The sequence below is a fragment of the Rhineura floridana genome, chromosome 3 (assembly GCF_030035675.1).
Source record: "Rhineura floridana isolate rRhiFlo1 chromosome 3, rRhiFlo1.hap2, whole genome shotgun sequence".
Classification (NCBI taxonomy): Eukaryota; Metazoa; Chordata; class Lepidosauria; order Squamata; family Rhineuridae; genus Rhineura; species Rhineura floridana.
In genome coordinates, this window is record NC_084482.1 from 218,400,058 (window position 1) to 218,471,923 (window position 71,866).

The 71,866-nt window shown below is 45.3% G+C and overlaps 2 protein-coding genes across 2 annotated transcripts in view; one reads left to right on the forward strand and one right to left on the reverse strand.

Annotated features, from left to right (window-relative positions):
• Positions 1-4,499: 4,499 nt before the first annotated feature.
• On the reverse strand, positions 4,500-56,188 carry LOC133378984 (zinc finger protein 850-like). The gene is made up of 5 exons (XM_061613596.1): positions 56,056-56,188; positions 32,258-34,622; positions 18,156-18,425; positions 16,977-17,131; positions 4,500-7,406 (listed from the first exon to the last, which is right to left on the reverse strand). Exons 1-5 carry the CDS (start codon positions 56,186-56,188, stop codon positions 5,740-5,742), a joined length of 4,590 nt encoding a protein of 1,529 aa, XP_061469580.1. The 3' UTR covers positions 4,500-5,739.
• Positions 56,189-63,701: 7,513 nt separating this feature from the next.
• Positions 63,702-71,866, forward strand: part of LOC133381661 (zinc finger protein 883-like) — an 18,760-nt gene continuing 10,595 nt past the window's right edge. The window contains exon 1 of the mRNA XM_061621021.1: positions 63,702-63,818. Within this exon, the coding sequence (XP_061477005.1) occupies positions 63,764-63,818 (55 nt within the window). The 5' untranslated portion in view covers positions 63,702-63,763. The remainder of the gene's footprint in view (positions 63,819-71,866) is intronic.

Consider the following 71,866-nt stretch of genomic DNA (forward strand, 5'->3'; position numbering starts at 1 on the left):
TACTGTAAATTTATAAAAGATTTTGGAAAAATAGCAACCCCTTTGCATGAGCTAACAAGAAAAAAGTGTGCTGAGTGTGTGGTGTGTACGGATGAATGTCAAAAGGCTTTTGACCTTCTAAAGCAAGCCTTGTGCCAAGGGCCTGTATTGATAGCACCAGATTTTGAGCAACCATTTATTGTGGCCACGGATGTGTCGGACCTAGCGCTGGGAGTCATCTTGCTGCAAGAGAGGGGAGGCACCAGACATCCAGTGGCGTATCTTAGATGCAAACTGACATTGCGGGAGAAGAATTATTCATCGGTCCAAAAGGAGTGCCTAGCGGTCATGTGGGGACTGAGCAAGTTGCGCCCATACATGTGGGGACGAAGATTTACAGTGACAACGGATCATCGAGCATTGCTATGGTAAGAGACCATGAGAAATAATAACACCATGCTGCAGAGGTGGTCCTGGGCTTTACAAGAATACCAGGTGGACTTTAAGTTCATAAAAGGCAAGCACAATGTATTAGCTGATGGACTTTCAAGACAGATGGCCGGGACTGCAGTGACATGACCCAGACGTGGGTGTAAAAAGACAGGCCTCGGGCGTGCGGGTGCTCTCTCCCAACCTTTTGGTTTTGGGGATTTCAACCTGCATGCCGAGGCTGCTCTCACTGGAGCTCCTCGGGATTTCATGGAAACCATGATTTCCTGGGATCTGCACCGTAGTAATATCGGGCCCACCCATGTAGCCGGTCATGCTCTTGACCTTGTGTTTGTCTCGGGAGGGGGAGGAAGTGCTCTGAAAATGGGGGTTGTTTCTTCTAAACCCGTGTCATGGTCAGATCACTATCTGGTGATGTAGAACTCTCAGTGCCATACACCCTCTGCAGGGGACAAGGACCTATTAGGTTGGTCCCTCCCAGATGCCTGATGGAGCCTAAGGGATTCCTGAAGGCGCTGGGAGATCTGGAGCTGTCTGAAGGTTGCCCGGTCGAAACCCTGGTGATGGAGTGGAATAGGGAGATCACCAGGGCAATAGACTGGGTGGCCCCGAAACGTCCTCTCCCCCTGAACAGAACTCAGATCGCACCCTGGTATACACCACGGTTGCGAGGTCTGAGACAGGAGGTGAGACGACTAGATAGCCGGTGGCGGAAATCTCGTTCCGAAGACGATCGGACACTGGTTAGAGCAGCAATAGCTGCCTACCAGGTGGCAACAAAGGCAACAAAGAGGGACTTCTTTGCTGCCTCTATTGCGTCCGCAGAGTGCTGTCCCAGGAGGTTGTTCCAAGTGGTCCGAAGCCTGGTCGGTCCAGTTGTGCAGGAACCTATGGAGCAGTCAAAAGCCTCCTGTGACACATTTGCAAAACACTTTGCCGATAAAATTGAGCGTCTGAAGAGCACAATTCCATACGCCATGGATACAGGAAGTGGGCCAGAGTCGGCCAGTTGCATCCCGGGCCGATGGGATCAGTTTCAGCCTCTTCCCTTTGAGGAAGTGGACAAGGTGATCTCTAATGTGAGGCCAAACACCTGTCTATTTCATCCTTGCCCCACGTGGCTCATTATGGGCTGCAAAGAGAGACCGAGCGAAGGGATCAAGGCAGTGGTGAATTATTCCTTGGAAGAGGGTGCTATGCCATTAGCCCTCAAGGAGGCAGTAATAAAGCCCATCTTTAAAAAGTCCTCCTTGGATCCCCAAGAGTTGAATAACTTCTGCCCAGTCTCTAATTTACCATTCTTGGGCAAGGTGATTGAGTGAGTGGTGGCCAAACAGTTACAGACACACTTGGAGGAAACAGACTATCTAGATCCATTCCAATCGGGCTTCAGGACTGGACATGGAACTGAAACAGCCTTGGTCGCCCTGGTGGATGATATGAGGAGGGCGTTGGATAGGGGAGAATGTACATTCCTCGTCCTCCTGGATCTCTCAGCGGCTTTCGATACCGTCGACCACGGTATCCTTTTGGATCACCTGGGGGGAATGGGAATAGGGGGCACTGTTCTACGGTGGTTCCATTCCTATCTCTCAGACAGGCATCAACGGGTAGCATTGGGGGATGAGGTTTCAGACCCTTGGGATCTCACTTGTGGAGTGCCACAGGGTTCTATCCTCTCCCCCATGCTATTTAACATCTATGTAAAGCCGCTGGGGGCCATCATCAGGAGATTTGGGTTGCAGTGTCATCAATATGCGGATGACACTCAGCTCTCTCTCGTTTAAGTCCTCACCAGAGTTGGCTGTGGATACCATTTCCAAGTGCTTGAAGTCCATAAGTAAATGGATGGGAAGTAATAGGCTGAAGCTGAACCCCGACAAGACTGAGGTGCTGCTCGTGGGAGATAGGAGAAGGCTAGGAAATATAGACCTGGTGTTTAATGGGGTAAGATTGCCCCTGAAGGACCAGGTCCGCAGCCTCGGGGTCATTCTAGACTCCCAGCTGTCCATGGAAGCTCAGGTTTTGGCAGTGAGCCAGGCAGCTTGGTATCAATTACATCTAATACAGAGGCTGCGACCCTACCTTCCTGTCCATCTGCTCCCACGGATAGTACATGCCCTGGTCTCCTCTCGCTTAGACTACTGTAATGCGCTCTATGTTGGGTTACCCTTGGAAACGGTCCGGAAACTCCAGCTGGTACAGAATGCGGCGGCACGTTTGATTAAAAACAGCCATCGCCGTGATCACATCACTCCGGTGTTAGAAGAACTACACTGGCTACCAGTTGTTTACCGGGCCCAATTCAAGGTGTTGGTGTTAACCTTTAAAGCCCTTTACGGTTTCGGACCAGTTTATCTGAAGGAGCACCTCCAACATCACCAAGTATGCCGCCTGACGAGATCAGCCATGCAACACCTTCTCTCGGTCCCACCAGTTAAAACAGCTAGGCTGGTGTGGACCAGAGAGAGGGCATTTTCAATTGTGGCCCCCACCCTCTGGAACTCCCTGCCTTATGATCTTCGCCATGCCCCCTCCCTGGTAGGCTTCTGCCAAGCCTTAAAGACCTGGCTATTCAGGAAGGCATACAGGATTGCTGGGGTAGACTAGGGTTAGCTGTTATAGATGGGCGGTTTTAGATTTTTGTCGACTGTTGTTCTGGTTAAATGTTGCATTTTTACCCTTTTATGTACGTCGCCTAGAGTGGCCGTTGTCGCGGCCAGATAGGTGACTTAGAAATAAAATTTTATTATTATTATTATTATTATTTTCCCCTAAGAGACTTGTTTTTTATTATTAACACGTCGAATGAATCCTAGAGTAGGAATAATACTTTGCTGTTATTTTAAGGGGGGGGGGAATGTGATGTTTCTGCTTATATTGTACATTATATTGTTGTTGAGAGTGAGTCGGAGTTCTGAGGCAATTAGTAAGAAGTCAAGTACCTAACAGAATACAGATGAAACCATACACTTCTGAAATTTTGGTTTCACACTTTTAATTTTAATACAGCAGTCACAAGTCTGTGTGCAATTGCACTGTCTCATTTTAATGCCTCTTGCTGAATTCTCTTTTTCAAGAGCAGTTACTCTAGCTAAGCTGGCATGTCCCATCCTTCTATGCCAGATATGCAAGCATTCAGAATTGCTCGTTTCCTTGACCATATTTGCATGCATAGTTTCAATATATTCTAAAATTAAAAGTCCATTTTTCAGTTTTGCAGTGCAACTTATTCCTCCTTCATCTAGAACATGGCAAAATTCTCCAATCATATGGAGTTCACCTCCAAATTTCATAATTCTTGTCGCACTTATGAAATTGTCTTTAAAATCTGGAACATAAAGACATTCCTTAAGTTCCATCTGTCTTCCCCCATCGGGGACTTTGCATAGCAATTCCACTATACCAATTCCTTCACAGAAGAATTCCTGTCCAGACGCTGTAAGTATCTTTTGCTTGTGACTTTTAAAACTTTTAAACAGGTTTTTATCAATTACAATATGCAAGGCGGATCCTGAGTCAATTAAAAATCTGCTTTTGCAATCATCCTTGCCCTGATCAGACACGTAACAGCTATAAGTCTCTGTTTTCCGCTTTATTTGTCTTTGTTTAAAGTCGGTTTGCCTGGGGGCTTCCCTTACTTCAGCTGGCCATTTGAAGCCAGGCCTCACTCCTGTCTGCTTTGGAGTTTTGCATATGAAACCCCTGTTGCTGTGTTTGTCTATGCCCTTTTGTGGATTTGGGTGATGACTCATCCTTTTGTCCCTTTCATGTCTGCTAAGCATGCAAATGATCAGACCTGCTTTTCCCCTCCTTCCCCTCTGCTCTCCCTTCCTCCTCCCCCTCTTTCTTCTTCCTCCTCCCCTGCTCACTCCAGTCCTCCCTCCCCCGATCAGTTTTGCATGGGAGTAAATCGCACTGAACTCAATAAACATGCAAATGATTCAAACCTGTGCCCCTCCCCTCCCCCTCCTGCTGCTCCCATCCCAGTCCTCCCCTCTGCCTTTTCTCCCCTACCTCCTCTTCTTCCTCCTCCTCCCCTCCCCATCTCCTGTGGTCAGTTTCACCTATCCTAAGCATGATTGCAGGGGAGTAAATCCCACTGAACTCAATAAGCATGCAAATGATCAATCCATTCTCAACAAGCTTGCACAGGATCCCATTTCTTACCTTCTGGATTAAAAAGCAGGAAAATTCACTAATAGGCAAAAAAGTTTCAATTTAAGAATGTACCTATAGCCCACAGATATTTCTAGTTCGAATTCTGGGATGATGGTAGTCAACCATGCGGTAATAAATGATGCCATTGAGGGAGAATGTTCCTCTGCTCCTTCTTTAAGTCCTCTAAAATGAACATTTGAGGAACGTGAGCGATTTTGTAATTCCTCAAGCTTATTTTTGATAATTTGATTTTCCCACTTTAGAATTGAAAAGTCCTCTGCAATTGTTAGGCCCAAATCTAAAGCCTCCGATGCTGAGGCTGCTATGTTATCAAGTCACTCACCAAATGCCTCAATTTTATCTTGTAAAGGCTTCAGGGCAACTTTCCAGCTATCTTCCATATCTGTTTTAAAAAATTTTAATTGAGCTATAAAGTCTTCTCTTGAAAGTGGGCCATTAGCTCCTACCTCTTGAGGCATCGTCTTAGTTGTCCTCGATTGGCCTGGAGCCATATTGTCTAACACAGGCTTCTTAGCTGCACTTGGGCCGTCTGTTGTCTAGTGGCTTAAAATAGCCCAATAAATCTCCTTCTTTATTTCTAGGAGGGGTCGGAATCATTCCCAGAGGGGTTTCAGTTTTCAGTGAGTCTTTAGTGCTGTTTTGGGGTTGTTTTACACCAGGGGGCCACAGACCAGGGAGATTACGCAGCCATTGCGCAGCTCCGCAAGTCACGCCCCCGCAACTCCTGTTTTGTTCTTTTGTTTATGTTCCAGAAGGGAGATAGAGTGAAGGTCTTCCAGATGGATAGGCTACTTTATCTTTACCTGGGATAATCTGACTGACTTATTTCCTTGTAAACGAATATGCTCAGGGAAGCTGAGCTGCTCTTCCTGCTTCCGCCCTTTCCTCTCTTCCCTTCTCCACTGTCCGTGAGAGAGGAGACACCTTTGTCTCTGTTCTCTCTCTCCTGAGCCAAGAGTGCAACTCCCAAGATTTGTCCCCTGTGTGAGTTCTTTGATGTGAAGTAAGGTGGCCACACTGACTAAAAATCTTTCCACATGCCAAACATTTGTTAGGTTTGTCCTCTGTGTGAGTTCTTTGATGCATCGTAAGAGTGCTACTCCATCTGAAGCTTTTTCCATAGGTGAATCATTTATAAGGTTTGTCCCCTGTATGAGTTTTGCGATGTGAAGTAAGGTGGCTACTCCGACTGAAGCTCTTTCCACACTCCAAGCATTTATAAGGTTTGTCTCCTGTGTGAGTTCTTTGATGCAAAGAAAGGGTGCTACTCCGACTGAAGCTCTTTCCACAGTCCAAGCATTTATAAGATTTGTCTCCTGTGTGAGTTCTTTGATGCAAAGTAAGGTGGCCACTCTGACTGAAGCTCTTTCCACACTCCAAGCATTGATAAGGTTTGTCCCCTGTGTGAGTTCTTTGATGCGAAGTAAGATGGCCACTCTGACTAAAGCTCTTTCCACACTCCAAGCATTGATAAGGTTTGTCTCCTGTGTGAGTTCTTTGATGCAAAGTAAGGGTGCTACTCTGACTGAAGCTCTTTCCACACTCCAAGCATTTATAAGGTTTGTCCCCTCTGTGACTTTTTTGATGTTGTCTAAAGGTGCTACTCCACCTGAAGCTCTTTCCACACTCCAAGCATTTATAAGGTTTGTCCCCTGTGTGAGTTGTTTGATGTTGTCTACAGGCGCTACTCCACCTGAAGCTCTTTCCACACTCCAAGCATTTATAAGGTTTGTCCCCTGTGTGAGTTGTTTGATGTTGTCTACAGGCGCTACTCCACCTGAAGCTCTTTCCACACTCCAAGCATTGATAAGGTTTGTCCCCTGTGTGAGTTCTTTGATGCGAAGTATGGGTGCTACTGTCACTGAAGCTCTTTCCACACTTCAAACATTGATAAGGTTTGTCCCCTGTGTGAGTTCTTTGATGTGAAGTAAGGGTGCTACTGTCACTGAAGCTCTTTCCACATTCCAAGCATTTATAAGGTTTCTCTCCTGTGTGAGTTCTTCGATGCGAAGTAAGGGTGCTACTGTGACTGAAGCTCTTTCCACACTCCAAACATGTATAAGGTTTGTCCCCTGTGTGAGTTCTTTGATGCGAAGTAAGGGTGCTGCTAAAGCTGAAGCTCTTTCCACACTGAAAGCATTGATAAGGTTTGTCCCCTGTGTGAGTTCTTTGATGCGAAGCAAGGGTGCTGCTGTCACTGAAGCTCTTTCCACACTCCAAGCATTTATAAGGTTTCTCTCCTGTGTGAGTTCTTTGATGCGACGTAAAGTTGCTACTCCGACTGAAGCTCTTTCCACACTCGAAACATTTATAAGGTTTGTCCCCTGTGTGAATTCTTTGATGCAAAGTAAGGTGGCTACTCTGACTGAAGCTCTTTCCACAGTCGAAACATTTATAAGGTTTGTCCCCTGTGTGAGTTCTTTGATGAGAAGTAAGGGTGCTAGTCCTACTGAAGCTCTTTCCACACTCCAAGCATTGATAAGGTTTGTCCCCTGTGTGAGTTCTTTGATGCGAAGTAAGGTGGCTACTCTGACTGAAGCTCTTTCCACACTCCAAGCATTTATAAGGTTTGTCCCCCATGTGAGTTCTTTGATGCACCATAAGGGTGCTATGCCACCTGAAGCTCTTTCCACATTTGAAGCATTCATAAGGTTTGTCTCCTGTGTCAGTCTGTCTCTCCTCTTGTCTCTTTGCTCCATCTTGACTCCTCAGTTTCTGCTCCTGCACTTGCTCCTCAGCTTTTTTCAGTGATACTTCAGATGGTTCTCCCTCAGCCTTGACACCCCAGATGTATCCTGATGGAATGAAAAGGAAAGGTGATAAAATGCTGTGGAGAAATCCTCTGAATATATTATGATTTGTACTTTGAAAACATATTTCTGTGAGTTCTGTTGGTATCAGAGTTTAACTGTCAAAGCTCAAGGCCTTGTACGGCGTTAGTTTAGCAGTAGGTGCTTGGTAAGAGATTGTGAAAAGAAATGCAGAGAGACAATTGTAACAAAAATCTGCTCTCATGTTCCTCCATTTAAGGTGGACAGCCCAGTACTTATGCACAGCTGGAATTTACAAACCTAGGATGGATCCTGTCTGACAGGAAAGTGGCCCTTTCCACTGCCCAGACAGCAGCTTGCATCCCCTCCCTCCCTCCCTCCCAAAATGTTAGCCCCCTATTACCTGCAACATGAGATAGTGCTTGAAGATGAGACCCCCAGGTCAGAAGGCACTCACCGAGCTACTGGGGAAAAACAAAGGACAAGTACGAGTAGCGCTGTGACTAATGACGCAGCTGGGTCAAAGCCGAAAGGAAGCCCAGAGGCTGATGCGCACAGATGCGAAAGGAGAGTCCAGAGTTGTGCGACGCACACAATAGGAACATAGAATGTGAGAAGCATGATCCAGGGAAAGTTAGACATTGTCAAGCAAGAAATAGAATGCATCAACATTACAATAGTTGGTGTGAGTGAAATAAAATGGATGGGAATGGGCCATTTTCAGGCAACTACAAAATATTTTATGCAGGAAATGAGAAATTAAGAAGAAACAGGGTTGCTCTAATAGTGAGAAGTGATGTAGCAAAAGCAATTAGGAGCTATAATGCCAAGTCTGAGTGATATCAATGAGATTTAATGGGAAACCTATCAGCATAACCATCATCTAAGTCTATGCTCCAAAGGCAAACAGAAGTAAAGGAAATTGAGAGAATTTATGCAGAAGTACATAAAGAAATTTAAGGGAAATTTAGATCAAGAGTAGGGATGTTGAATAATCAACAGGGGAACACACTGACTGACCGAGATAAGATAAAAGATGGAAGTAATACACTGAAAAACTCTATAAAAGAGATGCCAGGATAGCAGATTTATTCAGAGAGGAACCGTATAATGAAGAACCAGCAATTTTAGAATGTGAGGTGAAAGCTGCTCTTAAAATACTTGGAAGAAACAAAGACCAGGAATGTCACGAATACAAAACTTTGGTCAAGCTGAAATGGGTTAACCAGAGGGAATTCTGGGAGCCTTTGGTTCCCTAGGACACCCTATTGGGAGAGATCCGCAGCTCAGTGTCAGACAGACAATTTGCAACCTTGCAAGAAGATGCAACTGAACCTTAGCTGTTATCCCTTTTCGGCTTCCTGAGATCAAAAGTGAGGAAGAGGGGTTGTTGTAGATCAGGACCCCGGGGTGATGCTGTCTAGCCCCCTTATCATCAAAGGCTTCAAAGGAGTAGATCACGGCAGGGGCACAATATGGCTATTTGCTTTCCCCGGCCTTGTTGAACGATAAACTCCATAAAAATGAAGGATGCTCGTTCAGTCTTTGTTCCCTATTTCCCTAAAGTTTTACAGGAAAAAAAAGCCATTTGGGAACCAGGCTATTCTACTGTAAGTAATAGGATCTTAGCTTAGCAAGCTCTTGTTTATATTCTTTTGTCTATTAAACCTCTCACTTTTGTTACGCCAATGTATCTCCTGTAACTCAGCTGAGGGTGATTGGCTTTAAGGACACAATTGCTGCTCTCTTTTGTATATACTTCTATTTTCTTTTAAATAAACTACGCTTTTATAGATGGTGTGTATTGACTTGAAACTAACGATTCTAAATCTAGTCTTTGACCTCTGGATGCTACTGATTACTGTTGATTAATAAGGGTTAATCCCTTTAGAACTCACAGATCCCCTTCCTCAGAGAAAAGGGCCAGGAAGGGGGGGTGGCAGTACTACTATAAAATTACTCCTGGAGGACGGAGAGTTCTGTCTGGGAAGCAGAGACCCAAAGGAGTTAGGACTGTTCTCGGAAGCAAAGAACCTCCCTTGGGGTACTGAGGGCAAGGGAGCCCAGGGGGACAACTCTTTGACAAGGAACAGATGGCACACCAATAGAGTTGCTACAAGCTACTGAGACTGAATGTGTCCAAATTGTGATAAACCTTTGTCAACAAATATGGAAAAGAAAACTATGGCCCACAGACTGGAAGCACTGAATATACATCCCAATTCCAAAGAAAGGGGATCCCAGGGAATGCAGTAATTTTGAAACTATTGCCTTAATATGCTATGCAAGTAAAGTAAAGGCTCTTACCATATATGGAGCGAGAAGTGCCAGATGTCCAAGCTGGATTTAGAAAGGGAAGAGGTACCACAGGTCGTATCGCAAACATACGTTGGATAATGGAACAGACCACAGAACACCAGAAGAAAATCACCCTGGGCTTTATAGATTACAGCAACGCCTTTGATTGTGTAGATCATGAAAAACTATGGAATGCTTTAAAATAAATGGGGGTGGCACAGCATCTGATTGTCCTGATGTGCAACCTATACTCTGGACAAGAGGCTACTGGAAGGACAGAATATGGAGAAAACAATTGGTTCCCAGTAGAAAAGGGTGTGGGACAGGGGTGTATTTTGTCACCCTATTTATTTAATCTACACGCAGAAACTATCATACGGAAAGCAGGATTGGACCAAGATGAATGGACCAAGCATATAGATAGAGGTGATCCAGTGGACATAGTGTACTTAGACTTTCAAAAAGCGTTTGACAAGGTACCTCACCAAAGACTTCTGAGGAAGCTTAGCAGTCATGGAATAAGAGGAGAGGTCCTCTTGTGGATAAAGAATTGGTTAAGAAGCAGAAAGCAGAGAGTAGGAATAAACGGACAGTTCTCCCAATGGAGGGCTGTAGAAAGTGGAGTCCCTCAAGGATTGGTATTGGGACCTGTACTTTTCAACTTGTTCATTAATGACCTAGAATTAGGAGTGAGCAGTGAAGTGGCCAAGTCTGCTGACAACACTAAATTGTTCAGGGTTGTTAAAACAAAAAGGGATTGTGAAGAGCTCCAAAAAGATCTCTCCAAACTGAGTGAATGGGCGGAAAAATGGCAAATGCAATTCAATATAAACAAGTGTAAAATTATGCATATTGGAGCAAAAAATCTGAATTTCACATATATGCTCATGGGGTCTGAACTGGCGGTGACCGAGCAGGAGAGAGACCTCGGGGTTGTAGTGGACAGCACGATGAAAATGTCGACCCAGTGTGCGGCAGCTGTGAAAAAGGCAAATTCCATGCTAGGGATAATTAGGAAAGGTATTGAAAATAAAACAGCCGATATCATAATGCCGTTGTATAAATCTATGGTGCGGCCGCATTTGGAATACTGTGTACAGTTCTGGTCGCCTCATCTCAAAAAGGATATTATAGAGTTGGAAAAGGTTCAGAAGAGGGCAACCAGAATGATCAAGGGGATGGAGCGACTCCCTTACGAGGAAAGGTTGCAGCATTTGGGGCTTTTTAGTTTAGAGAAAAGGCGGGTCAGAGGAGACATGATAGAAGTGTATAAAATTATGCATGGCATTGAGAAAGTGGATAGAGAAAAGTTCTTCTCCCTCTCTCATAATACTAGAACTCGTGGACATTCAAAGAAGCTGAATGTTGGAAGATTCAGGACAGACAAAAGGAAGTACTTCTTTACTCATTGCATAGTTAAACTATGGAATTTGCTCCCACAAGATGCAGTAATGGCCACCAGCTTGGACGGCTTTAAAAGTAGATTAGACAAATTCATGGAGGACAGGGCTATCAATGGCTACTAGCCGTGATGGCTGTGCTGTGCCACCCTAGTCAGAGGCAGCATGCTTCTGAAAACCAGTTGCCGGAAGCCTCAGGAGGGGAGAGTGTTCTTGCACTCTGGTCCTGCTTGCGGGCTTCCCCCAGGCACCTGGTTGGCCACTGTGAGAACAGGATGCTGGACTAGATGGGCCACTGGCCTGATCCAGAAGGCTCTTCTTATGTTCTTATGAAGGAGATGTTAAAATTGGAGGGAGAAATATGCAGATGATACCATACTACTAGCAGAAACCAGTAATGATTTGAAACAAATGCAAAGCACAATAGCAGGACTACACCTGAACATTAAGAAGACTAAAGTAATGACAACAGAAGATTTATGTAACTTTAAAGTTGACAATGACGACATTGAACTTGTCAAGGATTATCAATACCTCAGCACAGTCATTAACCAAAATGGAGACAAGAGTCAAGAAATCAGAAGAAGCCTTGGACTGGGGAGGGTAGCTATGAGAATAGATCCCAAATGCAAAGATGCATCACTGAACACCAAAGTCAAGACCTTTCAGACCATGGTATTCCCGATCGCTATGTATGGATGTGAAACTTGGACAGTGAAAAGAAAAATCAACTCATTTGAAATGTAGTGCTGGAGGAGAGCTTTGCGGGTACCATGGACTGCGAAAAAGATAAATGATTGGGTGTTAGAACAAATTAAACCAGAATTATCACTGGAAGCTAAAATGCTGAAACTGAGGTTATCATACTTTTTCTGTGAGGGAGGGAAGTTCTCCCAGGACACCCTCCACCGTCCCAGAAGCTAATTCCCCACTCAAGCAAACTGATTCTGGCAAAATATCCTTCTCTTTAAAGGCTATGCTCGCTCACAACAGTCCTGCAGGGTAGTAGACTGCCACCAGCCTTTATACTGGTTAACCACCCTGAGCCCAGGGGAAACTCTGAGCCCAGAAAACCTGCCAAGGACTACAGACAGCACGAGCCAAACAGCAACTCCTTGCTCTGAAGCCTTTAAACAAAATACCCAATTCACACTGTAGTTGTGGTCAGTGGTCAATGTACCAGTTCAGAGTCAACCCTCTCCTGAATGAATACACACAGGTAAATAAAAATAACTTTCTTAAAGAATAAAAGAGGTGCACAGTTACAGCAGCAAAATAGTTGCTTAATATCAACACTCAAAAGGGGCAAGGTAAAACACAAGCTAGCTAAATGTGGGCTGGATGAAACAACTATCAGATGGATCCATAGTTGGCTCGAGAATCATACTCAAAGAGTGCTTTTCAATGGTTCCTTCTCAAACTGGGCAGAGGTAACAAGTGGGGTACCACAGGGCTCGGTCCTGGGCCCAGTGCTCTTCAATATTTTTCACTTGCATGAGGAGGCACAGAACATGCTTATCAAATTTGCAGATTATACAAACTTGGGGGGTATAGCTAACACTGTGGAAGACAGAAACAATTCCAAGGGACCTTGATAGGCTGGAGCATTGGGCTGAAAACAACAGAATGAAATTCAACAGGGATAAATGCAATGTTCTACACTTAGGAAAAAGAAACCAAATGCAGTTATAAGATGGGGGATACTTGGCTCAGCAATACGACATGAGAAGGATCTTGGAATTGTCGTTGATCACAAGCTGAATATGAGCCAACAGTGCAATGTGGCTGCAAAAAAGGCAAATGCTATTTTAGGCTGCATTAACAGAAGTATAGTTTTCTAATCACGTGAAGTACTAGTTCCCCTCTATTCAGCAATGGTTAGACCTCATCTTGAGTATTGCATCCAGTTCTGGTCTCCACACTTCAAGAAGGATGCAGACAAACTGGAACAGGTTCAGAGGGGGGCAACAAGGATGATCAGGGGACTGGAAACAAAGTCCAATGAGGAGAGACTGAAAGAACTGGGCATGTTCAGCCTTGAGAGGAGAAGACTGAGGGGAGATATGATAGCACTCTTCAAGTACATGAAAGGTTGTCACATAGAGGAGGGCTGGGATCTCTTCTCAATCATCCCAGAGTGCAGGATACGGAATAATGGGCTCAAGTTGCAGAAAGCCAGATTTCGACTGGACATCAGGAAAACTTCCTAACTTGTTAGACCCAGACGACAATGGAATCAATTACCTAGAGAGGTAGTGGGCTCTCCGACACTGGAGGCATTCAAGAGGCAGCTGGACAGCCATATGTCGGAAATGCTTGGATTTGGATTCATGCGTTGCACAGGGGGTTGGACTTGATGGCCTTATAGGCCCCTTCCAACTCTACTATTCTATGATTCTATGAGTTCAGTCACAACAGAAAAACAAGGATTCTATCTAGCCTAGCCTATACTTACTGGTAGACAGTTGCACAGCTCCCCTCTCTTCAGAAAGAGGAACAGTCAGGAGAGTTGATGCAACATGGAACCTCAGCAGGCAACATCAAGTAGGCATGATGCGACCCAGGAGAGGAACGAAAGCTAAGGTTTGAGCCCCATACTTAGGGCAGACTCCCCAGCAACAGGCCGGATCCAATTAACCAATCAGGAAATTAATTCATGGATTAAGGGCCCATCAATCACCGGCCAAATGGAACATCCTCCCTAAAGCATTCCAGACTTTATGACCTTCCCAGCTTCTACTGACAAGGTGGTGTTAGGGTGGGCCTCTGATTACCCACAGCTGGGAAATAAAACTGCCAACTCTTAGCTCTAATATAGAAATCAACTGTAAACCTGTTAAGATCCCACATTAACAAATGAAACCCCACAATTTTTTGCTACACAACCATCTTGAATTCAGGTTTTCATGACACTTTGGACACATAATGGGAAGATATGACTCACCCGAAAAGACAAGAGGAAGGCCAAACAAGAGATGGATTGATGCCATAAAGGAAGCCACAGACCTGAAGTTACAAGAGCTGAACAGGGTGGTTCATGAGAGATGCTCTTGGAGGTCGCTGATTCTTAGGGTCGCCATAAGTCATAATCACCTTGAAGGCATATAACGCAAACACACCTGCACTATGTGAGTTCAGCATTAATTGATCCAAGAGTGCCCAGTGCCCCGCAAACCTCTGTGGGAGGAAATATCCTTAAAAGGTGGGCTGTGCTATGCAGGCTTTGTGCCTCATCCACCATCAGGAAAAAGCCTGCAGTGGACCAGCCAAACAGCTTTACACCTGAGAGGACCAATATCCTGGAGGTAAGTAGTCACTTAGGATCAGGTAGATACTTGAGCTAAAATGTGGTTCCCCGTTACCAAGTAAAAGGTATTTGAAGTGCTAAAGAAAAACTGACTCTTAAGATTGGTGGCAGCAATAGAGGAAGAGTGTTGTAGGCCTTACAGTTAGTTAAAGAGGGCTCTGGCTGGGAAGCACAGGGGATGTTGTCCATAGGATGCCAGAATTATCAGTATTAGATTGGCCCCCCGAGTCTTCCTCTCTGGGAAAAGGGGAAATAATGGCAGCTCTATCGGATAATCTGGAATGCACAGTGTGTCAGATTTGCTAAGCAGGGGTGCCAGGAAGGGAGTAAGAAGGCTATCCTTAACCTAATTCTAACAGAACAGGTCACCATCTCATGAATCTCCTGCATGATCTCCTTGTACAGAGCCTGCTAGTCTGGATCCAGCTGAACCCATTCCTCCTGGGTGAAGTGCAAGGACACTTCCTCAAAGGTCACCAGTCCCTGGAAGAAGAAAACAATTGCCTTCCTCATTAATACTCCCAGGCAAGGCTGGACATCATCTGTTCTCCATTCGCACTCTGAAGAGAGATGGGGCAAGCGGGATCTTTTCTTTTAGTGTTCACAAATCATCTTAAGTCCAGATGGCATCTACCAGAGAGGTCTGAAAACAACCCAAATGTGACATTGCTGATCTTCTAAGAAAAATATCTATCTTCTCTCAAGGACTTGCTGCCATATGGATTGGCAAATGTATGACAATCTGAAAGCCAAAAGGACACAGAAGGTATCTGGGAAATCAGAAGCCTATTAGCTGTTCCGGTAAAGTAGTGGAAAATATTATTAAAGGCAGAATTACCAAACATGGAGTGGAACACAGCAATCATGGGATACGAGGAAATGTGCTTTAAACTTGTTTCTAAACGACATGGATTTGGAGTGAGAAGCGAGACAACCAACTTTCCTGTTGATATCAAGTTCAGGGTGATTAAAATAAAGAAGGATTGTGAGGAACTCCAAAAGGAACTCTTCAAGCAGGCTTGTGTATTAAAGAGGAAATGCAATTAAATGTAAGCCAACGTAAAGTGATGCACACAAGTGAAAAATCCTAACTGAATCGGTGGTGACTCACAGGAGAGACATCGAGGTCATAGCGGACACCTTAATTAAGATACTGATACTTTTAACAGGTCGCTTCCAAGGTATACCAAAGGCTAATCAGATATGTATTTGCAAGTCAAAAATGGTAGAATCTGTCGAACATGTGTTTTTTGTCTGTGAGCTATACAAAGAAATAAGGGAAAAATTCATTCTCCCATTAACATCAAGATATCCTGGTAGTACCACAGAGTGGCTATTATAATATCTTTTGTCCGAAAATGATAAAGCCAAGTCTGTACAAGTAGCAAAATTCCTATATGTAGCCCAATCTATTCGAAAAACCCAAGTAGTATCCCCTGGCCCTATTGAGGAGATTACTTTAGATTCCTTGTGATTTTAAATTATTCTTTTGTATGTATGTGGATCTATGATTGTACAGTAATAAACTTTGAACTTTGAAACTGATGTTATAGCTCTGAAATTGGTGATTTCCATGTGAGGGATCATTAAGACACACACTGAAAATAAAACTGCCCATATCATAACCCCATTATACACATCCAAGATGTGATCCTACTTGGAATGCTGTCTACAGTTCTGGTTGCCTGACCGCGAAAATAGCATTCTAGAGGTGGAAGAGGTAGAGAAATGGGAACCAAAATAATCAAGGGTTGCAACATTTGGGGATTTTTGCTGTAGAAAAAAAGCTTAGAGGAGACACGCTAGAAGTGTATGATCACACCAGACATTTAAAGCACATGCAACACAAATGTAAAGCACACGGCTTCCCCCAACAAATCCTGGAGAATAGTTTTTCCTCACTGTGCTTCATTCCCAGCGCCCTTAATAAACTACAACTCCCAGGACTCTTTGGAGGAAGCCACATGCTTTCAATGTACACTGTGGATGTGCCATAAAGGGGTGTGGTGTGGAGAAACATGGATAACACCCTCTGATTTAGTAGGGAACTTACACCTGGTGTAGGAAGAGGGAGCGGGAAGTAGCGCCCACCAATTTGCACCCATTTCAGGAAAAATGACACTCGCTAAACAGTTTGTATGCCGGGCTACCCTAAAACAAGGAGGGCAAGGCCACGTGTCTGCTTCCCTGAATTAAACGGTGACCTTAATTCCAACAGAGTAGGAAACTGGGGAGGGCTGGCAGAATGAAGGTAGTGAAAGAAGAGCCTCACTATTCAACTATCACAGCTGAACCAAAGGACAAAGGAGGACACATGAAGAAGTGGCCCATTTAGCTCACTGGTGTCTACTTAGCTCTGTTCCAACTATGGGGCGCCTCCATCTCCAAGCTCAAGGCCACAAAATCCATCATCAGAACCACAGATGTTCCAAGGGATGCTTCGATCCGGCCTCACACAGCCAGCCCAGCTCAGGGGAGAGGCAGAGGGGACGGGGCAGAGCTGCAGCCTCCGATCGGAGGGTCTGCTGGGAGGGGTGCTTAAGGGGGGTCCTCGCCCTCTCCCAACCTCCCCTCTCCCCAATTGCATACCTTTGTCTCCAGGCTCCCCCTGCGCAACCCCGCTCGCCAACATCGCCGCGCACAAAGAGGGGCTTCTCCTGCGCTTCCAGCCTGCATTGCTCACGGAGAGGCGGGGCAGGAAGAGGACGTCCCTCGTTTGAGCTCTTCCCTTCGCCTCCGTTGTCCTTGGTTAACCCTTAAAGTGACTGAAGCTCCGCGGCTGCGTTGCACGGAGAGTGACGGGAGGGGGTCAGTCCCAGCAGAGGCAGGCTTGTTAATGGGTGCAGCTGGGGGAGTTATCCTCCCTCCGATCCCAGCTACGCTGCTCCCCCTTCCCGCCAGTAGTCTCCAACACTGGGATCTCCTTTCGCCTCCACCCCCACCCAGTCATAGTCTCCCCCCTCCCCCGAGGGATCCACCTTCCCAGCAACTAAGACGCCGCTTAGAAAACTGGGAGCAGCGGAGGTTTCAGCTCCTTGGACATCTCCTGGGAAAACTCGGAGTGGATTCCACTGCCCCACTGACTGGGAGGTTTCTTTGCCCATCCTGGTGGGGACCCTGCCTCACCAGTCTTCTGGAGAGAGACCCACTTCTTTCCTCTTGCAAAGCTTGTTATTCTAAGTATCCTTAGAACCATAGAGTTGGAAGGGGCCTAAAAGGCCATCCAGTCCACCCCGCTGCTCACTGCTAGAATCCAAATTAAAGCATAGCTCACAGGTGGCTGTCTAGCTGCCTCTTGAATGCCACCAGGGTTGGAGAGCACACACCTCCCTAGGACATTGGTTCCATTGTCATACTGCTGTAACACGTTTTTCCTGATGTTCAGCCGAAATCTGGCTTCCCACAACTTGAGCCCATTATTCCGCGTCCTGCACCATGGGACAATCGAGAAGTGATCCCGGCCCTCTTCTGTGTGGCAGCCTTTCGAGTACTTGAAGAGTGCTATCCTATCTCCCCTCAGTCTTCTCTTGTCCAGGCTAATCATGCCCAGTTCTTTCTCCTCATAGGGCTTTGTTTCCAGTGCCCTGATCTTCCTCGTCGCCCTCCTCTGAACCTCTTCCAGTTTGTCTGCATCCTTCTTGAAGCGCGGAGACCGGAACTGGATGCAGTACTGAAGATGAGGTCTAACCAGTGCTGAATAGAGGGGAACTGTACTTCATGCAATTTGGAAACGATGCTTCTGTTAATGCAGCTTAAAATAGCATTTGCCTTTTTTGCAGCCACATCACTGTTGTGAGCCCCGCCAGGCGGCAGTGGACGGGTGGGGGTGAGTCAGAGGATGAGGACATGGACTGGGATGAGTCACCCAGGGAGGGTGCAAGTAGCAGGTCCAGCTTCGAAAGAGCCCCGGCTCTGCCTTTGACAGTACAGCTCCCCATCTCCAGACGCCCCAGTGGGAGTTCAGCCTGTTCCACCAGAAGCCTCTCAGTCAGGCGCTCCTCCACCTCCTGTGCCTGAACGCACAGCCCCGCCTTCGCCCTGCACTCAGAGACACAAGTGGTGGGAAGTTCAACAGACAGAGCGGAGGCTTCTTGTTGTCTAAACTTGTATTGAAATAATAAAGCAGAGTTCAGGTCAGCCTGGTTCAATGTTGCCTTTACTATAATGTCTGCACTGACCGGCAGTGTCTCTCTGGGGTTTCAGAGAGGGAGCCTTTCTAGCCCTTCGTGGAACAGCTGGAGACTGATTGAGCTGGACTGATCCTCCTTCAAGCCAAGCAGAGGCTCTGCCCCTGAGCTGCAGTTGGCATCTTCATGGCCAAAGGATCCCACAAAGAGATGCCCCATAACAAATTAGTAACTCCATAAAATGAATCACTCTAATCTTCCAGCATCGTCTTCCTATTCTAGCTGCCCCTTCTCAATAGTCAGTGAAAGTGGGGCAGAGCCCCCCACTCCAAGGAACCTGAGCTTGCCTCCACTCATCAACCTCCCCCAAGTCCCATAGTGGGGTGGGGGAGGGTGGCTGGGGAGCCCGCACCCGAAGTGTTTTACAAAAATAATTAACTTTATTACAGAAAAAATAAATCTCCCCCTTGCTTCTTTGTCACACACCCCCGACCTTTTAGGCAGACTCCAGGCCTGCTCCCACCCCGTCAGATCTTCCCCAATCACCTACGCACCCACCATTCGCTTAGGGTCAGGCGTCTCCCTGCCTAGCTCAGGGCTGCCTGCACAGACTGGCAGCGATGGCTGCCCAGGGTCTGCGACAGAGAAGGGCCCTCCTTCCCAGAGATGCGGGGGCCCCTCTGAACCAGGGGCCCTTTGCATGCAGAGCAGGTGCTACCGTCACTGAGCGAGGGCCCTGCCTACTCTCATTCCTGCCCAACCCCCCTGGCCCTCTCCCTCTGGGCTGCCCCATGCCTTCCTCCAGACCTCCACAGTGCACTGAAAGTGTGGAGTGTCATTTATCAATGGCAACACTCCTGACCCCCACCCAGCCAGCCAGCCTTATCCACAGCCATCAACCGGAGGTTTAGAGCCCCCCTCCCGTTTACTTAGGAGCTGGAAGGAACCTCAAAGGTCACCCAGTCCAACCCACACAAAGTGCTGAGAATCTGCTGCGGTGGGGGGGATCCAGCCTCTGCCTAAAATCTGTAAACAAAGGGAACCCTCCTGTGTCTGATGCAGTCTCTGTTCCCTCCAGGCATGGAGCCAGCCTAAAAGGTTATCGCTACAATTACAGTTAAATTGCTTTAAAAAAACCTAGAGTGCCTATAAGGTGCTGGCCTTGGCTGCTGCACACCTAAGTAGCCTAAAACGACATTAAAAAAAACAACACTTGCACAGAGGTAGTAGGATAATCAGGCCCCATGGACTGACAGGGAGGAGGGGGTCTACAGAGGAAACGTGAAGGATGTCTCCATGCAAAGACATATTCAAAGTGACCATCTGAACTATATCAACTGTCTTCATAATGTTGCTTCCTCCCTGCTAAAACAAGATCAGCACAGCACATGTCTTCTTTCTATTATTTGGGCTGATTGCAGGTGTTGCCACCACTCACCATATGCTCAGAGGCACATTTTAACTAATTCTTCCAAGCTATACAGGAAGTGGATTGGACTGTGAAAGACCAACCCAAATGGTGTTTGCATTTTGACCAATTTGTAGGGCAGTCCAATATCTCAGAGAGGAATTCAGGTCTCCTGCTCCCCTGGTGCATTCACTATAGCTGCCCAATTTCCCTGCTTTTTAAAGTTTGATAGAATAGCTGTGGGCTAGAGGTACGTTCTTAAACCACAAGGTTTTTTGCCTATTAGTGAATTTCCCTGTTTTTTAATCCGGGAAGTAAGAAATGGGATCCTGTCCAAGTTTGCTGAGAATGGATTGATCATTTGCATGCTTACTGAGTTCAATGGGATTTACTCCCCCGCAATCATGCTTAAGATAGGTGAAACTGACCACAGAGGACGGGGAGGGGAGGAGGAGGAGGACGGAGGGGAGGAAATGTAGAGGGGAGGAATGGGAGGGGAGCAGGAAGGATAGGGAAGGAAGGAGAAGGACAGGTTTGATCATTTGCATGTTTATTAAATTCAGAGTGGTTTACTCCCATGCAATCATGCTTAGGATAGGTAAAACTGACCGGGGGGGGGGGAGGGAGGGGGGGAGGGCTTGAGTGGGCAGGGGAGGAGGAAGGGAGTGGAGAGGAGAGGGGAAAAGCAGGTCTGATCATTTGCCCGGACACAAGTTAGAGCAGCAGTAGCTGCCTATCATGTGGCAATAAAGGCAACAAAGAAAGATTACTTTGCTGCCTCTATTGCATCGGCAGAGTGTTGTCCCAGAAGTTTATTCCAAGTGGTCCGAAGCCTGGTCGGTCCAGTTGCTCAGGAACCCTTGGAATTCTCAAAGGCCTCCTGTGACAGTTTAGCAAAGCACTTTGCTGATAAAATTGAGCATCTAAGAAGCTCGATTTCGCATACCGTGAATGCAGATAATGGACCAGAGTTGACCAGTCATAATGTGATCAAATGGGATCGGTTTCGGCCTCTTTCTTCTGAGGATGTGGACAAGGTACTGTCAACTGTGAAACCTACCACCTGTCTCCTTGATCCTTGCCCGTCATGGCTCTTAATGAGCTGTAAAGAGAAATTGGGCGAGGGGATCAAGGCGGTGGTAAATGCATCCTTGAACGAGGGTGTATTGCCATTAGCCCTCAAGGAGGCAATTATAAAACCTATTTTGAAAAAGCCCTCCTTGGATCCCCAAGACTTAAACAACTTTCGCCCAATTTCAAATCTACCATTCCTGGGCAAGGTCATTGAACGAGTGGTGGCCAATCAACTGTCAGCGCATTTGGATGAAACGGATTATTTAGATCCATACCAATCGGGTTTCAGGACTGGACACGGAACTGAAACAGCCTTGGTCGCTCTAGTGGATGATATGAGGAGGGCATTAGATAGGGGAGAATTCACCTTTCTTGTCCTCCTGGATCTCTCAGCGGCTTTTGATACCGTCGACCACGGTATCTTGCTGGACCGTCTGGAGGGATTAGGAATAGGAGGCACAGTATTAAACTGGTTCCGTTCCTTTGTCTCCAATAGACAACAGCAGGTGGCATTGGGAGAGGTGGTTTCAGACCCTTGGCCTCTTAATTGTGGTGTGCCACAGGGCTCTATCCTCTCTCCCATGCTATTTAACATTTATGTAAAGCCGCTGGGAGCCATCATCAGGAGGTTTGGGCTGCAGTGCCACCAATATACGGATGACACTCAGCTCTACCTCTCATTTAAGTCTTCACTAGAGTTGGCTGTGGAAACCATGTCCAAGTGCCTGGAATCTGTGAGTGGATGGATGGGAAGAAACAGGCTAAAGCTGAATCCTGATAAAACTGAAGTACTGCTCGTGGGAGACAAGGGAAGGTTGGGAAACATCGACCTGATACTTAATGGGGTAAGATTGCCCCTGAAAGACCAGGTCCGCAGTCTTGGGGTAATCCTTGACTCCGGGCTGACTATGGAGGCCCAGGTTTCATCGGTGTGCCGAGCAGCTTGGGGTCAATTGCGTCTCATACTAAGGCTGCAACCCTACCTTCCTGTACATCAGCTCCCACTCGTAGTAAACGCTCTGGTCACCTCTCGTTTAGATTACTGCAATGCGCTCTATGTGGGGTTACCCTTGAAAACAGTCCGGAAATTACAGCTGGTACAAAATACGGCTGCTCGTTTACTTACGAATAGCCGCCGTTATGATCATATTACTCCAGTGCTCTACAATCTACACTGGCTTCCAGTTCCTTTCCGGGCTCAATTCAAGGTGTTGGTATTAACCTTTAAAGCCCTGTACGGTGTCAGCCCAGCATATCTGATGGAGCGCCTCCACCGTCACAAATTGAGCCGCCCTACAAGATCTGCCACGCAGGGCCTTCTCTCAGTTCCACCAACTAAAGTGGCTAGGTTGGTGAGGACTCGAGAGAGAGCTTTCTCTGTGGCAGCCCCCTCGCTCTGGAACTCCCTCCCAATAGATCTTCGTCATGCCCCTTCCCTGGATATATTTCGCCGGGGCCTGAAGACTTGGCTGTTTAATCAGGCCTTTGCAACCTTTGAGACCTCTAAGGTGAATCGGCCGTGAACTAAAATGTTGATAAATCTATCATACTGTAAACTTTGTATTGTACTGTACTGACTATATTTATTATTGTATTTTATTGTGTTTTATTGTTCGCCGCCTAGAGTGGCCATTGGCCAGATAGGCGGCTTATAAATTAAAGTTTATTATTATTATTATTATTGCATGCTTATTTTCAAAGGGATTTACTCCTATGCAATCTTGGTTAGGATAGGAAACACTGACCATGGGGGAGGAGGAGGGGGAGTGGGAAGGAACGTATTGGAGGGGGGCAAAGGAAGGCGGAGGGGAGGGCAGGTTTGATCATTCGCACGCTTATAGAGTTCAGTGATATTTATTTCCGTGCAATCATGTTTAAGATATGTAAAACTGACCATGGGGAGGAAGGGGAGGAGGGGGAAGGGGAAGGAGAAAGAGGGGATTGGAAGGGGATGGGGAGTGAGGGGCAAAGGCAGGAGGAGGAAAGGGGCAAGAGGAGGGGATACGAGGAAAGAGAAGGGAGGGTGGGTTTGATCATTTGTATATTGTTTTAGTTCAGTGGGACCTATTTCTATGCAATCATGTTTGAAAATGGACTTCCTTCAAGTCAATCCCCACCTATTGAGACCCTTTGAATAGGGTTTTCATGGTAAACGGTATTCAGAGGTGATTTCACCATTGTCTTCCTCTGAGGCTAAGAGGTAGTGACTGGCCCAAGGTCACCCAGTGAGCTTCATGGCTGTGTGGGGATTCGAATGCTGGTCTCCCAGGTCGTAGTCCAACACTGACCCAGGGAAGGGGCAGGGAGTGGGAGGGGAGGAGATTGGGTGGGTGGGCACTGGGCAGAAGGGAAGCCCCTTTCCTTTCCAAAAGGAAAACATTGTAAACAGAATCATTCTTTTTCAGCCTTTCCCCCACCTTTTTATTCTATAGCAGACACATGTAGCCTCCCACCCAAATTTAAACCAAAGCTTTCCCTGGCCACATCCACACCAGGCCTTTATTTCACTTTGGACAGTCATGGCTTCCCTCAAAGAATCCTGGGAAGTGTAGTTAGTGAAGGGTGCTAGGAGACGCCCTGTTCCCCTCATAGACCTTCAATCAGAGTGGCTGACTGTTAAACCGTTCTCACAGGGGAATAGGAGTCTCTTAGCACCCTTCACAAACTACACTTCCCAGGATTCTTTGAGGGAAGCCATGACTGTCTCACATGAAATCAAAGTCTGGTGTGGGTGTGGCCCCCTGATTAGGTAAGCCCAGCAGCTGTGAGGCTTTTAGAACTCTGACAGTTGGTTCTTACTGAGCATGCTCCGGGCTACCATTGCGTCCCAGCCAAAATTTATTAAATTAATTAAAAATCAGCCAGGCATTTTTTTAACTTTTAAACTGCAGCAGATGAAGGTCAGAGTAGGGGGCAAGGTCAGTATTAGGATTACAGGTACTCTGTGAACATGGCTGATTTTTAATGAATTTCAACAGATTATAACTCTCAGAGACAAAAGTCCAAAAGGGCTCTGAGGTTTTTCTCTCTCTTTTTACACTTTGAACTGTCTATTCTCTCTGACTGTTTTGTGTATCGCCATGAAAATTGACAGGGTTGTTAAGCAAGCGTTTCTGAGTTCAGGACTATAAGTTATGTAAGGTTTTGTTTTGAAATGAGCTTATGGGAAGCATCAGAATGGCATGGTGGGTATTTTCAATTTCACATTGCAGAATGTGTAAAATCCCTGCTGGCTATAGTATACAGCCACTCTTGTGGCTGTATAATTATGGTTTAAGCCAAGAACAATGTCAGCAAACAACATTTCCTCAAATCTACAAACACAATATTTAAAGTATGGCTCAACTGTGTACAAAAGTTGCCTCGTGGTTTCTCCCCTTTGACCTCAATTTTGAGAAATGAATTTGTAAATAATCAAGTATGGCAAACCATTTATTATTATGTATGGGGAAAATTGCTTTATTGTAGCAATTGGTTTAAACAAGGATCCATCATTTGTTATGAAAATGTGGTTGCAATTTTGAATGAGTCCTCCATTTTTTTTTCAGTTTTTCCAATTAAGACACACAGCAGAGCAGATCAAGATAAAATACGGAGTTCCACTTTCATTTACCGTCTTTGAAATTTTCTTACTTCAGCCAGAGGAAACCACAGCTGTTGCTAAAATATATCAGTTTTTCTCCTTACTGAAAATACAACAATTACACCCAACATACAAAACGAAATCGAGTCCAGATCTAGAGAAATTTAATTTATCCATACCAGAAGAAGAATGGACTCGGCTATTTAAGTACATCCCAATCATGTTATCAAGTACCAATCTGAAAGAAAACTTCTTTAGGATGCAGACAAACTGGAACAGGTTCAGAGGGGGGCAACAAGGATGATCAGGGGACTGGAAACAAAGCCCTACGAAGAGTCTGAAAGAACTGGGCATGTTTAGCCTGGAGAAGACGGAGGGGAGATATGATAGCACTCTTCAAGTGGAGGGCCGGGATCTCTTCTCAATAGTCCCAGAGTGCAGGACACGGAATAATGGGCTCAAGTTGCAGGAAGGCAGATGTCGACTGGACATCAGAAAAAATTTCCTAACTGTTAGAGCCAGACGGCAATGGAACCAATTACCTAGAGAGGTAGTGGGCTCTCCAAAACTGGAGGCATTCAAGAGGCAGCTGGACAGCCATCTGTTGGGAATGCTTTGATTTGGATTTCTTCATTGAGCAGGGGATTGGACTTGATGGCCTTATAGGCCCCTTCCAACTCTACCATTCTATGATTCTATGAAAATGTTCAATCAAAATGTGTCCTTTTAGAGATGTAGAACAAGTAAGGCAGACTTAGTACATGTTTCCTGGAGTTGTGCCAAAATAAAATACTTTTGAAGAAGAACTTTAGATTTAATACAGGAAATGACAGCCCAACAATATCAAGAAATCTCTGAGCAATTCTGTGGATATTCTGTGGGGGAGTTACAAAAGTGGATGCCCCATTTCTAGCAACTTTGCTTAGAGAGGCAAAAATATTATCACTCAAAAAGGGAAAATGGTAAACCCCAGCATGGACAGGAGGCTGAGAAAAATCAATGTTTTTAAAAAATTATTTCATTTTTTTCATACTCACCCCTGTTGGCTGTGTGTAATTGTGTGCTTAATTTAGTTTAAAGCACCATAACAGCAAGCAGAGTAACAGCGGATGTTGAAATGCGAGTGTGCCAGCATGTGTGTGCGTTTACCTAAGAAAGCAGGCTTTTACCCTGCATCAGCATCACTGAGACTTGAGATTTAGTAAAATAAGAAAAGCTAGTTTATTTATAGAAATACATAGTAGATAGAAAGGCCTACCTAGTTCTAACTAACTAACTAAGTTGGAGGTGTAATGCCCAGGTGTGGGAGTTAGCCCCATGGCTAGGAGAGAGAGCAGAGATAAAAGGATGTCTCCTCTCTCCAACAAAGTCTGAGAAGAAAGGAAGGAGTGGAAAGGGCAGAAGTAGGAGGAGCAGGTAAGCTTCCCTAAAGACGTCACAGTCTAGCGACAGAAGCAAGTCAGTCAGAGCATCACAGGTAAAGGTAAACAAGCCTGTCCATCTGGAGGACTCTAGCTCTATCTCCCTTCTGGAGCACAAAGAAAAGAACAAAACAGGAGTTACTGTTGCCCCACTTCCAACACCCCTTCTCAATGAGTGTTTGGTTCAGCCCACAAGGTTCATCTTGTCTCGCAGCTTGCAATGTCTGACTTTGCCCAACGCCTTTGTGAGAGCATCTGCAGTCATGTCTTCTGTTGGACAATACTCCATCTTGAGTAGTCCTCTGCGGTTGGTAGGTGCTTCAAATCTATGTGCTTGGCCCGCGAACTCACCCCTTCCGACTCCATGAGTCTGATGCATCCTTGGTTGTCCTCATGCATCACAACAGGCCCAGGTATAGAGATGCCTAAATCTTTGAACAGTACAAGCAGCCACATCAACTGTCTGCTTGCTTCATAAGCTGACACATACTCTGCTTCTGCAGAAGAGAGTGCTACAGTCTCTTGTTTCTTGCTTGCCCAGCCGATCACTGAATTTCCGTAGCAGATGTTTCCACTGGTGGATTTTTGATCTGTAGTGTCTTCAGCCCAATCAGCATCTGCATATCTCACTAGTTTGGGATCTCGGGTAGCTGCTATCTTCAGTTTTATTGTTGCAGTGCCCTTTAGATATCTCTTTATTGCCACCCAGTCCTTTTTGGTTGGCGAGCTGGTTTTTCTGCACAAGTATCCCACTGCTACTGCCACATCTGGCCTGCAAACAGTGCTGATATACAGAAGTTTTCCAACGGCTTGTCTGTAGCTCTCATGGTCTTCCCATGGTTGTTTGTTCTGGTCTGGTTTCAGGTATCCTACTTCCATTGGAGTAGGTGCTGGATGTGCATCCTTCAGTCCTAGACTCTCGAGAAGGTCTTGGATCTTTTGTTTTTGATTCAGCAAGAAGGATCCATCATCTTCTCTTTCAATTTGTATTCCAAAGTAGTGGGTGACATAACCCAGGCACTTCACTTCAACCTCCTTGTTGAGATGATTTACTGCATGTCAATTTCTTCTGTTTCTCCATGCAGGAATGCTGTTTTTATATCCATGTGCTCCACCTGCATTTTCCTGGTGGCAGCAACACTCAGAAGAGTTCTGAGAGTTGTATATTTGACTACAGGAGCAAATGTTCCATGGTAGTCTTGTCCATTTTTTTGAGAGTATCCTTTGGCTACTAGTCTTACCTTGTATCTTTCAACATTTCCTTCAGCATCTGACTTCCTTTTGAATACCCACTTGCAGCCTACAGCTTTCCTTCCTTTTTTTCCAATTAATTTTTATTCAAATTTTCGAAACCAAAACAATACAAAAAGAAAAAAACACAAATCAATAACTAATACAATAATATATATATATATATATAAATATTGACTTCCGATTTGTCATAATTCAGCTATAAATCTATAATATATAACAAACCTATCTCTTAATAGATTATAAAATCACCTTCCTCCAGCAGTTATCTTAGTTGGTTTCAAATCTCATTAACATCATATCATTTTAATCTTCCACAAAAAGTCAAAGAGAAGTTTCCAATCCTTGAGCTATATGTCAATCAATTTTTTTTTCTAAATAAACATGTCAAATAATCCAACTCATCAAGTCTACTAAGTCCAGTAATTTCAAATCGCTCTTCTGTCATTATCCTTATTGGGTCCATCTTCCATCTTTACGCACCCAAAAATCTTGCTGTCATAGTCATATAATAAAAGTCTGATAGGAATTTCCTCCATCACAGATATTTTCTTGCCATCAATTCCGAACGTATCACTGAAGTATTGTTGCAAAGCCGCATCTCTGTTCCTCTTTTCCACATGATACACTAGTACATCTCTTGAAGATTTTTCCATTGACACAAAACAGGGATTAATTCTGTTAACTTTCTCCATTTCAAGTTCCATCAAATCCTTCCAGTCCAGGAATTTTTTTGAACCGATAATATCTTTATCTCCAATCTCTTCAATTCCTTCAGGGACAGCGCTGAGTTCCAAATTGTAATATTTGTCTCCAGGATCCGTCACAGCCAGGAAATCCAAATCTTTTTTCATGTCCATATTTAATCCAATCTCCATAGTTTGAACCTTGCCTTTAGTTTCTCTTTCATCTTTTTTTGGTTTTCCAGATCTATCTTTATTCTCCTTTCTCATAGAATCCTGAATTTCTTTCAGCTCCTGTCTCATTTCGTGAAATTCAATTCTCCACGCTTGTCTATTATTTCTCAGTTCTTGTTTTATTGAGTTAATCCCATTCATTATTTTCTGAAACATGTCTAAAGATAAAGTCCCTTCTTGTACATCCATGATCTTCTTAATAGTCATTCTTAAAGCCAAAGGAACAAAACTCCTTCAATTTTCAATGTCCCAAGCAAAGAGCAGTTTATTTCTTTATCCAGTTACAAAGGAGTTAATCTTTCCAACCAACTGGCATCACATGCTAGACAGCCCTTATCTCTTATATGCCCAGAAGTGCAAAAACAGCTTTAGTTCACAGCATCCAAATAACTAGTAGCAGAGAGAATGAGCAGATTCGTCAAAAAAAAAAAGTAGATCAGGAAAAATAGTCCCAGACATATATTACACAAAAGTCTTATAAATCAAAAAGATTTTTCTTTTCTCTTCCAATCAGAAATCCCTCATCCGTGTAATCTTTAAAATGCTATTTTCCATGTCAGCTTTTTGCAATAAAAGAAAGATAGGCTATTTTTATTTTCTTCCCTCTTAGTTCCGTGAGTAAAAAAGGAAAGTCTTAACTCACCTAGGTTATCTTAATTGCTGTTACTTTGACAAATCTCTTTAGCTGTATAGTTATAAGCGTAGACAGGAGGATGCTTGCCTGTTAATCCGTTATTCTTTAAAGAAAAAAAAGGGTCACTTATTCAGCTGAGCTAGCATAGAAATCCTCGCTCCGTCTGAGCTGCTGGAAGACTGTCTTTCACAGACAATTCTGACGAATTCCAGACTCCAACAATCACAACAAAGCTATGTGGGAAATCTCACGTTTCTTCCTTATCCAGAGGAAATTATCCCCAGTCAGAAAAGACCCTTCTGACTGACAGCTTTCCTTCCTTGAGGAAGCTTGGTCAGTCTCCAAGTTTTGTTTTGGTATAGAGATTCCAGTTCTTGCTTGGCTGGCTGCCTCCACCTCTCAGCTTCGGCTTTGGGTAAGGCATCAATCTCTTTCCAGGTCTCTTGTCCTGGAAGTTCATCTCTCACAAGGTAAGCAAATCTCTCTGACGGTACACCTCTGTTGGTGCGTTCAGAGCATCTGGGTGCTGGCGCTTCGGCCGCCCGTTCCTGCTCTGATGCCTGTTCCGGCTCAGTTGTTTCTTCTGGTTCAGACTCCTCACCTTCCTCTGCAGGTATATTGTTATATCTTCTGTGGTGGAAGAATAACTCAGCTGCTTCTTCCATTTCGCTGTCATCTGTTTGGTGTGATGCCCCTTCTGGTCGGTGTGCACACTTTTCTTCATCAAAATGGACAGCTCTGCATACTTCAACATTGCCAGTTTTGGGATCTATGACTCTGTATCCCTTCTGCATTGGAGAATGTCCAATCAATATCACTTCTCTGGTGTTGTTGTCAAGTTTTGACCTCTTTTGTTTTGGGATGTGCACAAAGGCCTTGCACCCAAATACACGAAGGTGAGACACGCTTGGTGTCCTATCATGCCATAGTTCAAATGGTGTTTTCTTGGTTGCAGATGCAGGAAGTCAGTTCTCCAGGTAAGTGGCAGTAACTCCAGCTTCTCCCCACTACTTCTTTGGTAACTGTGCATCTTCCAACAAGGAACGAACCATTTGTCCAAGGGTCCTGTTCATTCTCTCCGAGACCCCGTTCTGCTCTGAGTTGTACAACTGTAGTCTGGTGCTCTATGCCTTCCTCACAGAGAAAGTCTTGCATAGCCCTGGACACATATTCCCCTGCATTGTCAGATCTTAGGATCTGTGGCTTTCTACCAAATTTGTTGGACACAATCCTAACATAGTCCAGTTTTTGAAGTACTTGACTTTTCTTGTTTATCAGGTACATTGTAGTATACCTGGAGTAGTCATCTATACAAGTCACCATGTAAAAATTTCCACCTTCGGATGGCGCTTTCATTGGCCCACAAAGATCAGTGTGAATTCACTCTAGAGGCTTTTTGGTTTTCCTCTCACTTTTATTAGGAAATTTTGGTTTCACAGTTTTAATTTTAATACAGCAGTCACAAGTCTCATTGTAATGCCTCTTGCCAAATTCTCTTTTTCAAGAGCAGTTACTCTAGCTAAGCTGGCATGTCCCATCCTTCTATGCCAGATATGCAAGCATTCAGAATTGCTCGTTTCCTTGACCATATTTGCATGCATAGTTTCAATATATTCTAAAATTAAAAGTCCATTTTTCAATTTTGCAGTGCAACTTATTCCTCCTTCATCTAGAACATGACAAAATTCTCCACTCATATGGAGTTCACCTCCAAATTTCATAATTCTTGTCGCACTTATGAAATTGTCTTTAAAATCTGGAACATAAAGACATTCCTTAAGTTCCATCTGTCTTCCCCCATCGGGGACTTTGCATAGCAATTCCACTATACCAATTCCTTTACAGAAGAATTCCTGTCCAGACGCTGTAAGTATCTTTTGCTTGTGACTTTTAAAACTTTTAAACAGGTTTTTATCAATTACAATATGCGAGGTGGATCCTGAGTCAATTAAAAATCTGCTTTTGCAATCATCCTTGCCCTGATCAGACACGTAACAGCTATAAGTCTCTGTTTTCCGCTTTATTTGTCTTTGTTTAAAGTCGGTTTGCCTGGGGGCTTCCCTTACTTCAGCTGGCCATTTGAAGTCAGGCCTCACTCCTGTCTGCTTTGGAGTTTTGCATATGAAACCCCTGTTGCTGTGTCCTATGCTCTATGCCCTTTTGTGGATTTGGGTGATGACTCATCCTTTTGTCCTTTCATGTCTGCTAAGCATGCAAATGATCAGACCTGCTTTTCCCCTCCTTCCCCTCTCCTGTCCATTCCTCCTCCCCCTCTTCTTTCTTCCTCCTCCCCTGCTCACTCCAGTCCTCCCTCCCCCCAATCAGTTTTACCTATCCTAAGCATGATTGCACGGGGGTAAATTGCACTGAATTCAATAAACATGCAAATGATTCAAACCTGTCCTCCTCCCCTCCCCCTCCTGCCTGCTCCCATCCCAGTCCTCCCCTCTGCCTTTTCTCCCCTACCTCCTCCTCTTCCTCCTCCTCCCCTCCCCATCTCCTGTGGTCAGTTTCACCTATCCTAAGCATGATTGCAGGGGAGTAAATCCCACTGAACTCAATAAGCATGCAAATGATCAATCCATTCTCAGCAAGCTTGCACAGGATCCCATTTCATACCTCCTGGATTAAAAAGCAGGAAAATTCACTAATAGGCAAAAAACGTTTCAATTTAAGAATGTACCTATAGCCCACAGATATTTCTAGTTCGAATTCTGGGATGATGGTAGTCAACCATGTGGTAATAAATGATGTCATTGAGGGAGAATGTTCCTCTGCTCCTTCTTTAATTCCTCTAAAATGAACATTAGAGCGACATGTGAGATTTTGTAATTCCTCAAGCTTATTTCTGATAATTTGATTTTCCCGCTTTAGAATTGAAAAGTCCTCTACATTTGTTAGGCCCAAATCTAAAGCCTCCGATGCTGAGGCTGCTATGTTATCAAGTCGCTCACCAAATGCCTCAATTTTATCTTGTAAAGGCTTCAGGGCAACATTCCAGCTATCTTCCATATCTGTTTTAAAGAATTTTAATTGAGCTATCAAGTCTTCTCTTGAAAGTGGGCCATTAGCTCCTACCTCTTGAGGCGTTGTCTTAGTCGTCCTCAACTGGCCTGGAGCCATATTGTCTAACGAAGGCTTCTTAGCTGCACTTGGGCCGTCTTCGTCTAGTGGCTTAAAATAGCCCAATAAATCTCCTTCTTTATTTCTAGGAGGGGTCGGAATCATTCCCAGAGGCATTTCAGAGTTTTCAGTGAGTTTTTAGTGATGTTTTGGGGTTGTTTTACTCCAGGGGGAAGCAGAGCAGGGAGATTAGCCTGTCATTATGCAGCTGCACAAGTCACGCCCCCACAACTCCTGTTTTGTTCTTTTGTTTATGTTCCAGAAGGGAGATAGAGTGATCTTTATCTGGGATACTCTGACTGACTTCCTTCCTTGTAAACTAATATGCTCAGGGAAGCTGATCTGCTCCTCCTGCTTCCGCCCTTTCCTCCCTTCCCTTCTCCACTGTACGAGAGAGAGGAGACACCTTTGTCTCTGTTCTCTCTCTCTTGAGCCAAGAGTGCAACTCCCAAGATTTGTCCCCTGTGTGAGTTCTTTGATGCAAAGTAAGGTGGCTACTCTGACTGAAGCTCTTTCCACACTCAAAATATTTATAACGTTTGTCTCCTGTGTGAGTTTTGTGATGCGAAGTAAGCTGGCCACTCTGACAGAAGCTCTTTCCACACTCCAAGCATTGATAAGGTTTGTCCCCTGTGTGAGTTCTTTGATGCATCGTAAGGGCGCTACTCCATCTGAAGCTTTTTCCACAGGTGAAGCATTTATAAGGTTTGTCCCCTGTATGAGTTTTGTGATGTGAAGTAAGGTGGCTACTTCGACTGAAGCTCTTTCCACACTCCAAGCATTGATAAGGTTTGTCCCCTGTGTGAGTTCTTTGATGCAAAGTAAGGTGGCTACTCTGACTGAAGCTCTTTCCACATTCCAAGCATTGATAAGGTTTGTCCCCGGTGTGACTTCTTTGATGCAAAGTAAGGTGGCCACTCTGACTGAAGCTCTTTCCACACTCCAAGCATTGATAAGGTTTGTCGCCTGTGTGACTTCTTTGATGCACTGTAAGGGTGCTACTCCATCTGAAGTTCTTTCCACACTCGAAACATGTATATGGTTTGTCTCCTGTGTGAGTTTTGTGATGCGAAGAAAGCTCACTACCCTGACAGAAGCTCTTTCCACACTCCAAGCATTGATAACGTTTGTCCCCTGTGTGAGTTCTTTGATGCACCATAAGGGCGCTACTCCATCTGAAGTTTTTTCCACACACCAAGCATTTATAAGGTTTCTCCCCTGTGTGAGTTCTTTGATGCAAAGTAAGCTGGCCACTGTGACAGAAGCTCTTTCCACACTCCAAACATTGATAAGGTTTGTCCCCTGTGTGAGTTCTTTGATGCAAAGTAAGGGTGCTACTTCGACTGAAGCTCTTTCCACACTCCAAGCATTTATAAGGTTTGTCCCCTCTGTGAGTTCTTTGATGCGAAGTAAGGTGGCCACTCTGACTAAAGCTCTTTCCACACTCCAAACATGTATAAGGTTTGTCCCCTGTGTGAGTTCTTTGATGCAAAGTAAGGGTGCTACTAAAGCTGAAGCTCTTTCCACACTCCAAGCATGTATAAGGTTTGTCCCCTGTGTGAGTTCTTTGATGCGAACTGAGGGTGCTACTAAAGCTGAAGCTCTTTCCACACTCCAAGCATTTATAAGGTTTGTCCCCTGTGTGACTTCTTTGATGAGAAGCAAGGGTGCTACTGTCACTGAAGCTCTTTCCACACTCAAAGCATTTATAAGGTTTGTCTCCTGTGTGAGTTCTTTGATGCGAAGTAAGGTGGCTACTCTGACTGAAGCTCTTTCCACACTGCAAGCATTGATAAGGTTTGTCCCCTGTGTGACTTCTTTGATGCAAAGTAAGGGTGCTGCTAAAGCTGAAGCTCTTTCCACACTCCAAGCATTGATAAGGTTTGTCCCCTGTGTGAGTTCTTTGATGCGAAGCAAGGGTGCTACTGTCACTGAAGCTCTTTCTACACTCGAAGCATTGATAAGGTTTGTCTCCTGTGTGAGTTCTTTGATGCTTAGTAAAGTGGCTACTCCGACTGAAGCTCTTTCCACACTCCAAGCATTTATAAGGTTTGTCCCCTGTGTGAGTTCTTTGATGCAAAGCAAGGTGGCTACTCTGACTGAAGTTCTTTCCACATTCGAAACATTTATAAGGTTTGTCCCCTGTGTGAGTTCTTTGATGCAAAGTAAGGTGGCTACTCTGACTGAAGCTCTTTCCACACTCCAAGCATTGATGACGTTTGTCCCCTGTGTGAGTTCTTTGATGCATCGTAAGGGCGCTATTCCATCTGAAGCTTTTTCCACACACAAAGCATTTATAAGGTTTGTCCCCTGTGTGAGTTCTTTGATGCGAAGTAAGCTGGCCACTCTGACAGAAGCTCTTTCCACACTTCAAGCATTGATAAGGTTTGTCCCCTGTGTGAGTTCTTTGATGTGAAGTAAGAGTGCTAGTCCTACTGAAGCTCTTTCCACACTCCAAGCATTGATAAGGTTTGTCCCCTGTGTGAGTTCTTTGATGCACCGTAAGGGTGCTATGCCACCTGAAGCTCTTTCCACATTTGAAGCATTCATAAGGTTTGTCTCCTGTGTGAGTTTCTCTCTCCTCTTGTCTCTTTGCTCCATCTTGACTCCTCAGTTTCTGCTCCTGCACCTGCTCCTCAGCTTTTTCCAGTGATTCTTCAGATGGTTCTCCCTCAGCCTTGACCCCTGAGATGTTTCCTGATGGAATGAAAAGGAAACCTGATAAAATACCGTGGAGAAATCCTCTGAATATATTATGATTTGTACTTTGAAAACATATTTCTGTGTGTTCTGTTGGTATCAGAGTTTAACTGTCAAAGCTCGAGGACTTTACTTAGTTTAGCAGTAGGTGCTTGGTAAGAGGTTGTGAAAAGAAATGCAGAGAGACAATTGTAACAAAAATCTGCTCTCTTGTTCCTCCATTTAAGGTGGACAGCCCAGTACTTATGCACAGCTGGAATTTACAAACCTAGGATGGATCCTGTCTGACAGGAAAGTGGCCCTTTGCACTGCCCAGAGGGCAGCTCACGTCCCCTCCCTCCCTGACAAAATGTTAGTCCTCTGTTGCATGCAACATGAGATAGTGCTGGAAGATGAGACCCCCCCCAGGACAGATGGTACTCTGCAAGCTACTGGGGAAGAACAACGGACAAGTACGAGTAGTGCTGTGACTAAGACGCAGCTGGGTCAAAGCCAAAAGGAAGCCCAGAGGCTGATGCGCACAGATGTGAAAGGAGAGTCCGGAGTTGTGCGACACACACAATAGGAACATAGAATGTGAGAAGCATGAACCAGGGAAAGTTAGAAATTGTCAAGCAAGAAATAGAATGCATCAACATTACAATAGTTGGCGTGAGTGAAATAAAATGGATGGGAATGGGCCATTTTCAGGCAACTACAAAATATTTTATGTAGGAAATGAGAAATTAAGAAGAAACAGGGTTGCTCTAATAGTGAGAGGTGATGTAGCAAAAGCAATTAGGAGCTATAATGCCAAGTCTGAGTGATATCAATGAGATTTAATGGGAAACCTATCAGCATAACCATCATCTAAGTCTATGCTCCAAAGGCAAATACAGAAGAAAAGGAAATTGAGAGATTTTATGCAGAAGTACATAAAGAAATTTAAGGGAAATTTAGATCAAGAGTAGGGATGTTGAATAATCAACAGGGGAACACACTGACTGACTGAGATAAAATAACAGAAAGATGGAAGCAATACACTGAAAAACTCTATAAAAGAGATGCCAGGATAGCAGATTTATTCAGAGAGGAACCGTATAATGAAGAACCAGCAATTTTAGAATGTGAGGTGAAAGCTGCTCTTAAAATACTTGGAAGAAACAAAGACCAGGAATGTCACGAATACAAAACTTTGGTCAAGCTGAAATGGGTTAACCAGAGGGAATTCTGGGAGTCTTTGGTTCCCTAGGACACCCTATTGGGAGAGATCCGCAGCTCAGTGTCAGACAGACAATTTGCAACCTTGCAAGAAGATGCAACTGAATCTTAGCTGTTATCCCTTTTCGGCTTCCTGAGATCAAAAGTGAGGAAGAGGGGTTGTTGTAGATCAGGACCCCGGGGTGATGCTGTCTAGTCCCCTTATCATCAAAGGCTTCAAAGGAGTAGATCACGGCAGGGGCAGAATATGGCTATTTGCCTCTGTGACGCCCTTCCCTGGCTCTCCCTGTCAGGTTCCTACCTGCTCGTGGCTACTGCCTTTCACTAGGCACCACCAGGGACTCCACCAGTCCGGACTGTCCTTTTTTATGGTTTCTCTCCCCGCTCTAGCACAGATCTCAATAGATCCCCCTGCTAGGCAGCACCACCAGTAACGTTCTACAACCAATGTTCCCAGAGACCTTGCCTGAGTCTCCCTATCCGGTTATATTTGTGACTGCATGCCTATGCTGTTCCCAACCCCCTTGTATCATTGCAGATAACTCATAACTCAGGGTTGCTCTAGATACTTATGAATGCTATAATCTCCTCTTCACTGCTGCCACCATTTGTTATTGTTTCCCTTCAGCCTTGGTCATTACCTTACCCTCCCTTCTGGTCTGTGAAACCCCAGCCAAGGATCAGGCCTTCAGTAAACCAAATATAGTTTTTATTAAATGACATTAATAACAAGATAACTTTGATAATGATCTACAAGCTTATGGTTTCCTCTATTACTGTGATATTTGACTTATTACTAATCCGAACTCCATCTCCCTCCTTCTCCACACTCTCCTGACATACACCAACTCACACCCGCCTCCCAACTCCACCAAAACAACCCACTAACGTCCACCCAGATTCAACTGTCATCCTTCCATTTATACTCTCAGCCATCCAAACACTCAGCCAATCATCCAGCATTCTACTGCTAATTTACTCCCCCCTCCTCTTTCATTCCACTTACCATGTATCTTCTATACAAACAGCACTTACCATATATACATTAATACAGGAACATCACAGCCTCCCCCCTTTGTTGACCAATAAACTCCATAAAAATGAAGGATGCTCGTTCAGTCTTTGTTCCCTATTTCCCTAAAGTTTTACTAAAAAAAAAAAAAAGCCATTTGGGAACCAGGCTATTCTACTGTAAGTAATAGGATCTTAGCTTAGCAAGCTCTTGTTTATATTCTTTTGTCTATTAAACCTCTCACTTTTGTTACGCCAATGTATCTCCTGTAACTCAGCTGAGGGTGATTGGCTTTAAGGACACAATTGCTGCTCTCTTTTGTATATACTTCTATTTTCTTTTAAATAAACTACGCTTTTATAGATGGTGTGTATTGACTTGAAACTAACGATTCTAAATCTAGTCTTTGACCTCTGGATGCTACTGATTACTGTTGATTAATAAGGGTTAATCCCTTTAGAACTCACAGATCCCCTTCCTCAGAGAAAAGGGCCAGGAAGGGGGGGTGGCAGTACTACTATAAAATTACTCCTGGAGGACGGAGAGTTCTGTCTGGGAAGCAGAGACCCAAAGGAGTTAGGACTGTTCTCGGAAGCAAAGAACCTCCCTTGGGGTACTGAGGGCAAGGGAGCCCAGGGGGACAACTCTTTGACAAGGAACAGATGGCACACCAATAGAGTTGCTACAAGCTACTGAGACTGAATGTGTCCAAATTGTGATAAACCTTTGTCAACAAATATGGAAAAGGAAACAACAGCCCACAGACTGGAAGTGCTTAATATACATCCCAACTCCATAAGAACATAAGAAGAGCCTGCTGGATCAGGCCAGTGGCCCATCTAGTCCAGCATACTGTTCTCACAGTGGCCAACCAGGTGCCTGGGGGAAGCCCGCAAGCAGGACCCGAGTGCAAGAACACTCTCCCCTCCTGAGGCTTCCGGCAACTGGTTTTCAGAAGCATGCTGCCTCTGACTAGGGTGGCAGAGCACAGCCATCACGGCTAGTAGCCATTGATAGCCCAGTCCTCCATGAATTGGTCTAATCTTCTTTTAGAGCCGTCCAAGCTGGTGGCCATTACTGCATCTTGTGGGAGCAAAGAAAGGGGATCCCAGGGAATGCAGTAAGTTTGAAACTATTGCCTTAATATGCCATGCAAGTAAAGTAAAGGCTCTTACCATATATGGAGCGAGAAGTGCCAGATGTCCAAGCTGGATTTAGAAAGGGAAGAGGTACCACAGGTCGTATCGCAAACATTAGTTGGATAATGGAACAGACCACAGAACATCAGAAGAAAATCACCCTGTGCTTTATAGATTACAGCAAAGCCTTTGACTGTGTAGATTATGAAAAACTATGGAATGCTTTAAAATAAATGGGGGTGGCATATTTGATTGTCCTGATGCACAACCTATACTCTGGACAAGAGGCTACTGTAAGGACAGAATATGGAGAAACCAATTGGTTCCCAGTAGAAAAGGGTGTGAGACAGGGGTGTATTTTATCACCCTATTTATTTAATCTACACACAGAACCTATCATACGGAAATCAGGATTGGACCAAGATGAAGGAGGTGTTAAAATTGGAGGAGGAAATATGCAGATGATACCATACTACTAGCAGAAACCAGTAATGATTTGAAACGAATGCAAAGCACAAAAGCAGGACTACACATGAACGTTAAGAAGACTAGAGTAATGACAACAGAAGATTTATGTAACTTTAAAGTTGACAATGACAACATTGAACTCGTCAAGGATTATCAATACCTTGGCACAGTCATTAACCAAAATGGAGACAAGAGTCAAGAAATCAGAAGAAGCCTTGGACTGGGGAGGGTAGCTATGAGAATAGATCCCAAATGCAAAGATGCATCACTGAACACCAAAGTCAAGATCTTTCAGACCATCGTATTCCCGATTGCTATGTATGGATGTGAAACTTGGACAGTGAAAAGAAAAATCAACTCATTTGAAATGTAGTGCTGGAGGAGAGCTTTGCAGGTACCATGGACTGCGAAAAAGACAAATGATTGGGTGTTAGAACAAATTAAACCAGAATTATCACTGGAAGCTAAAATGCTGAAACTGAGGTTATCATACTTTTTGTGTGAGGGAGGGAAGTTCTCCCAGGACACCCTCCACCGTCCCAGAAGCCAATTCCCCACTCAAGCAAACTGACTCTGGCAAAATATCCTTCTCTTCCAAGGCTATGCCCGCTCACAACTGTCCTGCAGGGTAGTAGACTGCCACCAGCCTTTATACTGGTTAACCACCCTGAGCCAAGGGGAAACTCAGAGGCCAGAAAACCTGCCAAGGATTACAGATAGCAAGAGACAAACAGGAACTCCTTGCTCTGAAGCCTTTAAACAAAATACCCAGTTCACACAGTAGTCGTGGTCAGTGGCCAAGGTACCGGTTCAGAGCCAACCCTCTCCTGAATGAATGCACACAGGTAAATAGAAATAACTTTCTTAAAGAATAAAAGAGGTGCACAGTTACAGCAGCAAAATAGTTGCTTAATATCAACACTCAAAAGGGGCAAGGTAAAACACAGTTGGCTCCAGAATTGTATGGATGCACAGTTGGCCCCATACTTGGGGCAGACTCCCCAGCAACAGGCCAGATCCAATTAACCAATCAGGAAATTAGTTCATGGATTAAGGGCCCATCAATCACTGGCCAAATGAAACATCCTCCCTAAAACTTCCCAGACTTTACGACCTTGATGGAGCCCGGCTTCTACTGACAAGGTGGTGTTAGGGTGGGCCTCTGATTACCCACAGCTGGGAAATAAAACTGCCAACTCATAGCTCTAATACAGAAATCAAATGTAAACCTGTTAAGATCCCACATTAACAAATGAAACCCCACAATTCTTTGCTGCACAACCATCTTGAATTCAGGTTTCCATGACACTTTGGACACATAATGGGAAGACATGACTCACTCTGAAAGACAAGAGGAAGGCCAAACAAGAGATGGATTGATGCCATAAAGGAAGCCACAGACCTGAAGTTACAAGAGCTGAACAGGGTGGTTCATGACAGATGCTCTTGGAGGTCGCTGATTCATGGGGTCGCCATAAATTGAGAGAAGGTGAGAGAACCCAGCAGAACCTACACCTTGCTGCTGTGGCCTCCTGCACAACCCCACCTGCAGGCTTCCTCGAGTGTCAGTTGCTATTTCCTGCAAGGCCTGGGTGCCAGCTGAAGCCAGTTGGGGCTCACAAGGGAGAAGACAACTGCCTGGGGGTGGGGAAGAGAGCTCCCCTTCGTAAGAGCCACCTCTAGTCAGGCTTCTTTTAACCTGTGCTGGGGTAGGAGTAGTCGGAGGCCTGCCATTGAGGTAATATTGGGCAGGGTATCAAAGGTGCTGTGGACTTTGAAGAAGCACAAATACAGGGCGAATGGGAGTAGTCAGGGGCCTGTCATTATTGGGCAGGGGACGTAATAGTGGTGGGAGGTAGACTGGACGTTCCAGGGGAAGGGATATAAGACACCTTCGTGCTTGCATCCCTTCCGGTCCCCCTTCCAACCCCTGAGACACTGGTAGCTATGCTGGGAACTCCCTGGATCTTACTGTCCTGCTGATGAATGCATGGTCAGCCTTTTAGGTTGAGACTTATCCCAGTCTGCGTCTGTGTTAGAATTGCTTAATATGTTTTTTAATAATGTTCTTAACCCATTTTTAATGTGTTTTTTTAAAAATGTTTTTAACACTGTTTTATTTTAATGTATTTTAAGATTGTTTTTATGATGTTTTAAAGAGTTTTTTGCGCTTTGTTTGCCAACCTGGGCTCCTGCTTGGAGGAGGGGTGGGATACAAATTAAATAATAAATAAATAAATAAAACCACTTTAATTCAGGACTTAATCCTGGATGAATGCACTGACCTTGCTTGTATTACCTAAGCCTGGCTAAATGACCAAGGCGGAGTAGGTCTCTTCCAGCTCTGCCCACCAGGTTTTGTGGCACTCCAGCAGCCTAGATCCAGGGGACGGGGAGGCGGGGTCGCAATTGTCTGCAGGGAATCTATCTCCCCTGTCAGGTACCCTGTCCCTAACACCTCCAGCTGTGAGTGTGTGTGCCTGGTATTGGGTCAGGGAGACAGAGTGGGGATTCTGTTGGTGTACTGTCCACCCTGCTGCCCAACAGTCTCCCTCCCTGAGCTGGTGGAGCTGGTCTTGGTATTGGTGTGCGGTTCCCCAGTTTGATGGCCCTGAGTGACTTCAACTTCACCGAGGTTGGCTGTAGAAACCCTGTCCAAGTGCCTGGAGTCGGTGAGTGGCTGGATGGGAAGGAATAAGCTGAAGCTAAACCCTGACAAAACCGAGGTACTGCTCATGGGAGACAAGGGAAGGCTGGGGGATGTTGACCTGGTGCTCAATGGGGTACAATTGCCCCGAAAGACCAGGTATGCAGCCTGGGGGTCATTCTTGACTCCCAGCTGTCCATGGAGGCTCAGGTCTCAGCTGTGAGCTGGGCAGCGCTGTATCAACTCCATCTGATATGGAGGCTACGCCCCTACCTTCCCAATCATCTGCTCCCATCGTTGGTACATGCCCTGGTCTCCTCTCGCGACTACTGTAATGCGCTCTACGTGGGGTTACCCTTGAAAACGGTCCAGAAGCTGCAACTGGTACAGAATGTGGCAGCTCGCATGATTAAAGGCAGCCGCCAGCGAGATCACGTCACTCCAGTGCTAAAGGAGTTGTACTGGTTACAGGTTGTTTTCCGGGCCCAATTCAAGGTGTTGGTTCTGACCTTTAAAACCCTACACGGTTTCAGCCCAGTCTATCTGAAGGAGCGCCTCCAGCATCAGCAGCGATGCCGCCCAACAAGATTAACCTCAAAAGGCCTTCTCTCTATCCCACCAGTTAAAACAGCTAGACTGGTGAGAACTAGGGAGAGGGCTTTTTCAATTGTGGCCCCCACTTTGTGGAATTCCCTCCCAAATGATCTCCGCCATGCCCCCTCTATGATGAGCTTCCTCCAGGCCTTGAAAATCTGACTCTTCAGGCAGGCTTTTGGGGTGGGCTAGGTTTTATTATTGTTGTTGAGATTGTTAATGTTTTAATGTATTTGTATGTTTTTATTTTGTACGTCGCCCAGAGTGGCTGGACAACCACCCAGATGGGCAAATAATAAATTTAATAATAATAATAGATAATAATAATAACATACATGCCGAGGTTAGACTCATAGGTCCAGCTCAGGACTTCATGGCTGCCATGACAACCATGGGGCTGTCTCTAATATCATCTGGACCAATGCATGTGGCAGGACACACACTTGATCTTGTTCGGGACAGGAAGAAGGTGATCTGAGGGTGGAGGGATTCTTAGTGACTCTGTTGTCATGGACAGATCACCACCTGACAAGGTTTAGAATTTGTCCCCCAGTCCTTCACAGGGGTGAAGGCCGATTAAGATGGTCCACCCCTGAAGACTCATGGATCCAGATGGTTTCCTGAATGCTCTGAGGGATATTCCCAGCATGGCTGGCAATACTGCCAAAGTCCTGGTCAATCTCTGGAATACAGAGGTGACCCGGGTGGTAGACACTATTGCTCCAAATCTCCCTCTCCCACCAGGGAAGGCCCATAATACACCTTGGTTTACTCAAACCTTGGGCCTGATGAAACGGCAGGGATGACGGCTAGAGCAACGATGGGGAAAAACTCAGTCCGCTTCTGATCGAACACAGGCTAGAGCTCGTTTTTAGCCTATCATGTGACGATGATGGCAGTGAGGAAAGTGCATTTCTCTACCACCATTGCATCTGCTCAGTGTCATCCGGTGATGCTTTACCAGGTGATCTGGGGTCTTTTGGGCTATGGCCATACATTAGAATCTGAGCCCTCAACTGCTGGTTGTGACATGTTTGCAAGGCACTTTGCAGATAAAATTGCTCGCATTCGGACTGACTTGGACTCCTCATTAACTACAGTTGTGCCAGATGTCCCTGAAGTTTCCTCTGGTCATTTTTCTATGGATACTTTTCAGCTTGTGAAACCTGAGGATGTGGACAATGTTATGGGAGAATTGAGGGCCAATACTTGTTCCCTTGACTCTTGCCCATCCTGGTTAATCAAATCTGCCGGAGAGTGGCTGATTGGTTGGCATATTTAATGAACACCTCCCTAAGGGAAGGTTCTATGCTGAAGGAGGCTGTGATAAGACCTTTGCTAAAACCTGCGGATCTTCACAACTTCCACCCAGTCTCTACTCTTCCCTTTCTGGGCAAGATGATTGAGAGGGTAGCGGCTGCTCAGCTCCAAGTTTTCCTGGATGAATCGGACTATCTAGACCAGCCTTTCCCAACTAGTGGGCCACCAGGTGTTGTTGGACCACAACTCCCATCAGCCTCAGCCAGCATTGCCAATGGTCAGGAAAGATAGTAATTGTGGCCCAACAACATCTGGTGGCCCACTAGTTGGGAAAGGCTGATGTAGACCCTTTTCAATCAGGCTTCAAGCCTGGTCATGGGACAGAGACTGCAATGGTTGCCCTGCTTGATGACTTATGCTGGGCATCAGACAGGGGGAGTGCATCCCTGTTGGTGCTACTGGACCTCTCAGCAGCCTTCAATATGATTGACCATGGTAGCCTTCTGGACCGTTTAGCTGGGATGGGATTGGGAGGCACTGTTTTGAGGTGGCTCCAGTCCTACCTGACTGACAGGACCCAGAAGGTGGTGCTGGGAGACTACTGCTCGACCCCCTGGCCATTGGCCTGTGGGGTACTGCAAGGTTCCATTCTGTCTCCCATGCTCTTTAACATTTATATGAAACCACTGGGAGAAGTCATCCGGAGATTTGGAGTGCAATGTCATCAATATGCAGATAACACTCAGCTCTATCTCTCCCTAACACCTGATTGGAGGGAGGTTCATCCTAAACCTGTGCCTGGAGGCTGTGAAGGGCTGGATGTGGGGTAACAAACTGAAATTTAATCCAGACAAGACAGAAAAGGAAAAACTGCACCAGGGACAGGGTTACAACCCTTTCTGGACAGGGTTGCACTCCCCTTGAAGGAGCAGGTCTGCAGTTTGGGAGTCAAAACGCAGCAGCCAGAATGTTAACTGGAGCACGGTGCAGGGAGCATATCACCCCTGTGCTTTATCAACTCCACTGGCTCCCAATTTATTTCCGGCCCCAATTCAAAGTGCTGGTTCTGACCTTTAAAGCCCTAGATGGCCTTGGACCAATGTACCAATCGTCCCCCTGATCAAAATGCTCAGGGAGACCTGGAGATTAGATATGAAATTGAGGAAGCATCCAAACTAGGAAATGTGGTAGTAATGGGTGACTTCAACTACCCGGACATAGACTGGCTGCATATGTGTTCCAGTCATGACAAAGAAGCAAAGTTTCTAGATATTCTAAATGACTATTCCCTAGACCAGTTGGTCATGGAACCGACCAGAGGGATGGCAACCCTGGACTTAATCCTCAGTGGGGGCCGGGACCTGGTGCGAGATGTAAGTGTTGTTGAACTGATTGGGAGCAGTGACCACAGTGCTATTAAATTAAACATACGTGTAAATGGCCAATTGCCAAGAAAATCCAACACGGTCACATTTGACTTCAAAAGAGGAAACTTCACAAAAATGAGGGGATTGGTAAAAAGAAAGCTGAAAAACAAAGTCCAGAGGGTCACATCACTCAAAAATGCTTGGAAGTTGTTTAAAAACACTCTATTAGAAGCTCAACTGGAGTGCATACCGCAGATCAGAAAAGGTACCGCCAGGGCCACGAAGATGCCAGCATGGTTAACGAGCAAAGTCAAGGAAGCTCTTAGAGGCAAAAAGTCTTCCTTCAGAAAATGGAAGTCTTGTCCAAATGAAGAAAATAAAAAAGAACACAAACTCTGGCAAAAGAAATGCAAGAAGACAATAAGGGATGCTAAAAAAGAATTTGAGGAGCACATTGCTAAGAACATAAAAACCAAAAACAAAAAATTCTATAAATACATTCAAAGCAGGAGACCATCTAGGGAGACAATTGGACCCTTGGATGATAAGGGAGTCAAAGGTGTACTAAAGAACGATAAGGAGATTGCAGAGAAGCTAAATGAATTCTTTGCATCTGTCTTCACAGTGGAAGATATAGGGCAGATCCCTGAACCTGAACTAACATTTGCAGGAAGGGATTCTGAGGAACTGAGACAAATAGTGGTAACGAGAGAGGAAGTTCTAAGCTTAATGGACAATATAAAAACTGACAAATCACCGGGCCCGGATGGCCTGGAAAGTGGCAAATGTAACGCCAATCTTCAAAAAGGGATCCAGAGGGGATCCTGGAAATTACAGGCCAGTTAGCTTAACTTCTGTCCCTGGAAAACTGGTAGAAAGTATTATTAAAGCTAGATTAACCAAGCACATAGAAGAACAAGCCTTGCTGAAGCAGAGCCAGCATGGCTTCTGCAAGGGAAAGTCCTGTCTCAGTAACCTATTAGAATTCTTTGAGAGTGTCAACAAGCATATAGATAGAGGTGATCCAGTGGACATAGTGTACTTAGACTTTCAAAAAGCGTTTGACAAGGTACCTCACCAAAGGCTTCTGAGGAAGCTTAGCAGTCATGGAATAAGAGGAGAGGTCCTCTTGTGGATAAGAAATTGGTTAAGAAGCAGAACGCAGAGAGTAGGAATCAACGGACAGTTCTCCCAATGGAGGGCTGTAGAAAGTGGAGTCCCTCAAGGATCGGTATTGGGACCTGTACTTTTCAACTTGTTCATTAATGACCTAGAATTAGGAGTGAGCAGTGAAGTGGCCAAGTTTGCTGATGACACTAAGTTGTTCAGGGTTGTTAAAACAAAAAGGGATTGCGAAGAGCTCCAAAAAGACCTCTCCAAACTGAGTGAATGGGCAGAAAAATGGCAAATGCAATTCAATATAAACAAGTGTAAAATTATGCATATTGGAGCAAAAAATCTTAATTTCACATATACGCTCATGGGGTCTGAACTGGCGGTGACCGACCAGGAGAGAGACCTCGGGGTTGTAGTGGACAGCACGATGAAAATGTCGACCCAGTGTGCGGCAGCTGTGAAAAAGGCAAATTCCATGCTAGCGATCATTAGGAAAGGTATTGAAAATAAAACAGCCGATATCATAATGCCGTTGTATAAATCTGTGGTGCGGCCGCATTTGGAATACTGTGTACAGTTCTGGTCGCCTCATCTCAAAAAGGATATTCTAGAGTTGGAAAAGGTTCAGAAGAGGGCAACCAGAATGATCAAGGGGATGGAGCGACTCCCTTACGAGGAAAGGTTGCAGCATTTGGGGCTTTTTAGTTTAGAGAAAAGGCGGGTCAGAGGAGACATGATAGAAGTGTATAAAATTATGCATGGCATTGAGAAAGTGGATAGAGAAAAGTTCTTCTCCCTCTCTCATAATACTAGAACTCGTGGACATTCAAAGAAGCTGAATGTTGGAAGATTCAGGACAGACAAAAGGAAGTACTTCTTTACTCAGCGCATAGTTAAACTATGGAATTTGCTCCCACAAGATGCGGTAATGGCCACCAGCTTGGACAGCTTTAAAAGAAGATTAGACAAATTCATGGAGGACAGGGCTATCAATGGCTACTAGCCGTGATGGCTGTGCTCTGCCACCCTAGTCAGAGGCAGCATGCTTCTGAAAACCAGTTGCCGGAAGCCTCAGGAGGGGAGAGTGTTCTTGCACTCGGGTCCTGCTTGCGGGCTTCCCCCAGGCACCTGGTTGGCCACTGTGAGAACAGGATGCTGGACTAGATGGGCCACTGGCCTGATCCAGCAGGCTCTTCTTATGTTCTTATGTTCTTACCTGAGGGATCACTTCCGCCCATATGTACCTGACTGGGATTTAAGATCATCTGCCTCTGGTCTCTGCCTGGAGTGAAAGATGTTAGACTGACAGGCACGCGGGAGAGAGCTTTTTCAGCTGTGGCCCCCAAGCTTTCGAATACCTACCCCAAGAAGTCCACTCTGCTCCCTCCCAGTTGGTTTTCCGGAGACCTGAAAACAATCTTGTTCTGGAGAGCCTTTGAGAGGGACTGAAGGTAGAGCCTGACACTGATTTTATGCCTCCTACATTAAATTTTACCTCCATAGTCCCTTTAGAACCACTCCCTATGTATATGTGTGTGTGTGTTTGTATGCGTGTGTATTTTATGTATTTTAATTCTATTTTATGTACTTTATTTTAATGTTTTTGTGATTTTACTGTTTACAATTTTATTATGTACATGTTTGATTTTATTTTTGTAAGCAGCCCTGAGTGCTCTATTATAGGGTAGAAGGGCGGGATAGAAATATTTTAAATAAATAAATAAGTCATAATTGACTTGAAGGCACTGGAGGCATTCAAGAGGCAGCTGGACAGCCATCTGTTGGGAATGCTTTGATTTGGATTCCTGCATTGAGCAGGGGGTTGGACTCGATGGCCTTGTAGGCCCCTTCCAACTCTACTATTCTACGATTCTATATAACAACAAGAATAAATTAAACCAGAATTATAAATAGAAGCTAAAATGATGAAACTGAGGTTATCATACTTCGGACATGTCAGGAGAAGACATGATTCACTAGAAAAGACAATAATGCTGGGAAAAACAGAAGGGAGTAGAAAAAGAGGAAGGCCAAACAAGAGATGGATTGATTCAATAAAGGAAGCCACAGACCTGAACTGACAAGATCTGAACAGGGTGGTTCAGGATAGATGCTATTGGAGGTCGCTGATTCATGGGGTCACCATAAGTCGTAATTGACTTGAAGACACATAACACACACACCTGCACTACGTGAGTTCAGCATTAATTGATCCAAGAGAGCCCAGTGCCCCGCAAACCTATGTGGGAGGAAATATCCTTAAAAGGTGGACTGTGATATGCAGCCTTTGTCACTCAGCCACCATCACGAAAAATCCTGCAGTTGGCCAGCCACCTGAGAGGACCAATATCCTGGAGGTAAGTAGTCACTTAGGATCACATAGATACTTGAGCTAAAATGTGGGTTCCCCGCTATAGTAAAAGGTATTTGAAGTGCTAAAGAAAAGCTGACTCTTAAGATTGGTGGCAGCAATAAAGGGAGAGTGTTGGTTTTAGGCCTTACAGTAAGTTAAAGAGGGCTCTGGCTGGGAAGCGAAGGGTGTACTGTCCATAGGATCCCAGAATTATCAGTACTAAATTGGCCTCCCAGAGCCTTTCTGACTGGGAAAAGGCGGTGTAGGAAATGATGGCAGCTCTACTGGATAATCTGAAATGCATAGTGGGTCAGATTTGCGAAGCAGGGGTGCCAGGAAGGGAGTAAGAAGGCTATCCTTAACCTCTCCTAATTCCAACAGAAGAGGTCGCCATCTCATGAATCTCCCGCATGATCTCTTTGTACAGAGCTCTCCAGTCTGGATCCATCTGAGCCCGTTCCTCCTGGGTGAACTGCAAGGACACTTCCTCAAAGCTCACCAGTCCCTGGAAGAAGAAAACAATTGGTTTTCTCATTAATACTCCCAGGCAAGGCGTGGACATCATCTGCCCTCCACTCACACGCTGAAGAGAGATGGGGCAAGCGGGATCTTTTCCTTTGGTGTTCACAAATCATCTCAGGTCCAGATGGCATCTACCAGAGAGGTCTGAAAACAACCCAAATGTGACATTGCTGATTTCCTAACAAAATTATGTACCTTTGTAAGGGTTAATGGACGCCATTAGCAAAGAAGGGTTCAGCACGTAGACCAGAAGGAGGCGCAAGCGCAGAGGGCTGTTCTAAGAATGGAAAATTACCAGCTATACAGTTATGTTTTGTGCAACACACTCACCAATGTATCTTTTCTGTTGTCTGTAACCCAATAAAAGAGCTGTGCCTCAACTGTCAGGAGACACAGTTTGGAGAACAAATTCCCCTGTGTCTCTGCTAGCAATAAAGTCATCTGATGAACCGAACTTGGGCCTGAGACTCCAATTCTTACCTTAACATTTGGCGCCCGAACAGGGACTTGAGGTCAAGAGTATTCCCCCTTGTCCTACAGCGGAGTTCTCAGTCAGGGATATTTCCCCTGCACCTTCCTTGGGCCGTGCAGTTCCCCGGATCGCTTCACTACTCTGCAGGGAGCGCGCCTTCAGCATTTGCTGATGCCCGGCTGGGCTAGGGAGGAGGCCGGGGAGCGACGCGGAACCAACGGAGGCCTTCCAGAAGTTCAGTCCAGATCACTTTAAACCAGTACCGGAGGTGTTCACCGTCAGGCGAGTATTAAGGGATCCCTTTCTGTTCTGTCCTGTTTCTGCCTGCCAGCCGATCCCAGTGGACCGAAGGGGGGTCTGATCAACCTCCATTTCTGTTTCTCTGTCGGGAGGTTTGGGAAGGGGGGTTTCTTGTCGTGTGCTTGGTAAGTGTGTGACTGACCGCTCGATTTCCACGTCTGGCCGTTGGACGCACTAGTCCTGGGACGCCTCTGGGTGTCTTGAAAGTCCGGGGGACGTGGGCAGCGGAGCGTGCCTGTAACCTTTACCTCAGCAAGTCACTTCCCCCAATTCCTATAGGCGACTTGTGTCCTGTGCCCCCTCCCTTCTCTGTGTGCTACCCACTATCCTGAATTGATTAGGTTAGGAAAGAGTTAGGTCAGGATGGGGGGAGGCTCTTCAACCCCTTTGGCTCTCATGGTCAAACACTTTCCTGAAGTCTTTGATACCAGTATCTGTAATGTGCAGACCATGAAGACTAAATGTTCCTGGGACTGGCCTAGACTTGGGCCCTTAGTGGACTGGCCAGCAGAGGGACTTTCTATGGCCCCATCATTTCCCACCTCTGGAATGTAGTTACAGTGGAAGGCAATCCCGGATGCCCTGAAGATATTCCTTATGTGAAAGGGTGGAGGAAAGTGGCAAGTAATCCGCCACCTTGGGCAAAGAAGTGGGTGGAGAATGCCGTCACAATTATGTTAACTCAGGTCAAGAAGACTTCTAAGACAGGCCGCGAAATAAGCCAGAAGGCCAAGATGCAGCCTGATCTTGATTATACTGTCACCTGGAAACAGAAGGCTGCCTCAGAAGGCCAGGCCGAGAAACCAGAAAAACCTGTTCTAGAAAATCAACCTGAAGAATCACCCCCACCATATGTGTGTCCTTGCCCACCTTCGGCACCATTAACTCCGTTACCCCTTATAACTGAGACGCCAGAAAAATCCTTGTACCAGCCCTTACCTAGAGAAGAAAGCCAAGGAAGCCCCTTAGAGGAGGGCATTGAGAATCTCCGAAGGTCCGTTCGGCTAATGGAAAAGGAACTAGGGAAACCCAATCCCGAGAATATCCATGACAGGAATTCCGAAAGCTCCAGAATCCTGCCTGTCCGTACGGTCCCAGCTATGATCCCCGCCCCAGACCCAATTGATCCCGGCAAAGTAGCCTATAAATCAGTCAATACTTTCACGTATGTGCCATTTAGTTCCTCCGATTTGCTTAACTGGAAAAATCATGGACCATCATATGAGGAGGAACCGGAGAAATTTGTGGACATGGTTGAAGGTATAGTGTCAGCTCAGAACCCCACCTGGTCTGATATACAACAGTTACAGGGATATTTGATGACTACTGAGCAGAGAATGCAAATTCAGGTCAACTTAGAAGAGGCTGCAGGCAAGATTGCCAGGCAGGAAGGAGTGAGAGATGAAGATCGAACAATGTATATAGCCAGATATCCTCCGACTGTGAACCCTCGATGGGACCTTTCTAGTGGAGCGGACCGCACCGCTATGCATCAGTATCAACAAGCCTTTGTGGAAGCAGTGAAGAAAGGACGAAAGCGAATGATGAACATGCAAAAGATCCACGATGTAGTCCAGGAAAAGGATGACAGCCCTGGGGCTTTTCTTGAACGACTCTTTAAGGCATACCGAAGATACACCCCCATCGACCCTGAGAATGAAAGGAACCGACAGACAGTGGTGCTGGCCTTCGTGTCCCAATCAGCACCGGACATCAGAAAGAAATTACAGAAAGCCGAGGGCTTCGAAGGAATGCCCCTCAGCCAGTTGAAGGTTCTAGCAGATAAAGTATTTCTTAATCGAGATGTGGAAGAGAAGCGGGAACAAGTAAAACGGATGAAGGAAAAAGCTAATCTTCTTGCAGCTGTCCTGAGGCCCCAGGAGTCACGGGAACAATTCCCACACCCTCGTCTGTCTTTAGGACGTAATCAATGTGCATATTGTAAAAAGGAAGGCCATTGGAAAAACGAATGTTCAGAAAGACCCCGGGAACAGTGGAGAAGTTATGGCCGAGGCATTAGACCCGGCAGGGGCCGAGGTCAGGAAAGGGGATGAGGAGGGCTCAACCCTCAGGCATTATCATCTTCCCAGACGCAGCAGCCTGCTCGGACCATGACTACAGAGGACTATTATACAGAAGACTGAGGATGCCTACGGGGCATTCTGCCTCCCGACCCCGTACTGGAAATCACTGTGGGAGGCAGGAAAATCAAAGGCCTTTTGGACTCCGGAGCTCAGCGTTCGGTCCTCAATGTGCTGCCTGCTGAGTTGTCCATTAAAAAGAAAACCTGTATACCTGTCATAGGGGCGAGAGGACGAATTCTTCAACCCCCCCGTTGAACTAGTGTATAAACAGCATCACAGTCAATCAGAGATGCGCCTTTGGTTTCTCTAAATTAATCTGTAAATTGTGGGTGGTAGTAAAGCATTTTACTTCCCCAATGAAAGTTCTTTCTGGACATTATCGTCTTTGTTACTGTAATTAGGAGCCCCCCCCAATTTCACGCATTCTCTGTTTCGGGACAGATCTTGTACAAATGAATAAGTTCTTCATCACAGTGAAATCACCTCGCTTTTGTCAGTTATCCCTGTAAGGTAACAGAGCTTAAGAATAAGCTTTGCTGGACCTGTCATGACACAAACAGACCCTTAAATTACACCTCAGGAAAATGTGCGCTGAAACAAAGACTAAATGGATTCAGATGCTGCCGGTGGCCTTGTTACACATGAGATGTACACCTGGAGCTAATGGTCTCACCCCATATGAACTGGTCTATGGGAGGCCACCACCTTTGCCTGTGGCAGTGGATACCCTGGCACTAAGGGGGGAAATAAACCTGAAGCGCATTTTAAAAGAATTAAACCGAACTGTTCTAGAGATAGGTCAATACACAGAGCAGAGTCCTTTGGGACTCACCACCCGTTCATGGGTTTCGTCCTGGAGATACAGTATGGGTCAAAAGTTACAAAGAAGATGCTTTGGGAAAAATGTGGGAAGGGCCTTTTGTTGTCTTATTAACTACCCCCACTGCCTTAAAGGTCGAGGGGAACCCTACCTGGATCCATTGGAGTCGCGCTAAAATAGCCTCTCCGGAAAGATGGGCGATTGCCAGCCAGAGAGGCCTGAAGATGACCCTGAGAAGGGATGCCACCACGCGGGACGCGACGGGAGAAGCCTCCTCGGGACCGGCAACCGAGAGAGCGAAATAGCTGAGGGCGCTGCATCCCCTACCGTCCTGGATAGAGTAGTGGGACACCGCCCGAACATTCAGATTTGCCCAGCTTCGACTAGAATGCCCTGTTGTAAATTGTCTTACTTGATTATACTGTTCCAGTTTGGGGTTATTCTCATGCTGCTGTTGTTTCCTCCCCACTGTGAAACGGCTACCCTTCCATCCTGCAGGATGTGTATTAAGACTGTTAGGAACCATAACAATATCCAGGACACTCTAGTTTATCAGAGTAAATTCAGTTGTAAAGGGACAACTGTCGCTTGCCAGTTTCGTAATGTTAGTTACTCAGCCTGTATTCAGGGAAACCAGACAACTTGTTATGACCCCAAAGAAAGTCCTGACCAATGGAGGCTTCAGGTGAGGGAAGGCACGCAGAATGGACGAGTACTTTTCCAAACCAGATTAGCAACCCCTAATACTACAGCATGGGTCAAAATCGAGCCTTGTGAGATTTCAAAATGGCCTGACCAATGTGGAAATCATGATTGGGAAAGGTCTTATACGTGGGACGATAAATACATTTGTCCTGAAAAAGGTATCAGTACTGAATGTACAAATCAGTGTCCCTATTGGAACTGTGTAGGCTGGGCCACTTGGCAAACTACTGGGATAAGTGCTCACCTGTCCAAAGTCACAGTACAAAGTAATTGCGGGCCTAGGAAGTGTAATTATGTAAATTTTACTATTAATAATCCACAGGCCTTTTTGAGTGAATTTGGGCAACACTTTGGGTTACGCATTCATGGAACAGGTAGAGATCCGTTGGGATTGTTGTATCTGAAACTTGTTCGACTAACAGAGACAGGCCATACCTTGCAGCAAACCTTCTTCTCTGATTTCTGGGAGGAGATGAATACTTCTTTCCAGGTACCTGAAGTGGCCAGAAATTTGTTTATTACTTTTGCAGAAACTGTGGCCATCACTTTAAACGTCAGTAATTGTTATGTTTGTGGGGGAACTCAGGTTGGAGATCACTGGCCCTGGGAAGCTGCCGAATTGGATGTTAGTCAACCCTATAATACCACCAACATCACAAACCCCCATAGTCAATGGATGTTGAAGGCTGCCCTTGTTGGTCGTTGGTGTGTACAAAGGATCTCCCCAGGTGCCCCACAGATAGGTCAGATGCCTTGCGAGACCATGACCATTTTGAATCAGTCTGCAATTAGTTATTGGCCCAATGCCTCTGTGATTCCAGTTAATCTGTTGTGGACAGCAGAGTTAAAGTTAAGATTAAATTTATCGGTTAGCAATAGTTCTTGGAAAGCGTTACCAGGATTTTACTGGGTTTGTGGGAGATATGCCTATTCAGAGTTACCCGAACCTTGGGAGGGGACTTGCACTCTAGGAGAGGTCAGACCATCCTTCTTTCTCATTCCCCTCAGTGCAGGAATTCGGTTAGGACATCCTTTGTATGGTAGGAAAAAGAGGACGACAGTTAAGATTGGTGACTGGAAGGATGATGAGTGGCCCCCCGAGAGAATAGTCCAGTACTATGGACCTGTGACCTGGGCCCAGGATGGGTTATATGGATATAGAACCCCAATCTACATGTTAAATAGAATAATTCGGTTACAGGCAGTGCTTGAACTTATAACAAATGAAACTGCGAGGGCTTTGACTGCTCTGTCTAAAACACAAACCCAACTTAGAAATGCTGTGTATCAAAATAGACTCGCCCTTGACTACCTGTTGGCAACGGAAGGAGGGGTTTGTGGGAAGTTCAATTTGACTAATTGTTGCTTACATATTGATGACAATGGAAAAGTAATAGAAGATATAACAGATAAAATAATTAAGCTTGCACATGTGCCGGTGCAAACATGGAAAGGATTTGAGTGGGCAGAAGGGCTGGGTCCGTGGTTCCAATGGATAGGAGGGATACGAGGTGTTATTGGAACATTAATTGTAGGAATTCTGATGTGTGTCTTGTTACCCTGTATTCTACCTCTGATAATGCGAGGGTTAAGGAATATGATGGAAAGCATAGCAGACAGAAGAACAGCGGTGCAGCTAATGGCGTTGTATGAATATAGGTCCATACCTACCTGTAAGAATGATACTCCCCAAACCTCTTAGCGAGGTAAGTGAAGTATCAAAGGGGGGATCGTAAGGGTTAATGGACGCCATTAGCAAAGAAGGGTTCAGCACGTAGACCAGAAGGAGGCGCAAGCGCAGAGGGCTGTTCTAAGAATGGAAAATTACCAGCTATACAGTTATGTTTTGTGCAACACACTCACCAATGTCTCTTTTCTGTTGTCTGTTACCCAATAAAAGAGCTGTGCCTCAACTGTCAGGAGACACAGTTTGGAGGACAAATTCCCCTGTGTCTCTGCTAGCAATAAAGTCATCTGATGAACCGAACTTGGGCCTGTGACTCCAATTCTTACCTTAACACCTTCTCTCAAAGACTTGCTACCAATGGACTGGCAAATATATTACAATTTGAAAGCCAAAAGGACACAGAAGGTATCCGGGGAATCAGATGCCTATTAGCTATTCTGGGGAAAGTAGTGGAAAATATTATTAAAGACAGAATTACCAAACATGGAGGGGAACTCAGCAATCATGGGATATGAGGAAATAAGCTCTCATGCATCAGTAAGTGTTTAAAGATAAGGAAGGAGAAAGGAGGAATAAATAAACAGTTCTCCCAATGGAGGGATGTAAGAAGTGCCCCTCCGCCAATCATCAGGATTAGGACCTGTGCTTTTAAACTTGTTTCTAAATAACGTGGATTTGGGGTGAGAAGCTAGGTAACCAACTTTACTGTTATATCAAGTTCAGGGTGATTAAAATAGAGGGATTGTGAGGAACTCCAAACGGAACTCTCCAAGCAGGCTTGGGTATTAAAGAGCAAATGTAATTAAATGTAAGCAAGTGTAAAGTGATGCACAGAAGTAAAAAATCCAAACTGAACCGGTGGTGTCTGACAGAAGAGAGATAGCATTCTAGAGGTGGAAGCGGTAGAGAAATGGGCAACAAGAATTATCAAGGGTTGCAACATTTGGGGATTTTTGCTGGAGGAGAAATGCTTAGAGGATACACGATAGGAGTGTATGAACACACCAGACATTTAAAGCACATTGGACATAAATGTAAAGAACATGGCTTACCCCACTGAATCCGGGATAATAGTTTTCCCTCACTGCGCTACATTCCCAGCACCCTTCAGAAACTACAACTCCCAGGTCTCGTGGGAGGAAGCCACATGCTTTCAATGTACACTGTGGATGTGTCATAAAGGTGCGTGGTGTGGAGAAACTGGATAATACCCTCCAATTTAGTAGGGAACTTCCACCTGGCGTGGAGAAAGAGCGAGGGGGAAGTAGCTCCCACCAATCTGCAGCAGTTTCAGGAAAAACATCACTCGCTAAACAGCTCGCCTGCCAGGCTACCCTAAACAAAGGAGGGCACAGCGACTTTAATTGACTATCACAGCTGAACCAAAGGACAAATGAGGACACATGGAGAAGCGGCCCATTTAGCGCACTGTTGCCTACTTTGCTCTGTTCCAACTATGAGGCGCCTCCAGCTCCAAGCTGAAGGCCACGAAATCCATAATCAGAACCACAGATGTTCCGAGGGATGCTTCGATCCGGCCCCAACATGGCCAGTTCGGCTCAGGGGAGGAGGCAGACGGGACGGGACAGAGCTGCAGCCTCCGATCTGTAGGGTCTGCGGGGAGGGGGCGCTTCAGGGGGGTCCTCGCCCTCTCCCACCCTCCCCTCTGCCCCCCGTTGCATACCTCTGTTTCGAGGCTCCAGCATCGCCGCGCACAAAGAGGGGCTCTGCGCTTCCATCCTGCATGTCTCACCCGAGAGGCGGGGCGGGAAGGGGACGTCCCTCGTTGGAGCTCTTTCCTGCCGCTCTGTCGTCATTTGTTAACCCTTAAAGAGCTCCCAGCAGAGACAGGCTTCTGAAAGGGCGGGGCTGGGGGAGTTATCAGGCTCGGCTCCCTTTGGGCCGCTTTTCCGGTGGGCTGAATGGATCGTCCTTGGCCCACCAGTGAGCTGCCTGCCTGGGCCGGGCTCCTAAAGGTTTTCTCCAAGAGGTTGCTCTGCGTCCCGCAGCAGAGGGAGAGCACCAAGAAATGGGCAGAGGGATGAGTGAAGCTATTCGGAACCTCCGATCCCAGCCACACTACTCCCCCTTCCCGCCCGCAGCCTCAAAGACCGGGATCTCCTCTCGCCTCCACCCGCCACCCAGTCATTTTCTCCTAGAGCAGAGGTCCGATGGCAGCTGCAGGGATCGCAGCAGGCATCAACTGAGACACCGCTTACAAAGCTGGGAGCTGCGGAGGTTTCAGCTCCTTGGACAGCTCAAAGGAAAACACGGAATGGATTCCACTGCCCCACTGACATGAAGCCCCCTGCCTCCACTGACTGGGAGGTTTCTTTGCCCATCCTGGTGGGGACCCTGCCTCACCACTCTTCTGGAGAGAGACCCACTTCTTTCCTCCTGCAAAGCTTGTTATTCTGCCCCCTTTCCCACCAAGTATCCTTAGAACCATAGAGTTGGAAGGGACCTAAAAGGCCATCCAGTCCACCCCCTGCTGAATGTAAGAATCCAAATTAAAGCATCCCCAGTCCTCTCCAGTTATGGCGGTTGTTTTTAAGATTCTTTCCAAAATACAAAGAAGGAAAACCAAAACAATCAGAATTACATCTTGCTAATTACTAATAGAAGGTAGAGCATTTAAGAGATGTTTTCTCCTCACATGCAGGTCAGCATATATGCAAGATCCACTGCAAATGAGGAGATTTTCTGTATATTCCATCCTAATATTACAGCGTGTGCTGAGGAAAGGCTTTGATAAATGTTACTGAAGATGTCCCAAACTATGTATGTTACACCAGCATTAGCTCTTTTAAAATTTTTGGGAAGAACAAAATGAGAATAGTGACATATCTATATCAATGGCTGCTCACAGGGTCATAATAATAACCAAACCCCAGAAAATGGAGATTTCAGGATGAGGCCCTCCTGGTTGTGCCACAGTCTGTGGCAGTTCATCTGGTGACAAACAGGGCAGGGTCTTTTCTGTGGTGGTGCCTACCATGACAATACACATACACAGAAATAAGGCAAGGGCCTACTCTGCTGAGTTTTCTGCACCTGTCATGGCACTAGAACTCATGGACATGGAAAGATACTGGATGTTGGGATTCAAGAGAGAGAAACGAAAATTCTTCACACAGTGTATAGTTAAATTAACTTTTAGGGAAGAAAACTGTTTAAAGACAACAGAGAGTGGTTGTAAAAATCTTTGTTGGTACAACTCAGAAGAAATCATGTCAAGGCTGTTAATTTTCCGCTAGATTGAGGTGGGTCAGGGGTAGCCCACAGTCAGAGAACTGTTAGCGTTGGAAGTGGGGCAAGAGCAACTCCTGTTTTGTTCTTTTGTTTATGTTCCAGAAGAGAGATGAGCTGGGATCCAGAAGATGGATAGGCTTGGCTACCTTTTCCTGAGATGCTCTGACTGACTTTCTTAAATCACTAGACTAATACGTCTTAAGGGAAGCTTACCTGCTCCTCCTCCTTCCGCCCTTTCTTCTTTTCTCTTCTCCAACTGTCCGAGAGAGAGGAGACACCCTTTGTCTCTGCTCTCTCTCTCTCTCCTAGCCATGAGGGGAATTCCCACACCTGGGTATTGCGCCTCCAACTTAGTTAGTTAGTTAAAACTAGGTATGCCTTTCTATCTACTATGTATTTCTATAAATAAAGTAGCTTTTCTTATTTTACTAAGTGTCAAGACTCAATGATCCTGATGCAGGGTAAAAGCCTGCTTTCTTAGGTAAATGCACACACACGCTAGCACACTCACATTTCAGACCGCTGTTACTCTCTGCTGTGCTGCTTAACTAATTTAGCACCAGCAACAAGGTTATGGGCCCAGCAAACTAAGTTGAATTGCAAGTTGTGGCTAGAAGCTATAAAAGGCTGAGTGCTGTGTGTGATTTACAAAGAAGACTTTAAGTTAAAAGGAAAAGCAGAACAAAAGATAGAAAAGGATGGCTGAAATATCAATGCTTGAGAGATGCATCTCACAAAAGGTATAACTCCACACCAGAAGAAAGCATTACTTCCCCAAGGTCAAAAATTTTGGTTTTTCGTCTGTTATGTATTATCTTAATTTATGGATTTTAAACAGGAAAAGCATCAAGTTTTTATGAACCTATTAGCGGGCTTTATGCGGATGTCCATGTATTTAAAAATGGAGCAGACAGATTTGGCACAAAAAGAAAAACTATTAAATGCGCAGCAACTAAATATTGTGGCAAAGGAAGAACAAAGGGAAAATACATTTTTCCTTATTAGTGGTTAACATTCCCCTGCAAAACTGTGAGGATTCTGTTTAGCAAGGTGGATGCCACAAAATTAATGTATTTCTATTTAACATCTATTTAACAGAAATTTTATACTGTTTAATCACGAACTACACAGTTTACATTAAATCTAAAATATTTGTTTATTTATTCATTTATTTATTACATTTATATACCGCCACATAGCCAAAGCTCTCTGGGCGGTTTACAGCAATTAAAAACATTTTAAAAATATGAAAATTTAGAAACACATTTTTAAAAATAATTAAAAATCATATTATAAAAAATTAAAAAATATGCATTAAAGTCTAAAAAAATGTAGAAGCGCAGGGTATATTAATGATAGTGACAGCTGCCCTTCTGCCTTTTTTTGCTGCTGGGTGAGAATGAGATGCTTTTTAACAACTTCTCCAACAACAGACATTCCTAGGAGTCAGTAAGCATGAAAGAGGATAATGTTAGCTGCTTAGAAGAGTCTTCTCATTGGCAGAATTAACTCCTTTCACCTTGGCTCCAATAGCAGGAAAGTATATGGGGCATCAAGACTGCTACGGAGGTGAGCAACTTTACCCTCAAATTGCCTTGCAAACAATTCACAATGGGCCTCTGAAGGGTCTAAGACTCGATTTCCTGGGGTTGATGTTGGATGGCTGCCCCTTCTGGCTCTGATGCCTATTCTGGCTCAGTTGCCTCTTCTGGCTCAGACTCCTCACCTCCCTCTGCAGGTATATTATTGTTATACCTTCTGTGGTGGAAGAATAACTCAGCTTCTTCCATTTCACTGTCATCTGTTTGGTGTGGCGCCCCTTCTGGTCGGTGTGCGCACTTTCCTTCATCAAAGTGGACAGCTCTGTATACTCCAACCTCGTCAGTTTTGGGATCTATTACTCTGTATCCCTTTTGCGTTGAAGAATATCCAGTGAATATTACTTCCCTGGCAGTGTTGTCAAGTTTTGACCTCTTTTGTTTTGGGATGTGCACAAAGACCTTACACCTAATACACGAAGGTGAGACATGCTTGGTGTCCTATCATGCCATAGTTCAAATGGTGTTTTGTTGGTTGCAGATACAGGAAGTTGGTTCTGCAGGTAGGTGGCAGTAACTGCAGCTTCTCCCCAGTACTCCTTTGGTAACTGTGCATCTTCCAACAAGGAACGAATCATTTGTCCAAGGGTCCTGTTCATTCTCTCCACGACCCCATTCTGCTCTGGGTTGTACACAATTGTAGTCTGGTTTTCTATGCCTTCCTCACGGAGAAAGTCTTGCATAGTCCTCGACACATATTTCCCTGCATTGTCAGATCTTAGGATCTGTGGCTTTCTGCCAAATTTGTTGGACACAATCCTGACATAGTCCTTCAATTTTTGAAGTACTTGACTTTTCTTCTTTATCAGGTACATTGTAGTATACCTGGAGTAGTCATCTATAAAAGTCAGCATGTATAAATTTCCACCTTGGGAGGGCATTCTCAATGGCCCACATAGATCTGTGTGAATTAACTCTAAAGGCTTTTTGGTTTTCCTCTCATTTTCCTTAGGAAATTTTGGTTTCACACTCTTTGTCTTAATACAGCATTCACATGTCTGTGTCAATTTGCACTGTCCCATTTTAATGCCTCTTGCCAAATTCTCCTTTTCTAGAGCTGCGACCCTACCTAAATTGGCATGTCCCATTCTTCTATGCCAAATATGCAAACATTCAGAATTACAGGTTTCCTTGACCACATTTGCATGCATAGTTTCAAGATATTCTAAATGTAAAAGTCCATCTTTCAATTTTGCAGTGCAACATATTTATCCTTCATCTAGAACGTAGCAAAATTCTCCACTCATATAAAGTTCACCTCCTAATTTCATTATCTTAGTAGCACTTAATAAGTTGTCTTTAAAATCTAGAACATATAGGCAGTTTTTAAGTTCGAGTTGTCTTTGGCCATCTGGCGTTTTGCAAAGCTATTCTACTGCACCTATTCCTTCACAAAAGAATATTTGTCCAGATGCTGTCAATATTTTTTTGCTTGTGACTTTTAAAACTTTTAGACAGGTTTTTATCAATTACAAGATGTGAGGTGGATCCTGAATCAATTAAAAATCTGTTTTTGCAATCATCTTTCCTCTCATCAGACACATGGTAACTTGAAGCCTCTGTTTTCGGCTTTTAAGTCTGCCTAGGGGCTTCTCTCACTTCAGCTTGCCTTTGTTTAAAGTCAGGCCTCGCTGTTGTCTGCCACCTATCGCATTTTCTTTGAAGATGATTTGGAGAGCTGCATTTAAAACAGAACTTCCGTCTGTGTTTGTCTGTGGCCTTTTGTGGATTTGGCAGATGACTCATGTCGCTACCCTTGGTTTGTTTGTTTCTCCCCATGGTAAAGTTTGCTTGGTCCGACACAGTCTCCAGTTCCTGTCTTTCTTTAAAATCTTAGTCTTTTAAATATGATATAATCTGACTCAGAATTTTCTAACACACAGGAAATTAATTTATGAAACTGATGAAGAGAGCTCAAAAGGAGTGCTTTTTTCATATCATCATCTAGATCTTTCCCACATCTCTCAAGTTTTGCCAGTGTTTATTCAGGCTTCCTCTCTCATCACTCTCCTTCAGAGAAAATAACTCCTTGTAAAGGTACATTATGCGGTTCTTTGTTTTCCTATTATATATTCCTTCTAGCTTCTCCCACATTTGTCTTACATTGTTACATGTTACGCAAACATTTAGTGCCTCATCTGATAGTGCAGAAATAAGCGGAGTCTTCACTTTTGCATGCTTATGTCTCCAGGAAGCTGCAGGAGTCTCATCCTCTGCCGAGGGTTCAGGATCAGTCATAATTCTGTTCAAATTTCCCCCTTCCAGCAGCGATGTGAAGTCAAATTCCACAAGGCATAATTATCCTTTTCAAGTCTCGGGATGCATCTCTCAATCGTTGATATTTCAGCCATCCTTTTCTATCTTTTGTTCTGCATTTCCTTTTAAAGTCTCCTTTGTAAATCACACACAGCACTCAGCCTTTTACTTCTAGCCACAACTTGCAATTCAACTTAAGTTTGCTGGGCCCATAACCTTGTTGCTGGTGCTAAATTAGTTAAGCAGCACAGCAGAGAGTAACAGCGGTCTGAAATGTGAGTGTGCTAGCGTGTGTGTGCATTTACCTAAGAAAGCAGGCTTTTACCCTGCATCAGGATCATTGAGTCTTGACACTTAGTAAAATAAGAAAAGCTACTTTATTTATAGAAATACATAGTAGATAGAAAGGCATACCTAGTTTTAACTAACTAACTAAGTTGGAGGCGCAATACCCAGGTGTGGGAATTACCCTCATAGCTAGGAGAGAGAGAGCAGAGACAAAGGGTGTCTCCTCTCTCTCGGACAGTCAGAGAAGAGAAAAGAAGAAAGGGCAGAAGGAGGAGGAGCAGGTAAGCTTCCCTTAAGACATATCAGTCTAGTGATGGAAGAAAGTCAGTCAGAGCATCTCAGGAAAAGGTAGCCAAGCCTATCCATCTTCTGGATCCCAGCTCATCTCTCTTCTGGAACATAAACAAAAGAACAAAACAGGAGTTGCTCTTGCCCCATTTCCAACGCTAACAGTTCTCTGACTGTGGGCTACCCCTGACCCACCTCAATCTAGCGGAAAATTAACAGCCTTGACATGATTTCTTCTGAGTTGTACCAACAAAGATTTTTACAACCACTCTCTGTTGTCTTTAAACAGTTTTCTTCCCTAAAAGTTAATTTAACTATACACTGTGTGAAGAATTTTCGTTTCTCTCTCTTGAATCCCAACATCCAGTATCTTTCCATGTCCATGAGTTCTAGTGCCATGACAGGTGCAGAAAACTCAGCAGAGTAGGCCCTTGCCTTATTTCTGTGTATGTGTATTGTCATGGTAGGCACCACCACAGAAAAGACCCTGCCCTGTTTGTCACCAGATGAACTGCCACAGACTGTGGCACAACCAGGAGGGCCTCATCCTGAAATCTCCATTTTCTGGGGTTTGGTTATTATTATGACCCTGTGAGCAGCCATTGATATAGATATGTCACTATTCTCATTTTGTTCTTCCCAAAAATTTTAAAAGAGCTAATGCTGGTGTAACATACATAGTTTGGGACATCTTCAGTAACATTTATCAAAGCCTTTCCTCAGCACACGCTGTAATATTAGGATGGAATATACAGAAAATCTCCTCATTTGCAGTGGATCTTGCATATATGCTGACCTGCATGTGAGGAGAAAACATCTCTTAAATGCTCTACCTTCTATTAGTAATTAGCAAGATGTAATTCTGATTGTTTTGGGTTTCCTTCTTTGTATTTTGGAAAGAATCTTAAAAACAACCGCCATAACTGGAGAGGACTGGGGATGCTTTAATTTGGATTCTTACATTCAGCAGGGGGTGGACTGGGTGGCCTTCTAGGTCCCTTCCAACTCTATGGTTCTAATGATACTTGGTGGGAAAGGGGGCAGAATAACAAGCTTTGCAGGAGGAAAGAAGTGGGTCTCTCTCCAGAAGAGTGGTGAGGCAGGGTCCCCACCAGGATGGGCAAAGAAACCTCCCAGTCAGTGGAAGCAGGGGGCTTCATGTCAGTGGGGCAGTGGAATCCATTCCGTGTTTTCCTTTGAGCTGTCCAAGGAGCTGAAACCTCCGCAGCTCCCAGCTTTGTAAGCGGCGTCTCAGTTGATGCCTGCTGCGATCCCTGCAGCTGCCATCTCTGCTCGAGGAGAGAATGGGTGGCGGGTGGAGGCGAGAGGAGATCCCGGTCTTTGAGACTGCGGGCGGGAAGGGGGAGTAGTGTGGCTGGGATCGGAGGCTCCGAATAGCTCCACTCATCCCTCTGCCCATTTCTTGGTGCTCTCCCTCTGCTGCGGGACGCAGAGCAACCTCTTGGAGAAAACCTTTAGGAGCCCGGCCCAGGCAGGCAGCTCACTGGTGGGCCAAGGACGATCCATTCAGCCCACCGGAAAAGCGGCCCAAAGGGAGCCGAGCCTGATAACTCCCCCAGCCCCGCCCTTTCAGAAGCCTGTCTCTGCTGGGAGCTCTTTAAGGGTTAACAAATGACGACAGAGCGGCAGGAAAGAGCTCCAACGAGGGACGTCCCCTTCCCGCCCCGCCTCTCGGGTGAGACATGCAGGATGGAAGCGCAGAGCCCCTCTTTGTGCGCGGCGATGCTGGAGCCTCGAAACAGAGGTATGCAACGGGGGGCAGAGGGGAGGGTGGGAGAGGGCGAGGACCCCCCTGAAGCGCCCCCTCCCCGCAGACCCTACAGATCGGAGGCTGCAGCTCTGTCCCGTCCCGTCTGCCTCCTCCCCTGAGCCGAACTGGCCATGTTGGGGCCGGATCGAAGCATCCCTCGGAACATCTGTGGTTCTGATTATGGATTTCGTGGCCTTCAGCTTGGAGCTGGAGGCGCCTCATAGTTGGAACAGAGCAAAGTAGGCAACAGTGCGCTAAATGGGCCGCTTCTCCATGTGTCCTCATTTGTCCTTTGGTTCAGCTGTGATAGTCAATTAAAGTCGCTGTGCCCTCCTTTGTTTAGGGTAGCCTGGCAGGCGAGCTGTTTAGCGAGTGATGTTTTTCCTGAAACTGCTGCAGATTGGTGGGAGCTACTTCCCCCTCGCTCTTTCTCCACGCCAGGTGGAAGTTCCCTACTAAATTGGAGGGTATTATCCAGTTTCTCCACACCACGCACCTTTATGACACATCCACAGTGTACATTGAAAGCATGTGGCTTCCTCCCACGAGACCTGGGAGTTGTAGTTTCTGAAGGGTGCTGGGAATGTAGCGCAGTGAGGGAAAACTATTATCCCGGATTCAGTGGGGTAAGCCATGTTCTTTACATTTATGTCCAATGTGCTTTAAATGTCTGGTGTGTTCATACACTCCTATCGTGTATCCTCTAAGCATTTCTCCTCCAGCAAAAATCCCCAAATGTTGCAACCCTTGATAATTTTTGTTGCCCATTTCTCTACCGCTTCCACCTCTAGAATGCTATCTCTCTCCTGTCAGACACCACCGGTTCAGTTTGGATTTTTTACTTCCTCCCACGAGTCCTGGGAGTTGTAGTTTATGAAGGGTGCTGGGAATGTAGCGCAGTGAGGAAAAACTATTATCCCGGATTCGGTGGGGTAAGCCATGTTCTTTACATTTATGTCCAATGTGCTTTAAAGGTCTGTGTGATCATACACTTCTATCGTGTCTCCTCTAAGCTTTTCTTCTACAGCAAAAATCCCCAAATGTTGCGACCCGTGATCATTTTGGTTGCCCATTTCTCTACCTCTTCCACCTCTAGAACGCTATTTTTGCGGTCAGGCAACCAGAACTGTAGACAGCATTCCAAGTAGGATCACATCTTGGATGTGTATAATGGCGTTATGATATTGGTAGTTTTATTTTCAGTGTGTGTCTTAATGATCCCTCACATGGAAATCACCAATTTCAGAGCTATAACATCAGTATCTTAATTGAGGCATCCGCTATGACCTCGAGGTCTCTCTCCTGTGAGTCACCACCAGTTCAGTTAATACCCAAGCCTGCTTGGAGAGTTCCTTTTGGAGTTCCTCACAATCCCTCTTTATTTTAATCACCCTGAACTTGATATTGTTGTGCGCCTCCCCCAATCTATGAGTGGTGAGATTTCGGGGATCCCTGCGCTTCTCCAGGATTTGGTTTCCTTTGGGAAGAAGGTCAGAGGAGATTGTGGTGTCTTTATGAAATATGGTCTATTTATTTATACACATTCCAACCTGAGTTAGGATGTAGGGCAGTGGTTCTCAAACTATTTTGGTTCGCGGCACACTGTAAAACATATAAAAAATTTCTGGCGCACTTTGTGTACAAAATTAAAAATATATTAATATATTTTAAACTGAATAAAAATAACTTAACTATAGAAAACTATTACCCTATACAAATGGGTTTCTTATCATTTTTAAGATATACTTTCATAATATTTGAGGCACACCTAGCCACCTCTTAGGGCACACCAGTGTGCCTGGGCGCACCGTTTGAGAATCACTGATGTAGGGGTTCAATGCATCAGCAGTCCAATATCCAGCTTTTCCATCAATGTTACAGGAGGCACCCCAAATGCCATGGTGCAGAGAACATCTCTCTGCCTGCCTGCAGCTACCAGCAATTCTCTAGACCCAACTAAAAACTACAAGCACAACTTCTGCTAGCTGCCAGGAGTGGGGGGATCCTCTCCAGAAGAGTTTCAATGACAAAAGGGTCTTCCTGGCCCATTCACCGTTGCTGGGCAACTCTTACCTGGCCACTCTATTTGATTAACAAAGGAGATTCATCTGGCTAGCAGAGCCAGCCCCCAGGCATAGGATTCCAAATCAGAGGCTGGAAAGGGGACCCACAGGAATCATCTATTCCAACCCCCATGCTCATAACAATAATAATGGCTAGAAAAGAAACGCAGACAGTGAAAAATTTCTTTTATTGAACTTCGCATATATAATCATGCCAGTAAAAAAATAAAAGTACAAATAAGGAAAAAAGTAATGGATTAATACTTTTTAATTACATTAATGTGTTTTTTGAAAAAAGGGAAAAACTTATAGCTACACATTGGTCTGTCGCAGTAATGAATAATAACATTACAGTTTCTGTTTTCGAGCCTTAACTTCCGCATATCTGTCAATGACTTCATCAAAATAATATAATGTAAAAAATCAGAATTAGATGCCTGCTGTAGGCACTTCCGCTTTTGTATCCTGTGTCCATGATGTCCAGCTCCACAACAGACACAAAAGCAAGAGGGTGAAGGAAAGATGCTCCCATCTCATTCTGGAGAAAGTTTTAAAAAGCCGAATAAGACCTACCCCCCACCCCTCACCCCCCACTGGCAGTCTCTGGCAAATGCAGCACATTCTGGGAAGAGCACACTAAAGGCATCTCACATCTGGCTTTGCCTCTGGCTGTAAGAGATTGGCTAAACTTGACACTCACATCAGGAGATAAGCCAGCCACAAGTACCTCAGTGTTTTATTCTCTTTGGACCCCCAGAGCAACAAAAAAGACATTGCTGTAGGCTGCAGCAATAAATGGAGATATGTTGGCAATTTAGTTTCAAGGAACAAGAACCCCCAATCTTCAGGGTTGCTTTGTTTTCAGATGAGGGAGGAACAGAAGGAGAACAAGACCAGGGTCCACCTAGTCAGTGTTCAGAGCATCTTTCCATTTACATGGCCCTCTAATATGCCCTGGAGAGAGAGGGCTACTAACCAGCACCAGGTGGCTCCCTGAACCAACAAAAGCCACCCAAGCATGGTGCTTAAAAATCTAGGCAAATACTGCTCCTCTGCTAGGAGGCCACATTTGAAGTAATACTTTCCATTTAAAAATGCTGTGCTTCAAGAGTGACCAGATGAGCATGGCACGGGGCATAGTGGCTAATTCAGCTCATGGCACCAGGTCAGATGTGCATGCTCTCTCAAAGATTCTAGATTCCTGCACACTTGTCACCTTTGCACTAAATAACACTCTCCTTTCCTCTGCTGGGAAGACAGAAGACTGGCTGCAAGATTTTGCTTTTGGTCAGAATTTCCTACCCAAAAAGCCTGCCCCCCCCAAAAAAAATTATGCAGAGTACTTGCCAGTCTGATGCAGCTATAGTGGAGCAATACTGTAGTGCCATTTTCCAACTGAGGAAGAAATGAGGGTCGCTCTGTTCCTCAGGGAAAGAAAGCAGGATGGGAGTTGCAAGTGCAGCTTCTGACTGAGCAAAGAGGGCCTGTACTTGTCCTGGTGCCTCCTGGCAGCCTGTTGCTGGTCAGGCTGGAAGGGGATTCTTAAGAAGTATACAGGCTGAGCTCTCTCACTCCTTTTGCCTGCAGATGAGGCCGAACATCAAGCATGTTGGGAGGGGCACAATTTAAAGCAACACTACTTGGACCTAAAACTTGTGCCTGTCATATACAAGGCATGCACAACTCCTGCAGCAGAGAAGGGAGAAGAGAGTGCAGGCTTGGGCAGGGGCAACAGGATTTCTCTGACCTGCTCCAGTCTCTAGAGACAGACAGGCTTGAGGCAAAGTCACAAAGAAGGTGCAAGCGGCAGCCCAATCCCAGAGAACACTGGAATTGGTGAACTGCTTTTGCCCTTTTTAGTCCCAAATCCACATTTTTGTGCCCTGTTCTGCTTTGCAATAAAGCAAAGAAGGCCTTTACCCCCCTGCAATACATATGCCACCTTCCTGGAGTTTTTCACAGGGGGAAATCCAAGAAGGGCTTGCTATACACTTCTCCCCCACCCCCAGATCTCTTCCAGGTTTGAAGTCGCAGTGCTTGGCATAGAGTAGCATTGCAGAAAACTGACACACACACCCTGCTCACCATTAGCCGCTCACTCCATTTTGCCTCACCTGTACTATGCTCTGTGGGGAGTCATGGAGCCTTGTTCGCCTGGGGCCGGCTCCTTCCTTCGAGGCCCACCATTCCATACCCTTCAACAGCCGGGCAGGGGGGCTTCGCAGCGGCCCTTTCCTCCTCTTCCCCCCCACAGGAGCTGAGGAAGTTTGGCATGGCTCGGGCGCTGCTGGGGCTCCTGTTATGCAGGGGTTCTGGGGTTGCACATGGCCCTGTCCAGGCGCCCATCAGGCTCTGGCTGCCTTATGGAGCGGGCCACTGAGCTAGCAGGAGCTGCGGGCGTAGCGCTCAGCCGAGGAGCAAGACGAGCCTGGCGGTGGTGGCCGCAGCACCTTCACGGGCATGCTGGACAACCTGTGCAGCAAGTCCAGGCAGGGCTACTACATGGAGCCTCTGGCCAGGAGACAAACCCAGGTGAGAGGCAGCAGAGCAGTCCGGCACCCTGTGCGATGACGAGGGGGCAGGGGGACAACGGTCTGTACCAAAACAGACAATGCACTCCCTTATTAAGTGCTCCCGAGGCGGGCCACCCCCCGCCCCCTTGTGACGCCACTGCATGAGAGCACATTTCCTCGTATCCTATGATTGCTGTGTTCCACTCCATGTTTGCTAACTCTGTCTTTGATAGTATTTTCCACTGCTTTTCCTGGAACACCTAATAGGCCTCTGATTTCCCGGATACCTTCTGGGTCCTTTTGGCTTTCAAACTGTAATACATTTGCCAGTCTATATGGCAGCAAGTCTTTGGGAGAAGGTACATATTTTTGTTAGAAGATCAGATGCCATCTGGACCTGAGATGATTTGTGAACGCTAAAGGAAAAGATCCCACTTGCCCCATCTCTCTTCAGAGTGCGAGTGGAGGGCAAATGATGTCCTTAACCACTACACCTGTTCTTTTATAGCAGTCCAGAAATTAAATGATGTTGTTAAGTGCCTTCAGGGTCGATATAGCTTCCTTTATGGAATCAATCCATCTCTTGTTTGGCCTTCCTCTTTTTCTACTCCCTTCTGTTTCTTCTCTCTTGTCTCTTCTAGTGAATCATGTCTTCTCATGTCCAAAGTATGATAGCCTCAGTTTCATCATTTTAGCTTCTAGTGACAGTTCTGGTTTAATTTATTCTAACACACAATTATTTGTCTTTTTCACGGTCCATGGTATGTACAAATCTCTCTTCCAACACCACATTTCAAATGAGTTTATTTTTCTCTTATCTGCTTTTTTCACTGTCCAACTTTCACATCCATACATATAGATCGGGAATACCATGGTCTGAATGATCCTGACTTTAGTGTTCAGTGATACATCTTTGCATTTAAGAACCTTTTCAAGTTCTCTCATAGCTTCCCTCCCCAGTCCTAGCCTTCTTCTGATTTCTTGACTATTGTCTCCAGTTTGGTTAATGACTGTGCCAAGGTATTGATAAACCTTGACAAGTTCAATTTCCTCATTGTCAACCTTAAAGTTGCATATTCATTCATTCATTGGCTATCACTCGTGGCTGGGTAAGATTGTCTTCCAGGGTAAGGTCTTTAACAGTGCATCCGTAAGTGACTGTGGAGGCCAATTCGGGATCCACACAGCCTCCCACAGTGGGGACATAGGTTTCCAGATGGAAGATGGTTGTGATGAGGATTTATTGATGTGCCTTCCACTTAGCTCATTTGTCCCTTTCACCCTGTACTCGGGCTTCCTCAAAGTCCATAGCACCTTTGATAATGACTGTCCTCCAGATGGGAAGCTCATGGGCCAAGGCTTCCCAGTTCTCGATGCTTATGTTGCATTTTTTAGATTAGCTTTGAGAACATCTTTAAACCTCTTTTGCTGTCCACCGATATTCTGTTTTCAATCCTTAAGTTGGGAGTACAATAGCTGCTTTGGAAGACGGTGATCAGGCATTCGAACAACATGGCCAGTCCAGTGAGATTGATATTGGAGGATCAAGCCATTGTTGTCCAAAATTGTTGCCATCATGTAGTCATGGAGGAGTCGCAAAATATTCACAAATTTATCAGGGCATCCAATTTTCAGAAGGATGGTTCAGAAAGCAGTTCGATTTACAGTATCAAAGGCCTTAGTCAGATCAATAAACGCCATGTACAGAGGTCAGTTTTGCTCCCTGCATTTTTCTTGAAGCTGTCGTGCAGTGAAAATCATGTCCACTGTCCCCCTGGAAGGGCGGAAACCATTTTGGGATTCAGGGAGGATGTCTTCTGAGATAGGTAGGAGGCAATTTGCAAGGATCCTTGCAAGGATTTTACCTGCGGGAGATGCCTCGGTAGTTCTTACAATCTGTTCTATCACCCTTCTTGAAGAGAGTGATAGTTACGGCATCCCTAAAGTCTTCCGGGATTTCCTCCCTCATCCAGATTTTTCCAATGAGTTTATGCAGTTGTTGTGTAAGTTCAGGCCCACCTTCTTTAAGATGGGAGAACTGGAGTGCTTGGTCTTAGAGGAGAGCATTGATATAGTGAGCATAACGGAGACCTGGTGGAATGGAGAAAACCAGTGGGATACGGTTATCCCTGGATATAAACTATATCGGAAGGACAGGGAAGGACGTATTGGTGGCGGAGTCGCTCTATACGTGAAAGAAGGCATTGAATCCAGCAAGCTCGAAACCCCAAAAGAGGCAGACTCCTCCACAGAATCATTGTGGGTGGTGATCCCATGCCCCAGGAGGGACTTAATACTGGGAACAATCTATCGTCCCCCTGATCAAAATGCTCAGGGAGACCTTGAGATGAGATATGAAATTGAGGAAGCATCCAAACTAGGAAATGTGGTAGTAATGGGTGACTTCAACTACCCGGACATAGACTGGCTGCATATGTGTTCCAGTCATGACAAAGAAGCAAAGTTTCTAGATATTCTAAATGACTATTCCCTAGACCAGTTGGTCATGGAACCGACCAGAGGGACGGCAACCCTGGACTTAATCCTCAGTGGGGACCGGGACCTGGTGCGAGATGTAAGTGTTGTTGAACCGATTGGGAGCAGTGACCACAGTGCTATTAAATTAAACATACATGTAACTGGCCAATTGCCAAGAAAATCCAACATGGTCACATTTGACTTCAAAAGAGGAAACTTCACAAAAATGAGGGGATTGGTTAAAAGAAAGCTGAAAAACAAAGTCCAGAGGGTCACATCACTCGAAAATGCTTGGAAGTTGTTTAAAAACACTATATTGAAGCTCAACTGGAGTGCATACCGCAGACCAGAAAAGGTACCGCCAGAGCCAAGAAGATGCCAGCATGGTTAACGAGCAAAGTCAAGGAAGCTCTTAGAGGCAAAAAGTCTTCCTTCAAAAAATGGAAGTCTTGTCCAAATGAAGAAAATAAAAAAGAACACAAACTCTGGCAAAAGAAATGCAAGAAGACAATAAGGGATGCTAAAAAAGAATTTGAGGAGCACATTGCTAAGAACATAAAAACCAACAACAAAAAATTCTATAAATACATTCAAAGCAGGAGACCATCTAGGGAAACAATTGGACCCTTGGATGATAAGGGAGTCAAAGGTGTACTAGAGAACGATAAGGAGATTGCAGAGAAGCTAAATGAATTCTTTGCATCTGTCTTCACAGTGGAAGATATAGGGCAGATCCCTGAACCTGAACTAACATTTGCAGGAAGGGATTCTGAGGAACTGAGACAAATAGTGGTAACGAGAGAGGAAGTTCTAGGCTTAATGGACAATATAAAAACTGACAAATCACCGGGCCCGGATGGCATCCACCCGAGAGTTCTCAAAGAACTCAAAGGTGAAATTGCTGATCTGCTAACTAAAATATGTAACTTGTCCCTTGGGTCCTCCTCCGTGCCTGAGGACTGGAAAGTGGCCAATGTAACGCCAATCT

Bases quoted from the DNA above. Each gene is read 5' to 3' on its own strand.
- LOC133378984 (XM_061613596.1), bottom strand. From the start codon at position 56,188: ATGACGACAGAGCGGCAGGAAAGAGCTCCAACGAGGGACGTCCCCTTC. The intron at 34,623-56,055 runs GTATGCAACGGG...TCATTCCATCAG, and splicing joins GCTGGAGCCTCGAAACAGAG to GAAACATCTCAGGGGTCAAG. The intron at 17,132-18,155 runs GCAAATGCTATT...GGGTTAACCAAG, and splicing joins GTGATGTGGCTGCAAAAAAG to GACAACGGAGGCGAAGGGAA.